Below are 60,948 nucleotides of genomic sequence, written 5' to 3' on the forward strand. Positions count from 1 at the left end.
ACCATTGCAGGTCGCGCGCATAGTCGAGCTTGGGTTGGACCGCGGGTCTGGAATTTTTTTATATTATGGATTTACGTGGAAACATGTATTTTTAATGAATGTTATAAAATTTTTTGTATTGATTACTTTATATAAAATATTGATGTGTGAAATCGTTAGTTAGAAATTTTATTTATATTTTTTTATAAATATTTATTTATGAAATTAATTTTTAATTAATTAAAATGATTTTTTAATTTATTTTATTTTTAGGTCACGAGGATTTCCAGGCCGCCACTCCTCACCCGGTCAAATGGCTAGTTTTTCTGTTTGACAGCTGTATTTATCTCAAGAAAATGTCCGGGTTGATGAAGTAAGTGAGTGTTAAATCAATTATTCCTACCAACACCTTCTATGGTGTAGTTTACTTGATTAACATGATTTACGAGTTATTACGTTAGCACGAGAGTTTATCCAGTGCAGATCATAGAGTAATGATAGCGTGTATCAATTCAATTTAAAAAAACACTTATTTGTGACCGTATTAGAGACCAAATCAAGGGACCACAAATAATTTTGGTCTCTAGTTTGCATGATCACTTGGATTCAACGTATGTGGCTAGAAAAAAATCAACTAAACAACAAAATACTCTTTTGATTTTTTGTATTTTCTCCTCACCCTACATGTGTTGTTGTGCTTGGAATTTTTATTAATGCCCGTGATTCATTTCAACATCAAAGAACGTTCACATACTCATCATTCTTGACACGAACATGGATGCTCTATCGAATTATATAATTATAGATAATTTATGCAGCCATAAAAATTCATCTGTATTTTTAAATAGGGGAAATTAAGATCATTGTTATATGTAAACCTCAAATTTTTTTTTTAAAATAATGTTGTAGAAATCGACAAAAATATTATATTCTTCAATTGTTTCAATTTATTGTTAATGCATTGTTACCTCAAACTTCATTACTCCTTTTTCACTTCCATTGGTATCTATATTTTGGCGATATTTACTTTTAACTTGTAACATATAAAATAACATTAAAATAATTAATACAGGTACTCAAAACGTTATCAATTTTTAAAATATATGTATTTCGATATTTCGTAAAATAATTTTTTTAAAAAGTGGAGTCTAATCAACAAATATATAAAAATAAAAGTCTCGTTAAAGTAAAATCTATTGTATTAAAGAAAGGGTATCATTGCCCTTTTTCTTTCAAAAAAAGAAAAAAAAAGAGCATAATTAATAGAACCACTAGCTGCCACGTCCTCCTGCTCGTCGTCGTATCCATGCACTGGGAAATGGAAATCCTTTTTTCAGACTTAAACGAGATGATAAAATATCAATAATTAAAAAATATTACTTTTTATTCTATAAAAAAATAAATATATTAATTACGTTTTAAAAAATTAAAGATGAATTGGTGGGGGGAAGTGATGGATGGGACCCACGTATATATAATAAAAAATTATATACGGTGTAAAATAAAAGAAAGAAAAAATATATATTTTATTACTTTTTTAAAAAGGAAGTAAATAAATGAAGAGCGGCTGCCGACTGGTTAAGCTGGCTTGGCCGATTTCAGTGGAGCCCCCCATTTTGGGTTTAAATCGTTCAGATACCGAATCCACTTTATAGATTGGACATTATACACTAGCATGTAAAAAATAAAAAATATATATATTTTATATATATATATTTTTAAAGTTATCATAAAAATTATGATGCTTATAAAAGATGATGTCATATAAATTTGGATAAAATATTTATTTCAAATGTTTTTCCATTATTTAGCGATTTTTATTTCATCGTCACGAGTTAGATTTTAAATTTTGAGTTGTTTATGTCTTGATTTCATGTATGTTTTTGTTTTATATTGACATAATTATCCATCATATTGACATACGATATTTGATATCGAAAAAAATCAAGATAAATCCACAAAGTTGACTTATTTTATTCAAATTTAAACATAAAAAAATTTGTTGATGGACCGAGGATATAAGAATTTATCTCAATCATCATTAAATTGGTATTTATTTTATTCAAAAAAAAAAAAAAAAACTATTGCGAGATCGTAATTCAAATTTGTGATACAGATTCTTGATCTGACCCAACTCATGAATTTTTTTATTGAACTTATTATTCTTCGTATCAAATATGCGTTGAATCGATAATATCAGATATCTACATAAATGCGTGAGACTATACCAAAAAAAATTTATTTTTATTTTATTTTAGAATATATGTAAATGGACAGCAAAGACGATATAAAGTTTTGAAACGAATCAAAACACAATCGTCAGTTCAAGATTTTGTAAGATCTTTGAAGACGTAAAACATACAGACCCCAAAATCCCTACGCTCCCAACATTTCTGAGACCGGATTTCAAATCCTTCAAGTTTCTCTATTTAGTTTTCCTCTCACGTCCGCCCAAATCCATCTCATTTCGAGTCACATCCTTGAACGATTCAATGAGAATCACCCGAGAAATATTTTACGAGAAAATGTAAGAGATATCGGATTTCGACATTATGAAGGAATCTCACGTACGAGTTCATCATGGAGCATGAGATAATGACATGATGTCATTTTCTTGACTAACATATGCTAATAAAATCAATGAGTTTAACACGCGTTAAGTTTTAATTATAAGTGCAATTTGATTTTTTTATTATGAAAGCAATAGCTTCGCCAACTTTTCCCGATAAATCAAGTGAATCCGATATGAAACACTGGAATTATTCGCGACTGATTAGTACCTGAAACCAATTAAAATACTTCTGATTGGTTATAATTTGAATCATTCGTTTATATCGTAACGAATATTATTGGTACGAATATATATATATATATATATATAATAAAAAAAACGCGTGAATTTTAATGTAGAATACTTATGGATCAATTTTTTTACCAGGATAATAAAAAATTATTAAGAAGAAAATAAATAACTATTTAACAATAAAGACCTCAATTTATTATATCTATATTTTTTAAAAAAATAGGATTCCATGTGTGCTACACATTTTCACCCGTTATCCTCTCTATTTACGAAAAAATGATCTTTTTTTTTAATCGCACACTCGTTGAGTGCATGTATAATATCGGATTTTTTGAAAGTTTATGTTACATTTTAATTATAAAAATTGTTTAGGAGTATTTTGTCATTTCGTCCGTCTAGCCCCCTCTCCCACTTTATATATAGTACAAATAACATCAACATCATATGAATGATATGCATATTCCAAATAATTACGTGTCTGATTTTATTTTATTTTTAAAAAATATTTGATAATTTTATCTTTTAATCCTCAAAGAATATGCATATTATATTTTATGGAAAGAAACTACAACTTAAAAATGTTTTCATATGCAATCTTTAAGCAATACAAACTTTAACATGTATGCTAAGTCACTGATTATTAAAAGTAGCTCAATACTTTTTCGGACGATCCTGTTTCATGAAACTTGTATAATGTAAATTACTTGATTAATATGATTCGCAAGTTTTTGCATTGAGCATAAAATTTACCCAATTCAGTAATTCATTTGAAGTTCAAAATTCAGGCCCGGCAAGGTTGTAGCCTGTAATTGGTACGGATGAAGCCCAGTTTCCATTCTATAACTAATTGGAAAGCCTAAGGAGAGTGACAAGAGTAGATACCCTATGACCCAAACAGTAGCCAATCAAAATTGTAACAAAAAAGAAATAATAAACAATGGTCCTATCTCACCATATATTGTTATGTTATTTATATGTAGAACCCTAAATTCGAATTTGGCCTATTGGGTCTACATGTCCTAAATCGGATTGACTTGTGATTTTGATTGCTCGTTTTGAGGCGACCGACACTAGTCAACGTGAGGTTTTGAATTTTAAGACTTCCTCTCAACTGAACGTTGATGTGGTATCGAAAAATATTGACGTAGAATCGAAAAATATTTTTCACATCAGCGTTTTCCGACTCTACAGTAACATTCCATGAAAAAAGGCTAAAAACCAAATCATAACTTATATTACTGAAACACGAAATTAAATACTTATAAGATCAAAATACAAAACAAGTTAACTTACCTAATATTTTGATTATTTTCTTATATTTATTGTTGATTTTGTTTACGGTAATAATTTTTTCAGTTTTAATTGATGTTTTTTTTTCATAATCAATCGTAGTCTATGACTTTCTTTCATACACTTATTATTGATAAAAATTTTTGTGAGACGGTCTCAAGAGTCGTATTTTGTGAGATATATATATCTCTTACTTGGGTTATCCATGAAAAAATATTACTTTTTATGCTAAGAGTATTACTTTTTATTATGAATATCAGTAGGGTTGACATGCCTCACAGATAAAGATTCGTGAGACCGTCCCACAAGAGACCTACTCCTTATTTATTTTATTACACAATATTGGATCTATGATCTTTTTATAATAATATTTATAAAAATGGCATGTTTTTATTATTTTGTTTAATTGAAACATCAGTAATTCTATTTAACAATGTTATACCATCGATAGAAAGGAACCGATTTTTAACTTTTATCTCATAGTATATCTTAATAGGATCTCATAATATCAAGCTCAATTATGATAAATTTTTATCTGAGAGCTGAAAGCAAGAATTTGCATTTTGAAAACTTCTCCGTTCAAAAAAATCATTACATAATTTTACAAATCTTTATTAAAATAATTTAACTCTTGATGTAATAATAATATAATATTTTAAATGTTTTTTTTTTCATTATCAAAAAACACCCTTTTATTATTTATCTGTTTGTTCAAAATCGATAAAATTATTTATCCAAAACACAATATATTTAAATAAAAGATGTGATTTTTCCCAACTATGAAGAAGTATAAACAAAAGTTCGCAAAACGCAAATTCATAGCTGAGACGTCATAAATTCATTCTCTCGTTGGTTAATATCCTCAAATGAGGAACCATAGAACCCAAGTTATATGGATTTCGTGTTTTATACGGATTCGGTCTACCATACAAAGGATGAAAGTCAACAATTAACCTGAGATCTAGAGCCCCTTTCAGAAAATGCAATAGATTACAGAAATCCCCATATCGAACTTGTCATCGATTCTTCCGTAAGTATCTCCTTGTCTCTATTGATTGGTGTGCATATAGTGGAAAACAATAGATGGATAGCAATTACGCGAGATTAGATGTGAAAGATGGAAACTTCGGATTCAAGAATCCATTGGGATTAGGTTCTTTAGATGAAGAAAAACATGGGTATTTACATCCCAATACAGGGGATGATTTAGATGTTGATGATGTGCTAGACTTTGATGATTTACCCCTTATATTTGGGGAAAGAAAATCTGGGTCGGATATTTATGGGGCTGTTTTTAATCTCACCACTTCTATTATTGGGGCTGGCATTATGGCTTTGCCTGCCACAATGAAAGTCTTGGGCTTGGTTTTGGGTGTGATCTTGATTGTCTTAATGGGCATTTTGTCGGAAATTAGTGTCGAAATGCTGGTACGTTTTTCAGTTCAGTGTAAGGCTTCGTCATATGGTGAAGTTGTTCAGGCTGCATTGGGTAGGACAGCTAGAATTTTATCTGAAATTTGCATTATTGTTAATAATGCTGGAGTTTTAGTCGTTTATTTGATAATAATTGGTGATGTTATGTCGGGTTCGATTCGGCACATCGGTGTTTTTGATCAATGGCTGGGACATGGTGTTTGGGATCACAGGAAGCTAGTTATTCTTATAGTGTTGGTGCTTTTTCTTGCTCCCCTTTGTACTTTAGACAAGATTGATTCATTGAGCATGACATCGGCTGCTTCTGTGGCACTCGCAGTGGTGTTTGTTATTGTCGCATTTGTAATTGCTTTCATTAAACTCGTACAAGGGAAAATCGAGCCTCCAAGGATGTCACCCGACTTTGGATCCAAGAAAGCTATTCTTGATTTACTCGTTGTGATTCCCATCATGTCAAATGCTTATGTATGTCACTTTAATGTGCAACCTATTTATAACGAACTTGAAGGGCGCACCCCTCACAAAATGTATCGCGTAGGAAGGATCACAATGGTTATTTGTGTTCTAGTTTATGTTTCAACTGCTATTGCTGGCTACTTACTTTTCGGAAAGGACACCGAATCTGATGTGCTCACCAACTTTGACAAGGATCTTGGAATTCGGTTTAGCACAGCTTTGAGTTACATTGTACGCATTGGGTATGTTTTTCATTTGATTTTGGTGTTCCCCGTAATTCATTTCTCGTTGAGACAAACGGTAGATACACTATTGTTTGAGGGACTAAATCCGCTTTCTGAGAGTAGGAAAAGGTGTTTGGTTCTTACTGTAGTTCTCTTGGCACTCGTGTATTTAGGTTCGACTATGATTCCAAATATTTGGACTGCTTTTAAGTTTACGGGAGCAACAACAGCAGTCTCTTTGGGTTTCACTTTCCCGGCTCTAATTGCGTTAAGGTTAAGCAGAGAAGGGAATGGGTTGAGCCGCAAGGAGGTGGTGCTATCTTGGTTTATGTTAACATTGGCAACCATAGTTAGCATTGCTGGAGTTATTGGCAATATGTATGGCCTTAAAAGCGAATCATAACGACCCTTTTTCTTTTTGGTTTCTGTTTGTTAAAGGGCCATCTTCTGTCGAAATACAATGATTATTTCCTGATTCATGCTCTACATTTTCGTTTCCGCCACAATGATATTTGGTCGGGTCAAGATATACAGCAATAGAGCTTTTTGTTGTAATTATTTAAAGCGAGGAACAAAGAATTTTTTTTTATTATTATTTTAAGATAATGTCGAGACACGAAAACCAAAGATTGTTTCTTGAAGTAACAGCTCTAATGGCAAGGTACGAGGATTGAGGAGCCAAGAAAGTCGAATTCTTGTTTCAGTGACGGGTATGCGACGAGAAACTCTTTCATTAACCCTTTATACTAGAGTAAATTGCAAAAAATTCACCCCTTTGTGAATTATATAAGTAAACTTATTAAATATGGGAGTTTCAGCTTCAAATTTTAAAATACAAACGAACATTTAACTTGTTTGTTGTAAATCTCAACATATTTAAAAAAGCACAGAGTTGATTTTTGCAATATACTCCCTTTTATCCCTTTCTACGTTCTACTATGCGTGTCGAGGTTTACTTTCAAGAAACTATTTTCCATGAAATTATAGTATGCTTTTGGACATTTTTGTGTTTTTTTGGAGTTGGTAGAGGAAATTTGTTACTTGAGTATCGAACCAGAGATTTCTTCTCGAATTTAGGATATTAGTGTCAAATTAACGAGCATTGATTTTGGACGATTTTCATGTGAAAAAGAGTTGTGCTTTGTTTTACCTCAATTCCTGGTATACTTTGGGGGGTTGAGCCTAAATCATGCGAGTTAATAGCGATTCAAAGCTGCTTAAAATTGGCAGGCACCAAATTTTTGTTTACTCGAAATAATCAATCAAAATAAATATATTCATAGCGTAGGCTTGTTTTATCGGTAAATTTTTAATATTTATTTGAATATCCGACGTCTTTGGTTAGTTTGATTTGATTCAATTTCAATAATTTTTCCTTTTTTTTAAAAAAAAAATCCAATAGATAAGTGGAATAGATCAATAAATTGAATTTAAAATTTCAATTTTATGGAAATTTGGCTTAACTAGTTTGGCTATTTTGAAAAATCGGTTTATATATTATTTAATATCACATCCCTTATCAAATTTTCACTTCACGATCATTTTTAATATCACAATTTGCAGTCTCGGATCTCCAAATAATTACGTCTCGACTTATATATTTACTGAAGAAGTGAAGAAAAACCATAAACGAGTAATGTTTGAAAACAAAAGTGAAAAACCATAAATGACGAGTGTTTGATAAATAAATGTTTCTAATATTAATTTTTTTACGGAACCACTTTTGCATGAGTAGAATAAATATCCTACAGTTTCCATATTTCAACTAAATTAAGCAGAAGTAATGCACAATATGAATTTAAAACACACAAGCTGATTTTTTAAGTGAAAAACAAATAATTAACTTGTTTTAATGGTGGCAAAACTCCAAAATTACATATTGTGATTAAAATAATATTAAAAGAGAGAAGGAAAGGCAAAAAAGATTGCTGGACGGCGTGCAGCGAATCTAGTTGGGTCCGCGCACTTTGTATCGTCCATAAATTTTCGGTCCAAGAACAAATGTCATATTCTATGTTTATTATTGTTTTCCCCTCCAAATGTTACCATGAAAATGGCCGAATCAATTGCTTTATTTGCCGTCTTTCGCCTTTCCCACGGAATGCGCTTCCCGAAAGCGTGATTGATGCTGATGAAATCCAATACTTGTTTGTGCTCGATCTCACTGTTATGATTGTAATCTATAAGCAAAGAAAATATATTGGTTGAGCACTAAAATACAAACTCCCACCCATTAAAGCAAAATCGCACTTTGAGAAAAAGAAAGTGAGTGGGTTTAGCTATCAAATCCGTCTTGTGCAGTTCTCTATATCCATATATGGTTCCACCCCATACTCTAAAGAATACCCTCAATATTACAAAGGCAAGCACAAACCCCATTAATTAGGCCATGGATTGGTTCTCTTGGCTGTCAAAGACAAGCTTAGACCCCTTTCTTGTCTACGAATATGCACTGGCTTTCGCACAAAATGAGCTTGAAAAAGATGACATTTTTTACTTCAACCACGACTTCCTCCAAAGCATGGGGATTTCCATAGCAAAACATAGGCTAGAAATCCTAAAACTTGCTACAAAAGAAAAAGAAAGCGCCCCACATCTCGTGTCGAGGTTACTCATCGCGATCAAGCAAAAGAAGTCCAAGTTTTCAGCAAATTTTCAATCTTGGGCATGTCGTGATGAGTCGGCACTAGCCATCATGCCTAGTTTAAGATACAAGAATGCTAAGGCAAAGAAAAGCAAGAGGCTGATTGCGCCTAATAAGATAAGCGAAGCTTCACTTTTGATCACGAATGGTAGATGCCCTACACTTTTGCCTAGTTCGATGATGGACAAGTCTCTGCACAATGCTTTGCAAGATATCGAAAGGGATGATGAGAAATTGAGTGAAGATTATGATGATTATTGGTCTTGTGTTGTTGAAGAGATCAAGTGGGATTCAATGTTTCAAAACTTGAAACCAACTTGAAATCAGCCTGAATTTTTTTCCTTTTTTTTTTCCCTCGTGGCCTGTCTTCTTGTGTGATGAAAGATTGCTCATTGGTTCTTATGCCGATGTTAAAATTAGATCGCGTATTTATTGAAGATCATGTTAAAACTTGTACATTTCTATATTGTTTTGGTGGTGGTGTTGGTAGGAATTAGCTTGCAACTAGTGTGCTAGTTTCCATTGATTTCATCCTTGGCCAGTTAGTCAGCAAGCCTCTGTGTGAAATAAAATAGGCCCCAACTATTCTTGAAATTTATTTCATTTACTGATTTACTCCATGGCTACCTAAATTACTCACGGATGTTCATTTTTCAAAGTTTGAGAATAAAATTTAAACGAATTTCCTCAGTTAGATTACTAGAATTTTAGATGAACATCGATAGATGTCGAAAATACATTGATTCTCAAAAAATATAAATAGTTGATTGACAACACTGGATGTGAAACCAAATGCATAGAGGTGCACCTTTTCGAAAAAATACACAAATAATTTTGATATGATAAATCAATTTCACGAGATATATTTCAAACACGACTCGATTCATAAAAAATAGTACTTTTGATGAGAAACATGGAGCGAGACAAACCATCGCTCTACATAGTAGATCTTCTTCCCTCAAAACCAAATTCTGGTCGAAAACTATTATACCAAACTTATAAGACATAAAATACTATGTTTGGATTTGTAAAAAGTAACATTTAAAACCACATCCGTTTTATTTTGGAAACAAATTGCCTTATAAACAACAATTTGAGACAATATTGTTTCTCTCTCTCTCTCTCTATAAAAAAATAACTCTTAGTGGACTAATTTTCCTAACTTGTGATATCTTGTCATATTCTACATTCAATCTTGTCATATTCTACAATGAATGATTCACATATTATTATTACATATATGCCAAGAATGTATATATTTTACCTTAACAGTTATGATTATGTTTTTATTAATTAAGCAATAAATGACTCCAATCTAAATAAAAGCAGTTGCGCACAAGTTGCCAATTTTCCATACGGGGACATTGCATTAATTAGGCCAAAGTATACGGTTTGATTTGTCACTCTCAATTCCAACAACCAACCAACTTTATTCGGGCCAATTAATTCTAAGTGATCTGATCTACTTCCCAAAACACATCAAATAGCGCTCAGTATGAGCAGTCCTCGACCCTTTTGGAAATGAATATTTTTTGTAATTTTTTGGTTCTGTGTACTCTCAGAATGCTCTAAATCACCCCTGCATTTGCAAAAATCAAACCAAGTCATGGATTGGTTCGATTGGCTATCGAAAACCAGCCTCGATCCATCTCATGTCTATGACTACGCTGTGATTTTCACTTACAACGAGCTTGAAGAAGACGACATGCTCTATTTCAACCATGAATTTCTTCAGAGCATGGGCATTGCCGTAGCCAAACATCGACTCGAGATTCTAAAGCTAGCGAGAAAAGAAAAGGGAGGAAAAATAATCCACCCAATGCTGTGGATCATTCTCGCGATCAAGAAAACCAAGAATTACGTATTCAAGAAAGTCGAAGCTCTAACTCATCGCAACGATTCGTCTCTTTCACTTGTTAAAGTCCGAAACAACAGTTTGAGGTGGAAGGTATCGATGTTACAAAGGAACAAAAGGTTCTTGAGGGCAGGTATGGAAGAAACCAGGCCAACTAGGGAAAGAAATGCAAGCCACAAAATTGGGTTTGGTCAAAAGATTTTGATGATTGGATACAAGGATATGCACGAGACAGATCATGAAAGCTCGAGCTCGATTCGAACTCTCAGCACTACCGCTGAAACTAAGGTGAACAGTAGCTTTTCAAGCACATTGGGTCAGTCAGTAGATGGTGAGTACTGGTCTAGTAGTATGGAAGAAAGCAAGTGGGATTCAATGTTTACAGACTTGAAACCTACATGATAAGGACCAAAAATGGTCACATTTTACCAATGTGGTCTTCAAGTTAGCCCAAGAACATCCAAGTACGTGTCGAAAGATAACGACAACAACATTTATCGATCGACATAAAAAAAGTGGTCACAGATTTCTTGGGTTCTTTATTTAATTTCATTTACATTGTTTTGTTATTTTCGTAATAATCTTGTGATGGCTCTTATACAAATAATTATATGAGTAGTAATAGGTGTCACATGTAAGTGTCAAATCATCGGTCTGGAGCATCATTTGGTGAGAGTGACCTTTTGAATATTTATCTTCATATATCTCGTGACTGGCTTGTGAGGACATATATAATGAATTATGTGTAGTAATTATGATAATTTTCTTGGTTTATGCGATATTCACAGACAAATATCTTCGTTCTATAGTTGGTCGAGAGCATTTATGAACAAGGATATAGCAAATTCAATCAGTCGATTTTTTATATTTTTTTTTATTATTATTGACAATTGATAATTGGCTAGATCTGATAATATTCAACAAATAATGAAAAAAAACAGTTGTTAAAACTTAATTTAATTGTTAAACATTTGAACAAATATTGGTTAGGGCCGTGGTGAATATTTAGGAATTTGGACTAGTGACCAACCAAAAGCTAGCATATAAAAATTTAATATGATAGACAAGGAAAAATAGTATTTCTAAGAGTAGGTCTCTTGTGAGACGGTCTCACGAATCTTTATTTGTGAGTGAGACGGTCTCACGAATCTTTATTTGTGAGACGGGTCAACCCTACCGATATTCACAATCAAAAGTAATACTCTTAGTATAAAACGTAATAGTTTTTCATTAACGACTATTTTAAAAATACAAAAGGTTTTACTTCACTTTTTATTTCATGCTCGTACCTAAAAAACAATCTCATAAAAAGATGAACTAACACCCAATATTTTCACAATCATCAAAATGTAGAAATTTAATCAAAAGTAAACAATATTAGTAAACAATATTATTGAGAATTATCAACCATAAAATCTGAACGAATTGAAAACCAAATAACTTACGAAAATAAAACAATTCACAATATTTCATATTTCTTGCGATCAATAATCACATACCATCGATAATAGCCTATCCGTAAATACCAATAAATCTGGATCAGATACATCATCCACTAATCATTACTGATCATATTAGGATAACTCATAATTCTAACCATTTCAACCTATATTATTCACCTTTTTCTTTTTTTCCATGGTAGTAGAATTCATACTTGTATAGAAGACCAATTTCAAACAAGAATAGAAATTTCCAGCAACTAATTCACACAAAAATCTAGAATTTTCAAACTTTCAATTTCTCTTAATCTCTGACTTCACAAAATTTCAATTAATATCACAATTCTAAATACACATAAATATAAAACACAAAATAGACTCTGAAACCAACTCACCTTAGACGGTTAAAGAGGAGACACAATGCATATCTTTATCACGACTAGTGACGGATACAGGGCTCGCTAGGATCCTCGTCCTCTTCCATATTAGTTATTTTCACGTGGTGACACTTTTTGCAATGAACACAAAAGACAACAATAAACATCAGAGAGAGCTAGTTCGTTTTAACAAATATGTATCAAATCTCCATGTAGTATATAAACAACTCTATATATACACAAATATGTATAAAATCTCCATGTAGTAGATACTCTATATATACGAAATGTAGTTTTATGTTGACGATGACTTGTAGCATATCTGACATAAATTTGTAGGGATTTCTTCTCCAACTCAAACCCTATTAAAAGGACACAAATTTACGGTGAAGAAGAAAATTGACACTATATGGAAATAAACCAATAACACAATATGATAAATCAACACCACCACTGTCTATTGAACCGGTTATATGACAAATAATATTTGTTATACATAAACAATATTTTATCACGAACCGAATGAGATATGAGATCGATCTTTTATGAGATAATCTCGTACGAACCTTTATTATATGTTTTTGCTCTCCAACTGAGCTGATATATCATTGTAACTTTTTTTTTTTGAGTTCTGTAATTGGTATTGATTTTTGAATTGAATGAAAAAATAACTAAAACAAAAACTTGTGTAAGACGATTTCACGGGTCATATTTTATGAGACAAATCTCTTATTTGGGTCATCAATGAAAAAGATTACTTTTTATTTTAAAAATATTTCTTTTTATTGTGAATATTGATAAAGTTGACCCGTCTCACAGATAAAGATTCGTGAGACCGTCTCACCAAAAACCTACTCAATAACCAAACCGTAATAGAAAAGATCAAATTAATATAAATAAAATCCCCTCTAGTTACCTAGGGGTGTCAATCGGGTGGGTTGGGTCGGGTTTCGAGTCAATCCGCGAAATTTTTTTATTTTTTTTTCAACCCGTACCCGGAATAACTTGAAAACCCCCAACTCGAACACTAACCCGTATAACCCGACTCAACCCGTCTAACCCGCCTAACCCGAATTTTATTTATTTTTAAAATTTTTTTTTAAAAAAATTCAAAAAAATAAAAATAATATTTTAATTTAAACCCATAATAACAAAATTTTCGATTTAAATTTGAAAATTTAATCGTAGAAAATTAAAAGTATATTTACTAAATCAAATAAAAAATTGTTAAAAAAATAAAAATATGTAAAATAAATATTAAATGATGAAATTTTGTCATATAAATATACAATAAATTTTGTTCAAGTATAAAATATATAAAAATATAGGTAATATTTTCAAAAAAAACTCTACCCAACCCGAAACCCACCTAACATGGCACTAACCCGAATCAACCCAACCCGAAACCAACCCGAACCTGATTTTTTTCGTGTTGACTCGTGTCGGGTTGACGGATCTGTCACATTTTGACACCCCTGTAGTTACCACACAGGGCATTCGTAATCGAGTTGGACTATAAAATCCAAACCACAAAAATCAAACCTTAAAAGAAAAAATCTGATTGAATCTAAATAAAACCCTTAATAGTTATTATTATAATGGTCATCTTTAAAACCCAAATTCCAAAAACTGAAGCATAATATAAAATTTCAAATACGATCTAAATAAGATCATTAAATATACTAACCATATTTCCGTAAAACTGAGTAAAAAATATCTTACAAGCAGAAGAATATACTAATACCCAGTCGTGCAATTTAAGGAGTCAAATTTTTTGTCAATCTAGAAAATCAAAATGACAATCAAAATTTACCATCTAAATAGAGATAAACACAATCAATCATAGACTGTCTCACACGGATTTTTACCCCACAAAAAAAGGAATTAAAACAAAAACTCCCAGAAATATTTATATTTACAATAAAAAAAATTAATTCCTCGTACCGTAAAAAGAAAATAATAATGCGAGCCCTTCACTAAAACGCAGAACTCTATATTCCACTCAGCGAGTCAACCCACTGAGTTCGTACTCACTCAGAACTGTACAGAACTCCGAAACCTTCACGCTTCAAGATTCTTCGTTCCTAGACAGTATGGATAACCGGCTCGGCCGCGGCTTGAAATTCTCTCGGCGGCGCTGACTATGCGAGGACGGACGAATCAAAGATGCCAGAGCTCTCTTTACCAAATCGCCTTCAACGGTTCCGATTCGAACCAAGGAATTCGTCATCGCAGATCTCCGCATATTCAATTGATGATTAGTGGACCGATACGAATGTGTCTGGTAATTGACATGCCCCGGGGAAAGGCTTTTCTTGTGTGAACTGCACCTGAAGGATCCAGGATGCGTCGTAGGAGAGCACGCACACGTCTTCCTCGGAGCTGAACCTAGCGGTCTGGGGTTCGACTTCTGGTTGTGCTGGCGGTGGTTGGAGGTGGGAAATCGAACAGTTGGGGAATCTGATCGGCCGAGACTGATCCGGGTGGGGCTGGTGGAGCGGGCGAGGACTGGAGAGGGTCGGGAAACGAAATTGTATCCGGAGATGGAGGAGGAGCAGAAGCGGTTGGGCGAAAGGGATCGGTGGAAGTGGCTGTGGAGTGTTGTACCGTGAGAGGTCCTTGATTTCGCAGACGATGCCATTGATTACGACTTTTCGATTGTAGAAACTAGAGAATGTTTGTATCAAGGGACACATTTATAGCAGGAGGAGGAGATGGCAGTTACGTAAATATTACGCGTTATAGGGAGATTCCTTTGCAGTTGGTTAAGGATTTGTAAGGGGTTTGGTTTCCTGTGGGCACCCACAACAAAAGTATGGTCTTGTGAAATAATCGGTTTAGGATTCTCACGTCTCCAACAGCGCGTTATTGCGACGTGTTCCGTGGAAAAAACTGGTGGGCTGCGCGTGTTCCTCACGGAATGATGGCTCTTTTTTTGGGGTGGGACATGTATATATAGCTTGACACGTGCGACGATAATGCTTGTGCTGGTGAAACTAGAGGCGGCGATTTGCTGGTTTCGATACATTGGCCAGCGTTCCACGACTCTGAATCTTAATACACCCGAGCAACTCTATCATCGATCGACAGACAATTGGATAGAGCTATGCCAAATTTCAAACAAATTTACAAATGACGTTAGGATAGGAAAACACGTTAAAATTTCGGGATATTCTTTAATTTAATATATATACTCGTACGAAATTAATTAGTTAATTCATAAGTATTTTTTTAATAAAATAAATTATTTTATTCATTCATTTTATTAAATAAATAAAAAATATATTTCATTGATTATGTAAATGGACCATTAATTTACAATTAAACAGGAGATATTGATTATTAATTAAATATTAATAACGAGGAAGAATAATTAGAAAATTTGGAATTTTCAAAATACTCGTGAGTTAGTTAACCAGACTTCGAACTCCTTTCCTACGGGATCGAAGCGACGGTGTAAAACCATATAAATACTTGCTCAGGTCTTTGCACAAGAGAAACTAGAGATTTGCGTAGCACTTCAACCACATTCAACAATGTTGGAAGAGACTTCAACTAGTGGGAGCGCCGCTGCCTCGGCGGAGGATTTGTTCTGGTCTAAAACCGCCGTAAGTCCTTCTGTAGACGTATCCTCGCCATCTCATGCGCCGTCGGAAATCCATTTTTCTTCTGGAAACCCTAGAATCGAAGAAACCAGAGGCCTCATGCATCTGTACCGCGACGCCGCCGCTCCATCCTCTTTCCGTCTTCCTGTAAAATAATTTGACTTGATCGTTATTTCATTGAATTACCGCTCTGTAATAGTAGTTAAGAAATCTGTAGATGATATATTCGAACCTGATTTTTTCTTCCTCTGTGCTGAGCGATTTAGTTTTTCTATCCATATAAATAAGCGATTCGGTTTCTTTTCTTGAATATTACGTGTATTCAAGAAGCCGAAGATACTTGCGTTAATATAACCGTTTTTATTGCTGCTGGTACCTTTACATGTGATCTGCATCTGCACGTTCTCGAAAAAAAGGTTTCAATTTTTTTATAAAAAAATTAAGATTATATATCATATGACCGAAAATGATCGGTAACTTGCATAACATACATTGGATACGTGTAAACACGACTAGAATATATATGTTTGTTTGATTGATTCTTTAATTTTGTTTAGACTGCTAAATACAATGACTCTCCCAAGCGTTCAGCTTTTCTTCTTGTTTTTTTTGTGTGTGTTTTAGGATGATCGGAAGCCGCTTATTTGCGTTCTAGGGGTGCCTAATCACATGACGTATTCAGACTTTTGTAAGTTCTGTGGTTCATTCATTCAGCACATGTTGGAAATGCGAATCGTCAGGTCGATATACAAGAACTTTGTAGCAGCTAGTTTAATATTCCACTGTGTAGAAATGATTTTTCTTACACATGAAAGTTTAGGACCGAGGGGTTGGAGGATCGCTACAGTATTTTAATCAGACTCGATTATCAGAATTCAGCCGATTCTTTTTACAAACATTTCAATGGCAAATGCTTTTCATCACTTGAGGTATTTTTTCCTTGTCTGGTTATTTTCTTTCTGAATTACTAAAACTTTTATGCAGGAATGCACTTCTTATTTATTACTCTATATATGCTTCATTCTGAACACAGGAGGAGACCTGCCGCGTGTTTTTTACCGCTGATATACAGTATACTGGATCTATTGAGCACTCACAGCCTTCCACCGGAAGCTCTGGAGAGCAGCCATCTTGTGCGGTTTGTCTTGGTACTGCATATTAGATGTCAGTTGTAATACGTTCTGTGCTTGACTAACTTTTGTAACGTAAGAAATATGCAGCTTATGTTATGCAGAGGTTATTGCTTTTTTGGCTTTTGCAATCACCAAAGCTTGTGGTAGTGTTATAATTGTTGCTGGAACTTTGGTCGTTATAGCTGAAACAAAATTGTTGCTACCATCAACTCAAGTATAATTTTGCACGATAACAACAAAAATATAGGTTACTCAAAAATGAGTTGATAAGCTGTTGATCTTTGTTACGAATCGGCTTACAATTACAAGTATTTGAGCTTTCTTAGTCTTCTGTTCTATATCTTTCACTGTGTAATACTGATAGTATTATTCTACAGTTCCAAGGAAAAAATTGAACTGCTGATATTTTCCAAATTAGTTGCCTATTGCAGAGAAATTAGACCAACATTCAGGTGGAATTCTTACTACTATCTGCAATCACTCCTTTCACTGCTCTTGTATTTCTAGATGGACCGATTCTTCCTGCCCGGTAGGTATTATTTCACCACTCTTGGAATTATTTCATGTATGATGAAGGCTACCCTAGGTACTTTACTAATGATGTTGATTACCTAGGTATGTCGTTACTGCCAGCAACAGCCTGAGAAATCAATTTGTTATGTTTGTCAAACTACAGACAACCTCTGGATGTGCGTCATTTGTGGTTTTGTAGGTTGTGGGAGGTAAAACATCTGGTCTGCCCAATCTGAGTTACATAATAATTTCTGATTCATCTGGAATTATTGTGGAGTGATGATTCCTAAAACAGAGGAATTTTTTATTGGTTTCTAATTATGTTATTTGGGGTATAGAAACAAGGATGGACATGCTGTTAACCATTGGAAAGAAACACAGCATTGCTATTCCCTTGAACTTGAAACTCAAAGGGTGTGGGACTATGTCGGAGACAACTATGTTCATCGTTTGATCCAATCTAAAACTGATGGAAAGTTGGTTGAGCTAAACAGCCATTGCACACATAAAGATGATGGATGTGGTGATTGTATTGGATATGGTGACACTGTTGCAGACAGCGAAGTTGAATCTGTACATTTTTAACTGACTATGTTTTTTTTCCTCTCACCAGCACATGTTTTTGATCCCTAATTAATCCTCATAGTTGTATTTTTTCTTCATTCATGATTTTGAAATTTCTTCCTTGCAGATAGTTAACGAGTACAACGAGCTTCTTACTTCTCAGCTTGAAAATCAGAAAAATGTTAGTTCCTCTGTCTATTATCATCATCTAATGTTGATGGTATCTTTGTTTATTATGTAAGTATTCTCTACTTTGGAATTTGGATACAGTATTTTGAGTCTTTACTACAAGAAGTTGAAGAAGACACCGAAAGAGAATCTTCTGCTGCTGTCGAGAAAGCTTTGAGTCAAAATCCAAAGTTGCTGAAACTACAGGCCAAGCTAGACAAATTCTCTGAAGAAAAGAAATTTCTCGAAGATGTGACTAACTTTTTGAATTTTCTCTAGATTTTCACATGTTAATTTAGTAGCATTGTCACATCGCTGTCCAAATTGGATTGAAAAGTGTAAAGAAGATATGGTCTAACATGAGTTATTTTACTATGTTTTGAAACTTCGTCATATTTACTTTTGTAGATCAATGACAATCTTTTGAGGAACCAGAGCATATGGGAATCAAAGAGAGATAATATCGAAGAAAGGTAATACTCTTCAGCGAGGGATATGGACAAACAAAATGTACCTATGTTGATATATTTATATTTTCACGTCCCAGCAATTCAGCTGGATTTGTAAGGTCCAGCATAATCCCTGTATGAAAATGTAGACTCCCTTTATCTTAAAAATTGCTAATTTTTACTTCTACGTCTGTGGTGCTTTAATTGTTTGCTCTGCTTTCCTTAGTAACATCTCTAAATTGAGCTACCAGCAAGAGATCTATTATTATTATACATAGTTACATGGCTGATCTAAAACCTCCTCTTTTAACTCTTTTTTTTTCTTCAATTCGAAGGGTTTGTGCCAGGTGTGTTTTGCGCTTGATGTTATATGTTCTCGTTCCATTAGTGTCGTGACAGTAATTTTTTTCCGTGGAACAAATTAATTTAATGCACGTATTTTGCAAAACTGACCTTTAACGAAGTGGTGCAGTGCAAACAGTTTAGTATTTACGACTTTACGTTTAAGGTGTTCGCACCATTTTGAGAATCCAACTACGTCAAAAGCTTCAATTGTTCTATTCCAAAATTTTGTAATATGCTCATTTCTTATCCGAATACATGATATATTTGTGTAGTCGAATCTTGGTTTAGGATTAAGTCCTGTTGTATGATGACTGGCGTAAATTTGTTTATTTTTAGCTTTTTCTGAGGTTTCGATCTTTTCTCTATGCTAGGGAGAAGAAACTTCTAAAACTCAAGGATAAAAAAATTGAGGAGTTGGAAGAACAGGTAATGCCAAATAGATTTTCTTACCCAACTGAGCTTTTCCCCCCCCTATGGCCTGCATTTAAATTTTTTTTGCTATATTTATTTTCCCAAAAAAAAAACAACTCTGCTATATTTTGTGGTAATGTTACATTGAAATGGGCTTTGGCCATGTGTTTCATGGTTTACAAGTTTTTGTCAGCGTAAAATTTTGTAAAGGATTATACCCAAGAAAATCTGCAAACTCTGCTGCTGTACTATGTATGGAGTAATCGATTCTTACAAGTATGTGCAGCTAAGAACTTTGATGGAATCCCTCGAGGCTGCGAACGTGAAAGAGCAAAAGAATACAGAACAAAATCCAACAACTTCAACTGTGCTCAAGGATGAAATTGTGCCCGGACCTATAGAGTCGTCCACCAAAGAAGCCACAAAAACGACTGCCCGGGGAAAAGCAAGGGATAAATAAACGGAGGCTGCTTATAGTTTTCGAACTTTCAGGGACCATGCAATTGTTGAATAATTGAAGTTTTTTGTTCACAACTGTGGGGGAGACATTGGTGATGCCCGAATAGACACACGCGTCCTTTTTGCCGAGTATATCAAATTTCTTTCTCAACCTAGCTCTCCACATAATATTTTTATTTAATAAAAAGTAAAGTATAACGAAATAAAGATTAAATTATTATTCTAAACATAATTAAATTTTATATAAAAATTCAGTATATTTAAAAATAATCACTATTAAATTTTAATGTATAGATATAGACACGTATCACATGCTAGAAAAACAACACATAAATTTATTAAAAAAATAAAATAAGATATAATATATATAAATTTAATTTAATAAACAAAAAAATTAAACACCGAAGCCACCGAAGCCACTTGACAACCGAAACCTCCATTCCACTACAAGCCCCCTTCGAAACTCCTCCTCACACGGCAGCGCCGCTCCTACCGAGCAAAAAATGAACTTCACGTCTTTGCTGTCCCCCAACTCTTCACGTTCGCTTTCCCTCCGCATTTCACTACCCCTTCGGCCCTCCAATTATCACTCGCCGCCATCAGCATGCCTTAACGTGGACTTGCGAACACCCGATTTCAATCCAAATCCATTGATCCAAGCGAACAAGAGTGCAGAAATAATTGCCGAAGATAAGAAATTTATCGTGGGGACATATGCTAGGGCGAAACTGGTGTTGTCAAGTGGTAAAGGGTGTAAACTGTACGATGTTGAGGGACGAGAGTATCTAGACTTAACTTCTGGGATTGCCGTGAATGCCCTCGGTCATGGGGACCCGGATTGGGTGGCTGTGGTCACGCGGCAAGCTTCTATTCTAACTCATGTCAGCAATAATTATTACTCTGAACCACAGGTAATGTTTTTTTCCCGGTGTTTTTTGTTTAGTGTTTCATTCTGAGATAACGGGCTGCTTTATTTCTTGGAAAAAATTGACTTTGTGCTGTAGAATTTACTTTCGATTGAAACTATCCAAATGTAAACATATCAAGTCTTATGCAGTTTGTATCCAAAATTTTCTGAAAGCAAAATGTCATTTTATACTCTTTCCCCTTTTGATTTATATAATATAATAAAGTTGGGAGGATAAAAGGATAAATGCATTTGAATACAAAGATTACCTTTTTTTAATGATGATGAACTTTTTACAACTATTACTTTGAGGAAGTGTTTGACCTAAAATTATGCAAGCCAAGTCCGAGAAGATGTATAAGCCGATATGATAGGAAAACCATTAATTATTCAAAATCATTTGAATGGGTCTGGTAGCGAGTAGTTCCGTGGAGAAGATCGTGAGAGGAGGTGTGGATAGTGACAGAAAGTGGAGAAACTCCCCGGAAGTTGAAACAAAAAAGAATTGACATACAGAGGATACACAACTCAACATCCAAACATTTGAAAAACTCTCCGCAAAATTTGAATTTTCATACTCATGTATTCAAGTCTTTTTATTAGATTTCTAAGTATTTTAGGGCATCTTCATTTCACATTTCAGCAAGTTTTATTATAATTTTTATGTCTTGTGAATTCTTACTGATTTGTACGTAATCATGTCAGGTATCTCTCAAAGTGTTATTTCCATTATTTCTCTTCGTTTTTGGGATATTATTTTCTTAGAATATTAGAACTTACAATCAAATTTGGTTCCTGCCATTTGTATTCTTAGAATTTAAATTTTCATTATTTTTCATTCAAATCTGTGCACTTATCCCTTGCACACCCGCATCTACAAATTTTGTGCAAATAGGAAGATGATTGGTTAATTGATGGCATAATGTATTTTGATATGTCGGAGTTATTAGTTTGTTTCTATTACTTTTTATTTGTTACAAAAATGTTAAACTGATGGCTTGTTACTTCAGATAGAACTTGCGAAACGTTTGGTTTCCGGCTCTTTTGCCGATCGAGTCTTCTTCTGCAATTCTGGAACTGAAGCTAATGAAGCTGCAGTTAAGTTTGCTAGAAAATTTCAAAAAGCTCCGCGTCATGATAAGGAACCACCGACAGGGTTTATTGCCTTCACAAATTGCTTCCATGGAAGAACAATGGGTGCTCTTGCATTGACAAGCAAAGAGCATTATCGAACTCCGTTTGAACCAGTTATGCCTGGAGTCACTTTCTTGGAATATGGTGATATTCAAGCAGCTACAGAAGCAATTCAAAGTGGAAAGATCGCTGCAGTGTTTGTGGAACCACTTCAAGGAGAAGGCGGTATACATAGCGCAACAAAGGAATTTATCTCGTCACTCCGTGTGGCTTGTGATAATGTTGGGTGCCTTCTTGTATTTGATGAGGTAAAAGATTAATTTTAAAGATTTATCATCACCCCTGCTTGATTAACCTCAATAATACATTCTTGTGACCATTTATTTGTTTGAATTAAGATGTAGTTGTGTTGTTGTCACCGTGTTTTTCAGTTGCCTGAATAGAACATGAGAGCAAAATACATATAGGGAGTAGAAAACAATTCATTTTTTAAAATTGTTTTTATATCAGCGTTTATTCGTGTGTCTCAGATACTCTATATGATATTGTCCGGCATTAAAGTAGGAAATATGGCGTGGGTCATGAAAAAAAGTGATCTTGAAGTATACTCACAATGAACGACCGTTAGTATGTCCTGGCTCATGTTGTGTTAATGCTTGCAGGTACAATGTGGCTTAGGCCGAACGGGGTATCTCTGGGCACACGAAACTTATGGCGTATACCCAGACATAATGACCCTTGCCAAGCCTCTTGCTGGAGGTCTTCCCATTGGCGCAGTTCTGATGACCGAAAAAGTTGCTGCAGCTATAAACCACGGTGACCATGGTAGCACATTTGCTGGTAGCCCGCTTGTTTGTACTGCTGCAATTACAGTGCTGGACAAAATATCAAATCCTAGCTTTTTATCTAGTGTCCGGGATAAAGGCAAGTATTTTAAAGATTCGTTAATCCAAAAGTTGGGAAAAAACTCACTCGTGAAAGAAATAAGAGGTTTAGGTCTCATCGTGGGTATGGAACTTGATGTATCTGCATCCCCTTTGGTCGATGCATGTCAACAATCGGGACTCCTTGTCCTGACTGCAGGGAAAGGAAATGTGGTTAGGATGGTCCCGCCATTAATTATCACGAAGCAGGAACTTGATCAAGCTATTGAGATCTTGGTCAGATGTATGCCTGTGCTCGATCAGCCTGTTAATCCTTAGTTTCTAACGTGTCTCACTGGAATTTGAGAGTTTACGTGGTATTTGGTATATCAAAGAATTGATGTAAAAGTGTTATTTGCGTTTCTTTCAGTTGTAAAAAGATGATGGTCAAATTTAATCTGTGTTTTTTTTAAAAAAAAATTATGTCCTAAAATGGCCATTAGGTACCTTACATTGGCCCCGTTTCTCGAATGTGTCAAATTTTTTTATTCAAAGTGTAGAGCGTGTACATATAACTTCTTGGAGCAAGTCCAGTTAGTTTACATGCTGACATCCCAATCATTTGGCAGTTTGTGTTCATCATTTCCGAAGTTAAAAATTTTGAAAATACCAAAAGCCTCTCTGCGATATTTTTTGCGTATACTTACTGATTGCCGCAGAGATTCCAATGCCTAATTACTCTTGTTCTAGTTGCCAAATAACACGCTTTGGATTAACAAATTTTAAATCTAGATACCATCAAGAAGATGCACAGGGCAACGCTCGGTTGATTCACAGATTGACGCATTCACGAAGCATTATCTAAAAAGGGAAACAATCTACATCTAGCCTAGAAACATTTCCAGAAAGGAAAGTAGACATTGAAGAAAATAATATGACGTCATTTGACAGTTGATTCATTTGATAATTCCCTGGAACTTTCCTTCGTAACTAAATAAAAAGAATATATCCTAACTACAGGCAGTACTTTCATGTTGTAACATGTAATGGACTCTTATCAGATAGTTAACAGCTTGTTTCGTTCTAAATCAAGGTTAGCCCTTGTTCCATATTGGGATTCTGTCGTTATATTTGTTATTTCGCTTATTTATTCTAGCTCACCTCACAAGCAACTTCTAGGTTGTGATCTTCCTCAAACGGCATGTTCAGGTCAGGAACCAGAAATTTAGGATTAAGTGCAGCAATTTCCTTCTGTTTTAGAGCGGTATGAAGAATAGCATCGCTGTTTAAGATTGGTGCTGCTACCATAGCAGGGATGGAATCGAAAGCTGTTTTCTTTTGCTGAAGTTGAACTGAAATCATTCCCTTGGTTACGGATGTCATTCCTCTATCATTACGGAGTTGCAGTTCAATCTGTGAAAAAGATTGTTCCAAGATGAGAAATGAGGGAAGGAAACAAAGGACCAAATTTTTTTATGTTTATGCTAAGCAGTCGTCATAGCTTTCCGGTGATAAAACCTTTTGCAAGACACCCTGATGATTACCTATAGCATAAGCTTTATGTACAACTAGAGATAGCAGAAAAGTATGGGAATGAATATAATCATTGAAATTGAGACAACCATACCAAAATTGGGAGTTCTAAAGTGATATTCAACAAGCATAATAATATTACAACACCAAGATATGGAAATGACAGAGAAGCACAAGAAATGAAGCATTCAGAGCTTAGCTATTTATGCAACTTACACTTCAAATCTTCCACACATCAGGAAAAAACAGTGTAAAGGCTATATATTGAACCAATTTGGAATTTTACATGATTTAGCAACTTTACAGGTAGATTTTAAAAAATGTCTCATATCAGATGTATATTTATGCAAATTGAAGTACTTTATCCAAGTATACTTCAGGAGAAGACCACTGCCAAAACCTAGGCATATTTCTAAAAAGTCGCTACTAAATTTCCAGTGCATATCCCGACCACCATGCATTATCTACTTAGATCACATCCACTGTCTGTACAATATAATACCATATAAATATCTATAAATATTCATGAAAAGAAAGTACATCACATCATTTACATGAAGTAGTTTTGACAAAAGTCTAGTTTCTGAACCAAATGGAGCATTGATAAGAAAAAAACCAAATGGAATAAACATAATAATTGGAAAAATGAGGGATTTCAGGCAATTGCACCTTCGTCCTCTTCAAGCTTTCATTTGTAGCCCATTGTTTTTCCAATCTTAGGCGCAAGGATGCTATATCCTGAATAGTAAGAGGGTTTGTGCTTCAATATTTTTAGTTTTGAATGCGCATAAAATTTATGTTGGGGCATAAAAGCGACAAAAATAGGTATTGTACTCTTTCCAACTCCCTCCTTTCTTTAACAAGTAAGTTTTCCTCTTCTTTGAGCTCAACCAATGTCTGCACATAAACACCATATACAGTAAAATTGTAAGTCAACTCCTGAAGGTTAATGCTGCTTCTTTTGTTATTCACCACTTTCTCAAATATTAAAGAGTACCACATTTTTTCTTTTTTTAAGAACTATTAAAGAATCACTTTTGCATGCATAAGCTATGTTCCAGCTTTCAGTCGACATGTAAACTTCACTTAGACAAAGAAATCCCGGTTCCTAAAAGCTGAATCAAGATCATGACTAATTACACAAGACAAGACGTTCTTTTCAGCTCCGGAACTGACATCACCAACTCAGTTATTTTTGTCAAAGATGGAATAATTCACCTTTGTAATCAGCATCATACAGGTATTACTAGAGTACATATACAGGTATTTCTAGAGTACATGACGTCCAAAAAAATCACGACGGTAGTCAATGATTAAAGAAACTCTAAAACAGCAACTATTGTTTCTTACGACTTAGTAACTGCATCGGTTATATTGAATGTTTGAGCTACCAAAGCATTTCTCGACATAAAATCTAAGCAAGCTTAATAACCAAATAGATTCACCTTCTTTTTTCGTGACCTCTTGAAGGAGGATTTCTCACCGTCACCATTAGCCTGTAAGATAAAACACAATCCGCGAGTGATTCAGTGTATGTCCAGTTTGTAGAGCTATTTTAACCATGGTGAAGTGTAATAGAAAGAGATGTTCCTGATATGTACCAAGAATATTTAGAAAAAGATGTCTTGAACAGATATAGATACGTTTTGAAAGATGAATTGCCCTCATTTCTTGAGACGAGGAAACTGATCTAGCCCCAAATAAAGTACAGGGATAAAACAAAGACGTGGAAATGCAAATTAATCTAGGAACTCAAAGTTAGTTGAACTGTTGAAGACGTTGATTTGGCAATCCATTAGCAGCTTACAACCCATAGTTTGGTGACAAAAAGTGGACCCCCCTCCGACTACAGAGCTAAACCCGCACCAAGCACTTTTTCACACGTTTTGCATCAAATCATCTTCAACTCATTCTATTATCCAAGAACATTCATATACAACTAACCTTTATTTGAAGAAATATCTAGTTTCCAGGAACTAAAAAAAAAGATACATATCAAACAGGCGAAAAGAGAAATAGCCCACCATAATCAACCCTTCTCAGATAATTTAAAAGTAATATCTTAATCTATGACTGCATCGGAAAATCCAAGAAAAACGACTCAACCCGTATTCCTTACTGGAAAATGTATGGTTGAGCAAAACCTGTCCAATTCTAACTTCCAAATCCTATTCGCTCCACTTTGTCCATACATATACCTAAAATCTACACTGCTAGGCCTAAGTATTTAGCTTGATGCGACTTAATACACAATCAAACGCATTTACAGTCAATCCATATCGGGAAGCCTTAAAAAGTAAAGACACTCGTTCGTATCTCCTAAAACGAAACAAAATTTTAAATCACATATATAATATAATATAATTATTGAAATTGAACCAGTAAAAAAAACGAATCATCCTCTAGATTAAATTCCCATGTTGACCAAATGCTTACAAGAAGTCTTTTTTTTCCTCTTTTCCAAGCCTGTTTAGAACAAGTATTTTTTCTTTCTTTTTGAAGCGACGAGTCCTTTTTTATTTCATTTACATTTGAGCGGTGCCTTGGATTTTTCGCTTCGAGTTGTGCACACGTGGCATATGATGGTTAGATGATAAAGACAAGCATAAACAGATAGATATATAGATACATAAATACATACATACATAATAACTAGACTGGATATATACCTTTGGATTTATCCCCTAATTTAATACGAACGAGACTTGAATTTCTTTATCTTTAAAAATAAAGAGTTCAACCACTCACAACACTCCACCAAACAAAACGCAGACCTATGTCCCCACCACCGCTTAAACAGGGCACCATACCCCCTCATCAATTGATCCCTATACTCAAAAAACCTTCCGAGTCAAATTATAATACTATTAAAATAATTAAATAAAAAACCCACCTTCCACATATTATTCTTTGTTCTGTTTTCTTGGGCAGTAAGCTCAGAAATTAGAAATTTATGGTCCAACAATTAGGGTTTATGAACAAAGTTTGACTTAAAGCCTAATCTATATATATATATATACTGAATCCACAAATTCTTAGATCCACTGTTTGGGTATCGGATCAGAGCGAGGCTAGAAACTTTCCAATATGAAAATGAAACGAAGCGAATGCCCTTCGGAGGAAGGGTGATTTCTGTCAACGGAAGATTAAATAAGGCGCATATTATTAATGGGAAGATGGGCTGCTGATTGCTCAGCTAAAAAATTAAAGTGAAACGATCAGACCATATATTTCGTCTTATATACCATAAATCGATAAATATATCATCATAAATAGCAAAATATTAGTAAATTATAGATTTGTTTACGTGCGTTAAATTCCAAAAATTACTGCATATAAATAATATTAATATTGATATTAACGTTATTAATAAAGGGAAGTGGTGGGATGGAAACGTGAAGGGGGCATTTCGGTCAATCGGTCCGGAGCAGATTCCGCGAGACTGAAACTGTCCCGGGAGCACGCCCGCTGCGGAGGAGGGTTTTATTGGAAAGTGACAAAAACGGGAAGCAGGTGGAGAACAGAAGACAAAAAGGAAGGTTTGGAATGGCTGAATATGGCTTCTGCCTGCGTCAGCGTGGCAGTAAATACGAACGATACGCAGGGGTATTTTCGTCAATTAATAGCAGATCATGGATTGACAACTGACACGAGGCTCTGTGAAAGACTTGGAGAAAAAGACAATCTCCTCCAACCATAACAGTTCCGCCGGCGGACGACGCCTGGAATCGACTTTTCACTCCGTAGAAGAACACGCGTACGTGAGTAAATACTTAAACACGAAACAGAGTACATGTATGCTGCATGTGTAAATTTTTTGTGTGTACAAACCTTAGATCTCGCGGAGGTAGAGGGTTTAGATGGTCGGCTGGACTCTTCCAGACATCCCTCGAGAGAGGTTGCGCCACCACATCCTCCGCTGTAGGATGTGGCACCACTCCATGACAACGGGGTGGTGGGGCTGGCCCTGGGAGCCTGTTTCTTCGAGGTACTGCTGACGGAAACAGGCTTTGACCTGCGTTGACGCACCGTCCACTCTAGCGGGAACTCCGCCGGCTTGAGATGACGTATCGACGTCGACGACGCGTGGTGTAGGCGCACCAGAAGCTCCACCACCATGGTGTCGTCGGTCATGGCGGCTTTTACCCAGTCATCATCACCGGGATTCATGACTGCTTAGAGAGAGAGAAAAGGGAGATGTGAAAATGGAATGTGGTGGCAAAGAAAATCTAAAGGAGAAGTTACACATAAATTTAATGTGTGTGTATGTGTGTGTGTGTATATATATTGAGAGAGAGGTGTGTTTTATATGTATGCGTGCGTGCGTGTGTGGTGAAGATGCTTGTTTGTTGACAACTCCTTGGTGGGTTGGGGCCGACGATTATCAGGTGGCCAAGACCAATCTTTTTTTTCCTTATGGATAAAGCGTTAATTTATTTCATAAATCGTATTTTTTACAAATGTGTTTGATTTTTTAAGAAATGAGAGATATATTAGTCTATTAATATTTTCATGAAGTTTTATGTCTTCTAGATTTTTCAAATGGAAGTTGATGTAGTTAATCTCTCGTTGTGACTTATGATACATGAAGCTTTATTATCTCTTGCTATTTTGTTGAAAATAGATTTTCTAAATGGAACAGATTTTCATTTGAAATTAAAAAAATCTGATGGAAAATATGAACACGCCTAGATTTTGACTTTGTACATTGACTAAAAGTCGGTCTCTTGTGAGACGGTCTCATGAATCGAATTTTTATCTATGAGACGGGTCAACCCTATCGATATTCACAATAAAAAATAATACTTTTAGCATAAAAAGTAATACTTTTTGATGGATAACCCAAATAAGATATATATCTCACAAAATACGATCGCGAGACCGTCTCGTACAAGTTTTTGTCTTGACTAAAAGAACAACACATACAGATGTAAAAAAATTTAAATGCGGGTGAAGAGAACACTTCATTTCTCTTTTTATATACCTCAAAAAATATTTTTCATTTCATAAGTGTAACCCTTGACTCTAAAAGTTCTACTAATAAAACAGGCAATAAAAATATAAAAAGTCCATGCTTTGATTATTATTATTAATGGAACTTTGTACTTTCATTTTTAATTTCTTCAATGTAATTTTGCTCCAAAGTGGGACAATCACATGAAAATTAATCTATGAAGGAGATGAATGTACTACAAATCCTGGATCAGACACTTGAAACTAATCCCAATAACAAAGAAAGAAAGAAACAAGGCTGAGATGTGCCCACAAAAAGACGCAGAAAAGAGAAATTAGAAGTTCAAGTGGATGAGGTTATGGGGTATGGAATCGGGGGACCCGTGAGCATTAATGATTCGGCATGTGATACTATTTGGAGTTCAAATTCGAGCGTCTTCACTCACACTGAATATCCACAATGGTATATATATATGTTGGCGCTCCATTTCTGAGATTTCGTTTATGATCTTGTCAAACTGAAATGACAATCTCGAAAAACCTTCCATAAAATTTGTATTAAGTCACGAAAGTTTTTATCTGATTGAATCTTTCTTGGGTCTTTTGCATGTTTATATGATGTATATTTGATTTGCGACTTACTGTATATATTTGATGTTTATCCAGTATGCATCCGAAAGACAATGGTCACAGGCTTATGTCTTCTTAGTTCTTTTCATTGAAAAAAAAAAATTTTATCCGAATAATAAAAAATAAAAAAATTCAACTTATAGTTAGAGATAAAGCACATATTTTCGACCACGCGCGTGTCTGAGCATACATGAATGAACGACTTCATCACCAACAAGCGTGTACCTTTGAGTCCTTATGGTAAGCAGCGTGAGTTGCATTGCATGCCACCCACCCCACACCCTCTTGCCCCTCTTGAATAATAATATTTTTATATAAATTACAATACACTATCTTCAGAATTATAAATTAAATACCAACTATTCGAAAATATATTTGAATAAATTTTTTTATATAGATTACAAAACTACTGAGTCGTAAATGAGTAAAGTCGGAAAAGATTAAATAAAAACCGATCGACCCCATGAATTTTTAGGTCACTAGAACAATTATTATTATTTTTAAATTTGCATTGAGAGAAGAATGTTAGAATTGAGTCTCCTACAGAAGAACTCGTTTCCAAATTGATACATTGTTGTCAGATAAGCCAGTTTTAAAAGACTAATTCGGTAAAAACTTATGTGAAACGGTATCACGAGTCATATTTTGTGACATGAATATCTTACTTGAGTCATCCATGAAAAAAGTATTACTTTTTATGCTAAAAGTATTAATTTTTATTGTGCATATCGGTAGGGTTGACCAGTCTCACAGATAAAGATTCGTGAAACCGTCTCATAAGAGATCTACTCTAATAATTCTGGGCTGTGGAAAATGTTTATTTTCTTTTAAATATTGCACAAACGAATACATATACTATAGTGTTTTGCTCTTCAGGAATTGCTCAAAAAAATTTGTTAACTGAAATAATTGAAAATATATCAATAATTAGTATTTTACTTTTTTGGACGGCAGTTTTAATTTAAATTATAAGAAAATTATTTTTTTGAGAAAGTAAGTTAATTTCTTTTAAATAAATTAAAAAACAGCCTTGTAAATAAGCTACGGCATACGAGGAATTAAAATGTTATTAGTATTTAATACAAAACTTTTGAGCCCATTTGGTTTTTGTTTATCATAAAAAATATGTTTTATCAGTATTTTGACTTTTTAATGGTACTGATTCAAAAGTGGGAAGTTATTTTAGGAAAAAAAAAAAATAAAAAGTAAAAGTCAATTTCCACCTTATTTCTTGTTCTCTAGTTTACAAACTCGTTGGAAGAGGAGTGGTTTGAACTGTTCCTACAATACAATTTGTTGGGCCATCCCATGATTTGGCTTTTTTTCCCTTGTTCTTGTCGAAAACTATCCAACATATTATCTTTTTAAACAAATTTTTTTATCACATAACTTGTAATATTATTGAGATTATGAAACATATTTGATTATAAGATTTACAAACTAATAAGGAAAATCATCGGACTTTCGAACAAAGAAAGTTGGGTGAGAAATAGCAAAAAACGTCACTGAATCTGCAACGACATTCGTTGTGTGCCGAATGTGTTTTAAAGTAGTTTTGCTGTGTTAACTCAAATATCGACCGATATATAAAGCATATATTCCAACATAGAGAGTTCTATGTAATTTGGTTGATAAAGAGGTTATGTTCCCGTGTGATCTTCATTCCCATATCAATGACCACCAATTTTCCACAGACGACCGAGGGAGGCTTCCGGATTTCCTTCCTGAAAGTTATTATTGGTTGGCCTTCATGGTTACATACCACTCATCCTACGAAAAAGTTGTTCAGGTTCTCTTTATAAGCCGCATCAACATCCAACCTTAACTTATTAACCAGTGATGTCGTCCATGTCTTCGGCGAGTTTCATGAATCATCATTTTTTCCATTCAACATGCTCTATCGTTGGGCCTCCTGGAAGTCACGCAGCAGTAAATAACTCCAATTCACATGCAAATCTTTTTCCGAGGCTTCCTTGGTTATGTAAGAGATTGAGTCATTGAAGAGGGAGGGTGAACAAAATCCCAGGTTACACGACTATTTTTCTTTTATTTATAGATTTATATTCCTCAAAGTTTATATTTTGAAATTCATTTCTATAACAAATGCTTAATTTACAACCAGAGTCGCATACAACTTAGAATACTATGAGGTTGAATTTGAACCACAAGTCTAAATTAGGAACTCAATTATACTGGACCATACAAGTCACGACCGAAACTCTGATGGGATTGAATTGGGACTTCCTTGTTCTCAAGTGCTGGAGACAATTTATCATGTATTGATGGTTAATTGAACAGCGTTTTTTGTTTGTTTGAATCGGTATTTTTTGGTCATTAAATTCATTGCAATCGTTTACTTGTATTGTGAAATCTCGAGTTATGCTTAAGCACTTGTTACATTATACACGTTTTATTTACAAGATTCAATACATATCATTATTATATAGAAAGTGAATGGTGAGGAAATTAATGGCGGGACTATACAATTTGACCAATCAGGCATGGTGATATATAGTCCAATGGTCAATTTAATAATGTGGTATAATGTCTGTGAATTTATTGACCTAATCCCGTGTATCTGCAGAAAATATAATGTCATCTTGACTAACATGATGTATCTTATTTAATTATCCTGACCAAATAAAAATTTTCCTACCCTTGACCCTATAATTCAAATCACCACCTAAACAAAATTCGTGAATTTGCCACCTTCGCTATTTTTAATAATTTATGCGAAGAATTAACATGCCAAATCTGGATCTTCATCCAAGGGACTGTGTTATTTGCGTTTTTTTTTAAAAAAAAAAAAAATTAGTGTTCTAAATATTTTTAAAAGACTATATTTACCTTGTATAAAATAAGGCGGATCAAAATCGGATGTGGGTATATACTAAAAAGAAATGCAGACGGTAACCAAAAAGAGAATCAATCAAATCTATCTCTAGTCTCAACGACGATATTCATCGACGCCTCCTACTCCAGTTCAAAATTAAAATCCCAAAACAGAAAAATGGCTAGGACCTCTCTTCTATTCCCCGCGGCTTTTGCCTCTCACACAGTGTAGTGTTGCTGAATCGTCTCAATGTCGAGGCCCTTCAGCTTGACAACCGACTCAACGTGCCCCTTGAGAGTATGAAGTTCTCTTAACCTGATCAAATTAGGATGTGAAAGGAATCAGATTAAGCAATATCATAACATTTTATCACGTTTAAAGATACGACAGGTAGGTAATCAAGTTTTCTCAAAAACAGTTACCTAGCAACTTCAGCGCGCTTCCTGGCCTGTTCAGCTATTTCAGATAATTCCCTGTAGTTGTTTTTGTCATTAAAGAGCTCTGAAGTATTGGGTTGCTGGAGGCCATGCAGCGTACGTTGTGCTGTAGCCCACTGTGCTTCCCTTTCTCCCCGGCCATAATCCTTCTTTGATGTGAACGCGGTCTGTGGAAATTTAAGGAAAGAATAACGTCCGATCCATTTTTCATTTTCGGTTAATTTATAGAAATGGGTTAGTCACACTAACCTTGTTCTCGATCATATTATTCCATGCTTTGCCGCTCAAGGCAAATCTGATAAAGAACTTGAATATGTCTAGTGGGATGTAGAAGATAATGCTGTAAAGCCATATAACACCAGCCCAGCCCCAACCAATGCCGTGGATCCTCGCAAATCCCCAGTTTGCATACACCGCAATTAAAGTTGCAATCTACGGATGAGACCATATCGATAGAATGTTTACATAACGTATATGTTCCTAGGGAGTGGACAGTGGATCTAATATTTAATACATTTAGGTGCCACTTACCAGCTGTGCTACAAAAAAGGCAGACAAAAGGAGGAGACCCGGCCGTTCAACATAAGACCAGCTCCTTGATCTGGTGACGAAGATGAGAGCCTGGCTAACGATACTGACTTGAAGATAAAGAGCTGAATTGAGCTCGTGGTAATTGTCCCTTATTGATCTTACGCTGAATTTATCCTGCAAATTAGTAGTGAAGGCAGAGAATTAAGGACATATACTATAACTTGATTTTCTGATGCTGGATTGTTATAAGTTAGGTACCCAACCCCATTTGCGTATCAAGAATAGTGTTTCCTACCGTGAAAAAGTCAGATTCTTGAGCAGCCCAAAAGAAAATAACGGTCATCACTGCAAGGTAAGTGCCAAGAACAATTCCAGTGAAAAAAATTTCTTTCAGCTTCCATGAGTCGGGCTTGGGTGATGGCTTAACTTTGTCTTTTGAAATGGTCATAATGGTTCCATCATTAAGGATCGCGATTATCAAAACCATGAAAGGTGAGAAATCAAACTTCCAGATGAGTGCGATGAGCATGAAACCAAGGACAATACGAATAGTTATGGAAACTGCATAGATTGTGTAGTTCTTCATCCTCTGGAATATGGCACGGCTGGTCAAAACAGCACTCACTATCACACTTAATCCTGGCTCTGTAAGTACTATATCTGATGCACTCTGGGCAGCGTCAGTAGCATCGGCCACTGCAATGCCAATATCTGCTCTCTTTAATGCTGGGGCGTCATTGACACCATCTCCCGTCATTCCACAGATATGGTTTCTTTCTTGCAGCTTCTTCACGATCTCATATTTGTGTTCTGTGTCGCTCTCCAAGTCAGTACACATGACCAATGTATAATATATGAACTTAGCTAATCAATAAGTTTCAAATTTCAATATACAGGTAGGGGGTTTTGCCTAACCCCCACCAATTATTTGGTAGTTAAAACAGTAGTTCTGAATTTTAAAATCTTCTCAAGCTCACCGGGAAAGACACCGGCAAAGCCATCAGCCTTCTCAATTAACTCTTCTACGGGGAGGTGTGCAATACTTTCATCTTTGTGCTGTCCAAGAAGTGAGGAAGAAGGATACATGTTCGTTCCCATTCCCAACCTTCTACCTGTCTCCTTAGCAATTGCTAGTTGATCACCAGTGATCATCTTAACATTAACACCAAGATTAAGGGCACGCTTAATTGTCTCTGCACTGTCGTGCCTTGGAGGGTCAAAAAGTGGCAGGAGTCCGACAAAGATCCAGGGTCCTCCAGCACTCTCCTTGGTTTTCTCTGGTACATTCTGTGAAGTTGAAAACAGTCATAGATATACATTAGGATATCTTGAGGAAGAATTATTATTATATATGAACCTGTTGACAAACAGCAAGTGAGCGAAGACCGCGTTCAGCAAACTTGTCGATGATGGAGTGAACATTCCTTTTTACATCATCCTTTACGCGGCAAAGCTCAACTATCTGATTGATCATTTAAAAATCCAGGATAATTAAGGATTAGACTATGCTCCAGTTACAAAACACACAATCTAAATCTGTAATGGACTTTCTAAAAGGATATAGTTTTACCTGTTCGGGTGCACCTTTGCTTACTCGGTGCCAATTGCCGTTGCCATCTATATATGTAATGGCTGTGCGTTTGTCCACGGGATTGAACGGAAGGAAATGCACCTCGGTAATTCCTGCTCTTGCCTAGATGAATAAGAATGGAATAAGACTCTTAATCCTTGGGTACTGTTGAATGATGAGTTCGTTAAGTCTTATCAAGAATTTTCCGTTTTATAGTTGTAGCATCATAGGATGTACTCAATAATAAATACCTCCTTGGGATCAGAAAGCATCCCAACAATACAAGCGTCAATTGCATCCTGATTCTCCACCCTTGACGCTCTTGCCCCTAACAGAACTACTGTGTCCTTGTCCATGTCCTTCACATATACCTACAGATTGCGAATCCATGATTAGCAAGTATTCCTCTGAAGTCAGAGTTAGTCACATTATACATTTATTGTAATGCTATACCCCCGAAAAGTTAATCAGATCCTCTTCTTTTTGATCTAATTCAGTTTTTCTTTATAAATCACCAACCTCAATTAAGCTTTTGTCCACTGTGAGCTTGTTTAGGGTGAGAGTTCCAGTTTTGTCACTACACAGAACATCCATACCGGCCATTTCTTCAATTGCAGTCATCCTCTTAGTGATTGCCCCCTGCTGTGACAACCTGTGAGATCCAATTGCCATTGTTACAGATAAAACCGTTGGCATGGCAATGGGAATGCCTCCAATGAGAAGAACAAGCAGATTGTCTATTCCATCCCTGTATTTTCTTCGCTGAATTGGGAACATAACTAATATCTCGATGATGATCCCCGCAGCAATAGAACATATGCAGAAGTTACCTATGGACGTTAACACCTAGCCAAATAGAAATGCAGATATGCAATTAAAATTATGAAGGAGAATAGGCAAAATTATGGCCAGGATGCGGTGCATAATACCCATGTACCGAAATTGTTGGTTAACAAAATAAATAAATAAATAAATAAAAGAAGAATAAAGGTCTACTAGTGAAGCAATTATATTTCCAGGATTATTGCTGTTGTGCATTATATTCCATGGTCATTGCTTCCTCTTCATTAATCACTTTCAATTCATGCAAAACAATTAATCAATCAAGGTGATAACTGTAAAAAAGTTTTACCTTTTGGAAGTGCCCAACTTGCAGGGTGCTGTCAACGAGATGTGCAGCTTTACCAAAAAAAGTGTTAATTCCAGTGGCAATGACGACAGCCTCGATCTCACCTTGTTTGCATGTGGAACCTGAAAATACTTCAGACCCTGGTTGCTTCGTCACAGGCAATGACTCTCCAGTGAGTGCAGATTGATCAATTTTAAGTGCATCCCCTTCAAGTAGTCGAGCATCTGCTGGGATGATATCTCCCAACTTAATGCTGACAATATCCCCAGGTACCAGGATGGCAGCTTCCTGCTCACTCCATCTGCCATCCCTCAGTACCTATGTGTAAACAAATGTATTATAATCAATTTAAGACCAAGAATAATAATGTACAATGCTTCTTACAGTAAGTGTAGAAAAGAGATAATTAACCTTAGTCTTAGGTGCAAGGCCTGCCATGAGAGCAGCTGCAGCATTGCCTGCATTATTCTCTTCAATGAAGCTAATGGTGGAGTTGATGATTAATAAAGCTAGTATGCCGACAAAATCCTGCCAATCTGGAGGTCTTCCCTGCGCAATTGTTGTTGTTTTTTCAACAGTTGAGAAGGAAGATGAATAGATGAAGAAATCATGGAGACCTGCTTCAATAAAATGCTTAATTTGGTTGTGCGAATGTGTATCATAATCACCTGTCCATTGGCCAACGCAATAGCAATAATGGCAGCAGATTCCATCACCCATGACAAAGGATTCCACATAAATCCCAAGAATTTGAGGAACTTGCTTTCCTGGTTCGTGATTAATATAAAAATGACTATTTTATTGTCAAAAATAAACAGAAGACATTGAAAACGGGAATAATAAAAGAAGAATGCCTCCTTCTCCTCTAGCTTATTGGGGCCAAACATTTGGAGCCTCTTCTCGGCTTCACTGGTTGTCAATCCCTCCTTTGTACACTGCAGTTGATTAAATACTTCGTCCACGGGTATGTGCTCCTGTACTCCAAGAAATATTAAATAAATTTTGAATAAACAAGCCAGCTATATTGTTTTATATAAAAGACAAGCACTAAAATATAAAAATCTTATTAAAACACTGAAAATATCAGTGGGCTGTATTTCCAATTATTGATCTAGAGCTTCTTTTACGCAGAGACAAATCACAGTCACATACATGTGATCATTGCATGTTGAATTTCAACGAAGATGATTTAATTTAATTTTAAGCTAATCATAAACAAAAAATGGCCTATTCCAACCGAAGAATACATTTTAACCAAGATGTCTTTTGTTTGATCCTTATTTGTATTACTTCCACCTTATGTTCGAGTAGATTTCTCGTAAACAAATTTCACTAAGCGACGCCTATCTCTTATAATTGCTGCCGCTTAAAAGATCACTGGAGTGGGGACCAAAGAAAATGCATATAACTCCAAGGTACATCACATTCCTGAGAATATAGATATCCGAGTGCCGAAAATAGTCATCTTTTGGGAAGTGATGATTCAAAAAACTGAAAACAATGCTAAAAAAGTAACCGATAAACAGTAAAGAATAATCCGAATCGGCATAATACGAGAATCAAAATGTATTACAATTCAAATCAGTCAGTCTTTTACGTAAATCAAGAACATGCACGTACAGCAGTACAAGTTTAATTACAAAAACAGGGAGAAAAAAAACTCGATAAACATGATATAAAATGAACTATCAGGATTAAATACATAAAAAATTTCATACCAGATCGACATTCTCCTTCTTTATCTCCTCCAAACTGATACCACTATTCGCCGCCATTGTCTTCTCTGTTTCACTCTACCGAGAAAAATCACGTAAAATCGACGGTGATTCTCTATATTAATCCGTCAAAATGCTTTGATATGGAAAATCTTCGTATCCGCTTCAAAAATCCAACGTTAGAACACGATCGAGAAAAGCATCGCTCCTCTAGCTAGGGCTCCACGTGAGTTCCAATATTGTTTAGAGAAGGTCGAGTCCTTTATATAAATACAGAGTCGTAGACTCGTAGTAGTATTTACTATTTATTTGAATTAAAAAAAAGAAATTAATTAAATTATATAACAGTGAGAGTGAGACGATGGTGGATTACCATTGCTTTATCAACTACCGCTCTAGTTTGTTGGTGGCGGACCCACTGTTTTAGTCGGTGTTAGAGGTTAATATGCTTTTAGATGGCATTTAATTAATTAAAACTCTATTTCTTGTATTTAAATATATTAATAAAGAGTATGTCTCTTGTGAGACGGTGTCACAAATCTTTATCTATGTGACGAATAAACCTTACCGATATTCACACAAAATCTTAATATATCTGTCTCACAAAATACGACCCGTGAGACCGTTTCAGACAAGTTTTTGTCATTAATAAATATATATAAATGTTATCTAATTTTTAATGAAAAGCCCACTAATAATAATCTTGGTCCAGTGAAATGTTTTTTTTTTTTTTGACGTATTTTGTCACATTGAGTATTTTACGATATATGTTAATTTTTTTCATATTATGTCATCATTCTCTGGTGACAAAACACGATATTATTTGACATCATTCAGTGCTCTAACAAAATAAGACTAAAAAGAAAAGAGAAAAACCCAAGTTCATGACCAATATTCAATTTTACTATTCAAAGAGTCAAAATCCAAGGAGCAACCAAACACACGAAATTTATTTTAAGAAATGGTTGTGTTTTGGTTATTATGATATTATTGCAGCTGTTACATTGTGAAATACGACATAATATTTAGAATGTATAAACTTATTTTGTTAATATTTTTTTTTTAAATTGAAAGTAAGTAGTATTCTATTTTTGTTAAATGAAAACAAATGTTAAGAAGTATAGGCATATAACATACTAAATGAGATTACATGATAATGACAGACATAAATTTTTGTCTAAAAATGGGCATGATGAGATTACATGATAATGACGACATAAATTTTTGTCTAAAAATGGGCATGGATTTATATTTTCCCTTTTTTAAAAATAAAATTAACTCGGTTTGTCAATTTTTACGGAAATTAGTTTGTTTGGAAGGAAAATGATTGCTTTTAGGAGAGCGTTACTATTAAATCAACGCTACGTGTTTTTTCATAGGGGTGTCAATCGGGTTTCGGATCAATCCGTGAAATTTTTTTTATTTTTTTTTCAACCCGAACTCGAAGCAACCCGAAAACTCCCAACCCGAACACGAACCCATATAACCCGACTCAACCCGTCTAACCCGCCTAACACGAATTTTATTTATTTTTTTTAAATTTTTTTTACAAAATTTATGAAAAAAATTCAAAAAATAAAAAAAAATTATTTTAATTTAAACACATAATAACAAAATTTCCGATTTAAATTTGAAAGTTTAATCGTAGAAAATTAAAAGTCTATTTACTAAATCAAATAAAAAATTATTAAAAAAATAAAAATACGTAAAATAAATATTAAATGATGAAAATTTATCATATAAATATATAATAAATTTTGTTTAAACATACAATATATAAAAATATAGGTAATATTTTCAAAAAAGAAAGTTCGCGGATCAACCCGCGACCCAACCCGAAACTCGCCTAACATGGCATTAACCCGAATCCATCCAACCCGAACCCGAACCCGAAAAACCCCAACCCGAACTTGATTTTTTCGTGTTAGGTCGTGTAGGGTTGACGGATCGTATCGCATTTTGACACCCCTAGTTTTTCATTCAAATAAAGCAATGATTGGATGGAGGCTAGGGATTCTTGTTGTAGATTATAGTAGGTTTTTTTTATACGGTTTCATGAATCTTTATCTGCGATACGGGTCAATCTTAACGATATTTACAATAAAAAGTAATACTCTTAGCATAAAAAGTAATACTTTTTCATAGATGACCCAAATAAGAGATATGTCTTACAAAATATGACTCATGAGGTCGTCTCACACAAGTTTTTACGACATGAAATCCAATAATTTTGGGATAATTTTATGAGTAGGTACACATGCATCGCAAAAAGAATTATTGAATTTCATATCACAATTCGAAGATATAAAATAAAATAATTAATTATGTTTGAATAAATGCACAACCTATTTACTTAATATATTGCCATCGGTATTTTTATACAGTAAATTAATTTATTATATCATTATATAATATGAGTTATATTTCAAATCTTAAATTGATTACACACACATATGTATGTACTCTCTACAACACTGTATTTTATTGAAAGTTATGACACTGTATGTTATGGAAATATAATAAACATTATAAAAATGATTTTATTTTAATGCCAAATTATCAAATTCAATAAAAAAAACTAAAACTTTAAAAAGTAGGTTTTTGATACAAATTATTTGGCTTAGAAAATGTTTACTGTATATAACTTTCTTAATTTATTAAAAAAATAACAATCTCAATTTCTTCATTTTGTGATTATTTTTTTAAAAAAACCACGAAAGTTGCCTCTTGCCTCTTAGCAATTGACAAATATCAAAACGGCCCCTCCTTAAATCTGACTTCGAATTAGCGCCCTAAAACCCCTTCTCTTCTCCCCCGCGCTGCTGGGTATGCATCTCACACTGGAGGCACGAGCGAGCCCGGGAAAGCTCAAAACACGTAAACTGGTCAGTATTTTCTTCGTGTCCGCTTTTGTGAATCAGTTCCTTCGATTTTTAGTGTCAGACTTGTTTGTGATTTTCAATTTAGCTCATAGTTTCTTGGTAGGCTGTTTATTGGATAATTGCTATGGTTGGTAACTCATTTTGGGCGATTCCAGGGTTCTTGTTAGGAGCATAGTACTTTAACTAAGTATAATATGTGCTACTTCTCTGTTGATTGTACTTCTTTCTTGGCTTGCTGGCTCGAACATATCCAATTGGGTTATGGTAAAGGGATGGGTTTTTGAGTTGTCATATCTTATAATAGTGGAACTGTTTTCAAGTGCATTAAAGCTGTTGTAGGTTTATCTTTTATAGTTGTAGATCATTCAAGAATTTTGTCTGAAACGCCAGTGTGCCAGCGAGAATTAACTTCCCCAAATCCCCATAAGCAGAAGTGGCAAATGTTCTTAAAAAACAGTGGCCGTTCACTTCATTTGTTTGCAAATGAACAAGTTGCCAGATTTTTCTACGTGAATCTTTTGGAATTTGACAGTAAAATTAGTTTTGAGAGAAGACATGTCATTTCGCAACTTTTCTTTTTTCTTCAGGACATGTTGGCAACTATCTTCAAAAACAGGGGTAGACCACTTTAATTTTCACACGTGGTATATGTGATTGAACATATCATGCAGGGTAAATGAAATTCACGTGTGTGTTGAATTCCTCGATTCTCTCTGAGAATTTTGATTTCATGCTTGTGTTCACATTTACATTACGTGTTGCTCATGCTAATTGAGCAGCCTGTGCTTTTATCAGGGTTACTCTACGTACTTTGCTTGATGCCTAGCTCCTGTATCACGAATCTTTTGAGATGAGCATGGAAGTTGATTTAATGCTTGAGTCAGTTAATGGTCCCCAGGCTTTGCACAAGAGAAGAAGAATTTCTGTTGACGGGGTGGATACTTTTCTCTCATGTCAGGTTTCTCGTCAAGTTGGAACTTCCTTACCAACGCTACGACACTCAGATTATTATACGAAACCTTGCTTAAGTGAGTTAGCTATTCAGGAGTTTATAAATCCAGGTTACTGTAGCAGAGTCCTAGATTTTACTGTTGGAAGGGTTGGTTATGGATGGGTTAAATTTTTTGGGGAGACTGATGTCAGATATTTGGATTTAGACAACATCATCAAATTCAATAGATGCGAAGTTATTGTCTATGAGGATGAAAGTTCCAAGCCCGTGGTTGGTCAGGGCCTCAACAAGAAAGCTGAAGTAACTTTAGCCCTGCGACTAAAACCTTTGGATTATTTTACTGAGGGCCGCATAAGAAAAATTGTGAGAACATTGAAACACAAGACGGGGAGTCAAGGGGCACAATTTCTCTCATTTGATCCACTTAATGGTGAATGGAAATTCTCGGTACATCATTTTAGCAGATTTGGTCTGAGTGAAGATGAAGAGGATAATGTAATGAATGATGTGTCTCCGGAAGCTGAAGTTCCAACTGAAATGAATGACAATGAGGATTCGGATGTTGATGAAGTGACTGCCTTGGAAGATCCAACTCTGCTGTCACATTCTCTTCCTGCTCATCTTGGGCTTGACCCGATTAGGATGAAAGAATTGAGAATGTTATTGTTTCCTGCTGAGGAAGTTGAGGCAGAGGGTTTTAGTGGCATGCATTCACGTGATAGTCCACCATTTGCTAAAGAACCATCACCGTCTCCATTACTCCATTCTTCTTCAAAGACAGAGCATAAGATGAGCCCCCATTTGGTTCGCAAGACACCATTAGCTCTAATAGAGTATAACCCTGGAAGTTTTAGTTCTAACTGCCAGGGGTCCATGTTGATGGCTCCACAGAATAAAGGTTTGCATCTAAAGGTGCCTACATCTGAAGGTTTTAAGCTGGATCTAAAACTTCACAAAACACCATTATCCGGAAGTCATTCACATATTGTAGTTGATGCAGCATTGTTTATGGGTAGGTCTTTTCGAGTAGGATGGGGACCCAATGGAGTCCTTGTTCATTCTGGTATGCCTGTTGGCAGTGCTAGTGCTCAATGTGTAATATCCTCTGTGATTAATCTTCAAAAGGTTGCAATTGACAACGTGATTAGAGATGAGAGCAATAAAGTGAATAAGGAACTCATCGACCTTTGCTTTGATTCCCCCCTCAATCTTCACAGGCAACTGAATCATGTTATAAAAAGAGTTGATCTGGGAACCTTTGATTTGAAGCTTCAAAAGCTTGTCTGTAACCAACTGACACTTCCAGAGGTTTGTCGAAGTTACATTGAGATAATTGAGAAGCAATTAGAGGTGTCAAGTTTACCACGGCTCCCTCGCGTTCTATTCATGCACCAAGTAATGGTTTGGGAATTAGTAAAAGTCCTCTTTTCATCGAGAAAAATGAGTGCAGAATTTAAGTCTCTTGAAGCCGATGACGAGGGAGATATGGTACCAGATGGGAGGCAAAATTATCCTGAAGTTGACCTGGAAGCACTGCCACTTTTGAGGCGGGCAGAGTTTAGTTATTGGCTTCAAGAAAGTGTTTACCACCGTGTACAAGAGGATATTAGTTCACTAGACGAGTCCAGTGATTTAGAGCACATATTCTTGCTTCTTACTGGTCGTCAGCTGGATGCTGCCGTGGAGCTTGCCGCTTCTAGAGGGGACGTAAGACTATCCTGTCTGTTGAGCCAGGCTGGTGGGTCCCCTGCAACTCGTTCAGATATTGCTCATCAACTTGATATTTGGAGAAAAAACGGAATGGATTTTAATTTTTTTGAAGAGAATAGGGTAAGGCTTCTTGAATTACTTGCTGGAAACATTAACGAAGCGCTGCACGATGTAAAAATTGACTGGAGAAGGTTCCTAGGACTGTTAATGTGGTATCAGTTTCCACCTGATATTTCATTGCCTGTTGTTTTTAATACTTACCAGAAGCTTCTTAATGATGGAAATGCTCCATATCCGGTTCCAGTTTATGTTGATGAAGGACCAATAGAAGAAGCTGGCAATTGGGAAATAGGTGAACATTTTGACCTTGCATATTATCTCATGCTTCTTCATGCTAGACAAGAAGATGATTTTGGTGCTCTAAAGACCATGTTCAGTGCTTTTGCCTCAACAAATGATCCACTTGATTATCACATGATTTGGCATCACCGTGCAGTTTTAGAAGCCATCGGAACTTTTAGTTCAAATGATCTCCATGTTCTTGACATGGGATTTGTTTCTCAGTTGCTCTGTGTAGGGCAATGCCACTGGGCCATATACGTGGTGCTTCATATGACACATCGTGAAGATTATCCTTATCTGCAAACTTCTGTCATAAGGGAAATTCTCCTCCAGTACTGTGAAGTTTGGAGTACACAGGACTCACAATGGAGGTTCATTGAAAGCCTAGGTGTTCCTTCTTCATGGTTGCATGAAGCTTTGGTGAGTTAGTGCTTCTTGGACCAGTTTGAATATTTTCGTGGATTAATGGTTTTGCTTTACCTTTCTTGAAGCTCGTTATGACCAATTTTACTAAAATCCGGTTCTTAATTGTTGCTGGTATTATTGAGATTGCATCACATGCTCATGTCATACTAGGAATATTGAATGAGTCAATTACATGGAGGCCTCAGTAAAATAACTTTTCCATAGAATACTTGCAATAGCTTAGGAATGCTTCTTATTCACTTTCACTGATGGTGGCAACTATGGAATTTTTTCTCATGCGTTACTCATCTTTTCTCTTGTTTCTTTTTTAAATGCAGGCCATATATTTTAGTTACAATGGTGACCTCACGAAGGCCATGCATCACTTTATTGAATCTTCACACTGGCAGAAAGCTCACTCAATTTTTTTTACTTCAGTCGCTTATTCTCTGTTCTTGTCAGGTAGAAAGTTTTCTGGTCTTCCTTTATGATATTCTCCACTGAGTCTAATTTGTTGTCCGTCATTGATCAGTTGGTTCTTTTGAATGTTTTATGCCATGTGAGGTACTTCACAGTTATATATTTAAAAGAGTGCCTAGATTCAGATAGCTTTCATTAACCTGAGCTGAATTTACAACTGTTTACTCTTTGTGTGTGGGAACTTTGATATGCTTGCTTAGCTACAGTGTTCTTTTCCATTTATCTGCATGACAATATTTTCCGGCTGATCTATGCAATTAGAAGAGGATATGGGATTGAATACTCCTGCAATCTAACTGCATTTTCTAGTGCGTCGTTAATTTGGTTAAATTGGAAGTGGTAGAAATATATTGCATTTCTTCAGAAACTAAATTTTTTTGGATGCATGTGCTTTTGGGTCTGGCGCTTAACTTCCACAAGATATGTCACTCAAATAGTTTGTTCCAGATGATGTATCCATGGCATATTAAATAAAGAGATTTTGTTAATGTCATTGTCATGCAGCAAAACATTCAGAGATATGGAGGCTTGCAACTACCTTGGAGGACCACAAGTCAGAAATTGAAGATTGGGACATTGGGGCCGGAATTTTTATTTCATTTTATGTCTTAAGAAGTTCATTGCAAGAAGACAGCAATACCATGACTGAACTGGTACAACCTGCTTTTCTTTTTGTAGTTACAGAATTAGTAATTCTCAGTATTGAGATCATGTTGGTTATGAGGCTGATATTATGTTTACTGGCACCCATAAAGCTTCCTGATATTCCTATGATAATTATTTGCCCATACTTGCATTCTTTTCCTGATTTTCCAGTCTTAATTTGGCAGCGCACTCTTGAGAACAAGAATGATGAATGCACGGATTTTATTGTCCGCCTGAACAAATGTTTGGCTGTTTCAGGCAGCAAATTATCACTTGATGCAAGGTATTGATGTTTGAACTCGTGGTTATTGATGCATTCGAAGCATGTCAATATGTCAGAATAGTTCTTTTCCTTGAATTCCATTGTTGATACCTTAATACACACCAGTTCATAAATTGTTTGGGGTTCCCAACAGAAATTTAGATGACTTGTGTGTGTGAATCTTCCAATCGTCCAGCTGTACTTAATGGTCTTTATATGTGTGTGTGTGTGTGTGTAGTAATAATTTCACAGAACAAAAAATAAATAAAAAGGTCGATATATAAAAGAGTAATACTATTCAATATGCCAAGACATCAAGCTCGACCTTGGCTGCTTTAGTTTCAGCTAAGTTCTTGTTTTCTTTCGCAAAATTTCCACTTTGAATGGCGACTCCTGCAGTTTACCTTTAGCATATTGCCAAATAGCTTTACTTCAGATCTCGTCGACGGGATCTTTTGCTTTATAACAAGTCATTTTTTCCGGGGATAAGAAACACAATTTTGTGCCATCTCCACTATATTCCAATGTTCTTGGATGAAGCTGCATTTTTTAAATATTTTTTTCCCTAAAGTACTAGTATTTATATTCTTTTGTTGCGAAAGCCATCTATTTGTGTTTTCTCTGTTTCAGCAGCATACAAACAGCTAATCTATTATCTTTAAACCTCAGAGTTGTGTGCTCGAAGATGGCAGAAGAAGTCTGCAGCCTTCTTCTTTCCGATAGTCCCGAAGGTTCATCGGGCGAGGTTCAGTTAAGCTGCTTCAACACGGTTTATACTGCACCCATACCTGAAAACTTACGGTCATACCATTTGCAAGACTCCGTTTCACTTTTCACATCATGTCTTTCAGAGATGGCACAGTAATCCTTTTCTTCCCCCCTTCACATTATATGAACAATACTTGTGAGTAGGGAATGCCGTTGATTGAAACTGTGGCATATGGTGTTGTAAGCAAGCATAACATGGTATGATCAGAGGTGTCAAATTAGCGGGCGGGAATTTCTTTTGGGGTGCGGTTTGTCTTCTTTATAAATATTATAATTACGTTCAGTTTTTACATAATATCTTCTGAATTGTATTTTTTCATCGGTAAATAAAAATTCACTAATAAAAAATATTTACAAGTATATTGTAATAACCGGACGATATTACAATTCCTGGAGTCTGAAGTGCAAAATCTTGAGCATACAAACGATATAAATTTTTATAGTAGGTATCTTGTGAGATGGTCTTGCGAATCTTTATCTATTCACAATAAAAAATAATACTTTTAGCATAAAAAATAATATTTTTCATGGATGATTCAAATAAGATATCCTGTCTCACAAAATACTATTCGTGAGATCGTCTCACAGAAGTTTTTGTCAAATTTATAAATACATACTTTTAATCAAAGATTAACATTTGGCACGTCATATTGTTTGTAATACATTATTGAAAATCATAAAAGAATAGTCTATCGACAAAAAAATTTTATAGCGTGAGTTATTCATTTATGAAGTCGACATGAGGCAAATTCTGATTTAAAAATTTATTCTGATAAAAAATTATATTCCTTCATTTTTTTAAAAGTATGTTCATTTTTTTCAAATTTGAACCTCCATCTGTTATTGTATTTTACTTACACATGTTGCATATATACATGTCAAGAGAATGAATTAAGTACAAAATTATGTGTATTGATTTTATTTTTTAATATTTGAAAGGAGAAATTGTTACTTGTAAAAGTGTAGAGATTAGAAGGAAATTAAAATAATTAAATTGATAACTAAAAACACAATATACTATTTTTGATAAATTACAAAGTTTTTATTAACCTGATTTGTTTAAAATGTTTTCATTTGAAAGATTAACGAGGGAGTAAGATTATTTTTAAAAAATCTTTTTTTTAAAGAATGATTATTCTAAGAATCTTGAAATTGTTTTTTGTGACACCGGTAAAATAAAAACGAAAAGGGCTAATAAAATATAAGAGATTAGTTTTGTGTGTAATTTGTTAAAGGAAGTGTCGTGTTTATTTTGGCGTGACTTAAAGCGTGATATAGTGTTTACACATGTTTTCAAAATAAAATAAAAAAATAGCATCATGTTTATAAAAGTATAAAATAATCTTCCAAACACCTTCTTAATTATTTTTAACTATAAAAACGTTTTTTTTAAATAAATGACCAAAACATTTTTATAAAATAAATGTCCCAACACATATTTAATCATAAAACAACTTTTAAAACATTTTATTAAACATTTGTAAAAAGTCAAAAATTTATATGAGACAGTCTCGTGGTCATATTTTGTGAGATATATCTCTTATGTGGGTCATCCATGAAAAAATATTACTTTTTATACTAAGAGTATTACTTTTTATTGTGAATATCGGTATGGTTAACCCATCTCATAGATAAATATATGTGAGACAGTCAAGAGACCTGCTCAAAAAAAATGTTATGAAATTTTTATCCAAACGGAATCCTGACTTTTTCAAGATTTTACACCAACAAATTAAGATTTTGCTACATCTGATGATTACTACAAATTTTGTTCACTGGGCTGGCCGCGGTATTCGATAATAGGAAACAAAGAACACTCAAGTTTGAAAATTCACGCTCTTCTGGAGATTAATTATCCTTCTTTATTTTTCTTAGAATTTTGCTACCAAATTCGAAATGTTTTGTAAATATAATTCCAAAAAAAACTTAAATATTTTTGCATTAAATTTTTTACTAGATTATTTATAATCAAATATTGCCCACTTTAAACCTATTAAGGGAAAGTATTAGATGTGTTGAAATTGTGATGAAGGACACTTTAAGTGTTTTTTTTATATATACAATTTTAAATATGGAAACAAAAAAATATGCAAAGAAAATTAAATTTCAAGTTACAATTTTCCAGTTTTATCATTCTTGAAAAATATTTTTATTATCACATAATGTAATCAAGCATACGTTATATTATTCAGTATATTTTTATCATTTTCTTGGATTTTGTTATCGAATTTGAAATATTATTTGAATTCAATTTGAGAGAATTCGTAACCATTATTTGATGTAACTTTTTGTTTCCACTTTTCAAGAAAATCTGTAATCTGGTTGCTTTTATAAATTTGTTCATTTTTCGTATAAGGTCAACCTTCCAGAATCAGATTTTAATAACTTTTGAAAAAGGGGAAGAAAAAAAAAAGAGAATCATATTTTAAATATGGAGGGAATATATAAAATTGTAAAAATTTAAGAATAAAAATTAAGTCGAATTTACGGTTATGATACATCTCTGGGGACAAGTTTTGCCAAACCCCAGGGGTAATTACGTCATTTCGAGGGAATCTTCTCAATAAAGATTTTGAGAGAAGTGGAGAGTAGATTACAGTGTGCTTGCTTTGTATCGTTAATCTCCATAAATTCATCCAAAAAGAGGAAAAAAATTGCGTCAACTACCCGGATTTCAAATCCTGAAATTTGTTGAAATTCATTAAATGGGGCAAAATCCAGGTAGATTCTTTGCATGCAAGAAAGTTGGCAAAGGATCCCTGTTTTACTCGACCCCTTTATACATCATCAGCATTTTGGCTGTGTCGAGTTTGCATTTTTCAAAATCAATTCATCTAAGGCTTGTTTTCACATTTCATTTAGTGTCTTTAAGGTGGGTTTTAGTGGGATGCTGCTGTTTGGTGCAATTCTTGAATTTTTCTTTGATTCTCAAGTTTCTTCCTTTTTTCCGATTATTGTTTATTATAATTTTTCTCGATTGAACAGGTAAACAGGCAAATGGCTTCTTCTCGTGTTTCGGCGAAAAAGCTTGCCAAGGAAATACTGGGTGTTGGGAAGAAGCTCCAAGCGTTACCATCCTCCATCGATGAGCTACTCACGCTCCTTGAGGTAAAGCGTTTCCAATTTGAAGATTTCTATGTTTCAGTGGGGTACCTTAGCTTGCACCGTCTAATCCACCACATTTCATGAGCCTTTTGCGTTGGTCATTTATGTGTTTCTTAGAGCGTTGATTTTGTGTAAGTGGGTCCAAAGATTACATTTTTGTTCACTTAACAGGGACCAACTGCATTGGATGCCTATTTCTTGAAGAGAGTTATAAAAATCTTATGAACTCCAACTGTCGATGTAAATGATTTCTACATTTTTGCAACATCTTTGTTGTTGGATGTCTATAAATTTTAGGGAAAAACACATCTGAAACCCGAAGGGTTTGAGTCAGTGGACAGCCTTGTACAAATCTATGCACGTTTGACAGGGTCAGCTATTTTATTTCACTCCGTCTTGATGTAAATAATTTTTGACGTGACTGAGTAAATTGCATGCGGAATCTGTAGATTTTTTCGTGAATGATTATTATTGGGCATTTCTGCGAAATTTAAACTTGGCTCTCTTGTTAGGTTGATAATGGTTATGGTACATTTTTTTTGTTTTGTTATTCTTTGTGGCAAAAAATTTAGTGTTTCTTGTTGGAAACTGGAATCTGGAAAGGGTAGAGTTTTTTACATATTGAGTTATGTTTCTCCCTTTGGTTACGATTTATTGAGTTGATAAATTAAGGGGTTATGCAAATATTTTGTAGAACAAGAAAATGGGTGAACCTAATTTGATCTTCTGAATTTAAAGTTGTGGAGCATCTCCTTCTCTGTTACAAATGGTGATCTGTTGAAGGCTCAATATTTTTCTTTTGTATGCTACAATTATGAATTCAATTCCACCAATCTGCACAATGTGCATGTGGAAACTGTAAACTTCCATGTAAATCCTTGCCTTGTTTGATGTTATTTTTTTCGTTTTCCTCTGATTTGCTGCTTTATATTTTGCAATGCTAAATCATTTTGATGGCAGCATGTGTGCTGCTCCCATTAAATTTGGACATTTTATGGTGGGCGAAAATGCTCTTCTTCATTAATATTTTCCTATAACAAATTTGATAAGTAACAAATGTTTTTTCTCCATTCCTATCCTATTCAATCACAGTCTTTTGCAACTGGTTGAATAAAGATGTTATTTAATTTATCTTTTAGAAAGCTGAGAGCATTTTGACCAAGGTGGATCAACGGCCGCCCGGGGCTATAGAGTTGGCACTTGTTCCATTGACTCAGATGTTGATCACTAATGAAATCATGCGTCACGCCGATGTTAATATCCAAATTGCTGTCGCATGTTGTTTCACGGAGCTAACAAGAATAAGCGCTCCTGATTTTACTTATAATGATTCTGACATGAAGGTATGTAAACACGACCACTTATTCTCTGTCATACACGTGTATCTCATTATTCCCTCCTCAGAAAAACATATTTTATGTATCCTTACCTAGTAGGTTCTGTTAATGGTGTCAGGAACTTTCTAAATTATGCGTCATCGTATTGAAACACTTGTCCTCGGAATCTGGTCGCAATTATTCTAGAGCTCTTCGCATGCTTGAAAATTTCGCGGGATTGAAATCATCTGCAATTCTTCTGGACGTAGATAGTGATGAACTGATTGTGGAAATTTTCCAACTTTTCTTCAGTGCCATCAGGTAAGTCTGCAGAAAGGTCCAGTTTATTGGAAAGATTTAATGAATTAACCTCCAATTGACTTTTCGAGGTAGTTAGCAAAATAACTCTAGAACATCTATTTAAAAAATAACCCTCCTATGTGTATTTGAATAGGCTCAAATACATTGGGGCAGAGATACTTTTCAACAATGAAGTTTCCCAACATCATTTCCCCAAATAATCATTACATAATCACTTATTTTTCTGTCCATTTTCTTCAAATAATTATGTTATATTCCCAATTTTTTCATTCAAAAATTACACATCGTCTCTATGTCCAACATTATGCCAGCTTTTCAAAATCTTAAACCAAACAAAATTCCAAACATGGTAAAATACTGCAAGTAAAATTTTCATAACTTATGAGTTGAAACTAGTTTAGGAGAAACAAAAACCCAACCAAATGGCACCATAAACTCTAGTATATTTGAGGATGCTTGAAGTTTACATATTTTAGTCAAATGAGTGGCTCACTTTCTTTAAATGCTCTGTAAAATTTATGTATGTTTAAAGATCAATTGACTTAGCTATGACATCAATTTTTACTTGGTATTTCTTATTGAACAAAACGATTATGAAGGCCCAACCAGCCTGCTGACACTTTTGGACATATGGAAACAATAATGTCTCATGTGATACAAGAGAGTCGCAAAATCTCATCTAAGCTTCTGATACCGCTTTTGGACAGTGTCAAAATGGATAATAAGGTAGTGACGCTCTCCCTGATTTTAATGCGATTACAATACCCAAAATTTATTTCATTCCTTTTCACCAATTGTAAAATTTACTGTTTCCTTGTTCAGAATATTTCACCTATATCCTGGGAGTTGGGGAATACTGTCTTCAAAAACTGCTCGGACAAACTCCAGCGTCCTCTCAAAAAAACAGTGAGGGCAAAGAACCTGGATGTTGCTGAATATGCTGACATAATTGCTTCTCTTTGCCAGGGAGAGCCTATTAAGGAAAACATGGTTTGTTCCTACAATAGCAATTCTGACTTCAATGGCGTGCTTTGTTCGTTTGCTTATGCTTTAATTGAGAATATATATTTGTTATTTCCGTCTGGTGGAGGACATATATTTGATTGACCTTATAGAATCTGAGGATCATTCAGCATGATATAGTAGCATGTGTTTGTGGACAATGAAATAGACCATAACTAGCCTCCGGCTCAGCTATTCTTTGAAAGCCTAATGTGCCGTTTGCTTATGAAATTAGAAGCTCTAATCAAGTCCTGAACAATATTTGGAACATCTTTTGATCATATATTTCATAAATAATTATTATCAGCCAAAGTACATCGACGGAGATTGAAAACATCTTCTTGGTCTTTGAGATTCTCAGAAGCCTCGAAAGATCTTAACCTTTTGAGATGCAATGGGCCTACTCCACTTGCAAATATGTGGCATCAGCTCAATCTCCCATGAGACATCCTTGTTGACCTATAACGACCAAGTGACGGAAATCCTACCAACCAAAGTGGTCGGCGATAGAGTCCGTTCATCGTATCAAATTGATAAGTATAGTTTCTAGTTGAGAAGACTGTACTCCCGAGAGGGAAATCAAGGCTTAATAAATTTTCCCATGTAAGGGGATATTAAGGCGACTTTGTTAAAAAGTAATCAACGTTTGCCACACAATAAAAAATGCCACTTTCCCAGTATGACCCAATACTATGATCACGGAGTCACCTTGCTTCCACAAAGCGGTGATATATGCTGATCGTACGTGTGGTAAGATGCAATACTAGTGCAAAATAAGAGTATTGAATATATACTACACAAATCAAAAAGTAGAAAATGAATGCTAGGAAATACAAATGGAAAATTGCATTTTGCCAAACTAATGTGATTTAAAAATTTTTTAAAGATAAAACGTCCTTGTACAAATCTTAATTTTGTCCCCTCCACGACAACTCCTAGTTGCTAGCATCTAGCAAACATTTTTCTTCTCTCTTTTCATAGCCTAAACACCATAACATTCCTAACAATAAAGGAAAACTAATTACCTTTTCTGCCACATGAGATCAAGGCTACAAATTCATCACCGCATTGGATGGTGCGGGTGTTGGCTCCCTCTATTTCCATTTTGCAAGTATCTGGACGTAGTTAAGTTCATAAAAGGGCTTTTGTCTGCAAAATCCAATCCCGAGAATACTATTAGGTCAATAATATGTTAAATCACTTGCATTTCCTTTTTATCATCTCTCTAACAATCTATAAACCATGAAGTAGATATGCATTATAATTCATGTTTATAACAATGGCATGTGCTCATAAATATCAGTTCCTGAACTTTGTATTAACATAACAATTGATTAATACGGTAAGAGATGAGTGGAAATATTTAAAAACAAAACTAAATGTTGTATGGAATGAAGAACACATGAATTTATGGTGCTCCATGAACAATCATTAGTGGCAAGTTTGACCTAGATCGCGTCATGAAAAGAAGGAAAGAAAAGAGAACATGACTAATGAAAGAAAGGTGTCGGACGTTGTGCTCATATGGAATGGTTCCAGAACTAAGCCAAGGATGAGATGGTCGCTTACCAATATTAGAAAAGTCTCCCACTTCTAGCTTGAATCAAATAATAAAATCACTTGCAGTTGACGGAACATGTTATAGACATTAAATTTTGAATGTTTTATGATTCAATGATCACAAAGTGGTGATGGCTTGGACAACGGGATAAATGATAATTATTAATCCCTTGTGTGTGTACTATCATGTGTGATTAGGTCATGTAAATTAATATGCCTTGTGTCTTCATTTTTTGACGAATGATTTGGCATTACCCTTGCTACAACATCAAAATCGGAAATGGTACGACAAAAGAATGGTTTACCTAACTTGTTGACTATGTAGCACGAACACTCCTAATTTTTTTTAAAGTATCGGACACGGACGACACACGGATACGCGTGTCGGATACGGCAAAATTGGTGTCGTTGACTTTTTCCATGTTTGACCAGTCGGATACGCCATGGACACGGCTAGGATACGGCGGGTACACGTTTTTGGTTACGTTTCGGAAAAAATGATTTTTTTTGGCCTTTCTTTTTAAATAATGCTCTGAAGTTGTACATTGTATATATTTACATAAATATGTATATATATTTCTACAATATATTAATATAAATTCGTATATCTCTACAATTTTTAATACTAAATTTATATATATATATAATATTTATATATATTTTGATAATTGTCGTATCCTAGTCGTATCGTGTCTTATATTTCAAAATTCTTCATATCGCTATATCTGTATCGTATTCGATACGATACCCGTATCCGTATCCATGCAACACAGCTCGTTGACCTTATTTATTTCCTCCATAACTAGTGAGACTTAATTTTTACTGATGAATGTTAAGCATTTGTATTAATCATAAATTCGAGATTTATTTCATTATCTTCGTAGATAGTAAGAAATAAAACCTATAATTTATAGATGGCCAGATAATGTTTATACGTGTTGTACCCTAACTCTTGGAGTATCATTGATTATGACCAGGGGTGTGAACAAACCAACTCGGTTCACGAGCTTTTCAAGCCGACTCAAAAATATTTGATTTGTATTCGAATTTATCAAATTCGAACCACACATGATCGAACCTTTTTCAAGCCGAACTCGAACCCAAATTATATTGCTTGATAGTTTGCGAGCCTTGATATTTTATTAGTATAACATAAATATATATTAAATAAATAGATTTCTAGTCTTTCTATTATTTATCTTCGAATAATAGTTTGAATAGCTCTCGAAGATGTTCGAATTTTTCGAGCCGAACGTGAACCCGAGCCTTGATTCAAACTGAACTTGAACCAAAAATTTAAATTTTTCGAGTTTCAATCGAACTCGAGCCTTAAAATCTTCATCATATTCTGCTCGATTTGGTTCGTTTATACCCTTAATTATGATGTACGCATGCACATAACAATTGCCCATGTCTACGGGGTAATTCAATGGCAGATACGACTGTAGGATACCACCAACTGCCTAAATATGTTAGTATCCAAAAATTAATCCAATGGAGAAGATGAGGATACCATATCTAGTGCAACACTATATGTATCAGATATGGTGGGACTATTTTAGAAGTTTTTATTTGTCGAAGGCTTTTTTTGAAAGAAAATGATTTTTTTTAAAGAACATTTATGTTTTTTTGTATTCATGTTTGTGCAATATAGATCAGTTTTTTCCGGAACAGGCTTGTAACTAAGATTTTTTTGGCTCGAATCAAAGGTCAAAAGTTAGGTATCTCGAACAATTGGATGCGTTCAAAATTTCTATGATTGTTAAAAAAATTTAGAACTAAATTTATGGAGTATAGACACAAACATGAAACACAATAATATATAATATCAAAATATTTATAATATAATGATATAAACAAATAGTAAAGCTAAACTATTCTAAATAGTCACTAAATAGTATTCATCTTGATGATTTCACATCAAAATATTACCTAAGTTTGTATAATTAAGATATTCTACTATTTGTTCTTAAGCGATGATATAGTCAATTCAATCAATACTTTTTGTGATATAGTTAATTGGATATAAGTATTCATTGACCTCGACTTATAGAAATTTATTTCCCCTCAAAATTGAGCCTAAGTCGAGCACCTCTTGGGCCTCGACTCAGGTCTGGTCCTAGTCCAAACATTGTAGATCAGCGGAGTCCTATAAAGTTTGGAACCTAGGGAAAAAGATTATGTAGGGTTCAAGGTTTTATCAAATACTTATTTAGCAACTTGCATGGATGAAAGAATTAGGTCCCTTAAATTGTGATTGTACATTGAGATCAACCAAGTCCCAAATAAAATTTAACCTTTTTTCATCTTACAGCATTGAATTAAATATCATAGATGTGCAAATTTAGTCCTATAAAATGAAGTACCATTGTCGGAACACTCAACACATCTCAAAATAAAGGCACGGCAATGGTATACGCTCTATGGCTCAATTTTAGATATGTGAAACCACTTAAAGAGACCGTTCATCCCACGTGAATAACAATTATTTTAAATCCTATTTATGGATAACATTAATAGGGGGTGAGAAGGAATTTCTTCTTGATAGATGCATTGATTAATGCTTTCGCAAAAATACTAGGATGATACATCCACTCATCGTCGAAGGTAACAAATAGAGCTACATCTTGTGGGGTCCTGCTGCCTCAAATACAATGGAATAGGAAAGACTTTATTGAAACAAAAGCCAAATTTGAAGTCTTGTATGTTGAAATGCTGAGCCCAAAATAAACATGCTTAGATTGAGATCTTGATGCATTGCCGCACCATATTCATAAATAGACCAGCTAATGAATTCACTGAAGTCGATCTATGCATCGAATTTGTATTTCATGTGCTTCGTCTTAGCTTTAGAAAATACTCAATTAGTTGCTTCCTAAGCAGAAAATCTCTTTCCATTGCTGTCGCAAAGTCCAAGAGTGCCTAGTGTCTGCTCATGTTTATCCTGGGCATTGATAATATTATTATTTAAATAATGAGATTACCGGATAAATGCTTCTTCTTGTAAACCTGGTGGTTTCATATTGCTCAATTTTTTTCTTCATTAAATTTTAATGCTTCACAATTCTCTGGTCAATTTTAGCAAAATCTTTTCATACCAGGCTTAATGCTTCAAATTTCATTCTTTCTGGTTCTTACCACTTCCAAAAATTCTGCTATTGTTTTTCCTGCTTTTATCATCTCAAATTAAGATTCATTTTTTATATTTTTCTTATGTGGGTAAGATGGCAAAAGAAGTTGGTTCAACTGACTTAACGTCCAAGTCAGGTGAACTTTCTATTTATGAACCGGAAGATTTCAATCCACATGCGATGAGTGCTGGTAGCGGGGTTGCGAAAAAGAAGAAAGAGGACATGATAAATCAGCGAACTGACCTTGAGTCTTCATCAAGACGGAAACTGCTGAAAATGGAGGGTATGAAAAAAGGTTCTAACATCCAAAAGAAGACTGGTAAGAGGGGTGCTGGATCTAGTACCATCACAAAGAAGATAGATGAACAAACCGATACTAAGATCAATTCAGAAGGAAAAGATGAATCGCCATTTCTTGATCAACATGGGAATGAACAAATTAAAAATGAGATTATTCTCGAGGAACATAAATCAAGTGATGCAAAAAAGGTAATTGAATTCTATCTGCTATTGATATTTGATGAATCCTGCACCTGTAAGTTCTTTAATTTTCATATGAGTAGCAGCTTCTCTTTCTCAAACTGCAAAAGCCGTTCAAAGGAGAAATAGCTCCAAAGAAGGAGAGCAAGAACAAAAAGAATTACCTTTAACATTTAATTTAATTTTAGAATGGTTCTTAATATCTTTACAGTAATATTGCTGTGGAATAGATTATGTATTTCTCAGCTGTGACTTTGTTTATATCTTATCTTGATTCCACACTTCTGGAAATTTGATTTAGAGATCAAGGTCGCATCTTGGTTCTGAGGAGGATTTGATTGATTTAAGGATAAAGGTTTGGTGGCCGGATGACAGCGAGTAAGCACTAAATATTAATGTATTTTTTTCTATAATTATTCTTGACAACATTTTCTTTGTGTGTGTTCAACAATTTTCTTGTGTACTTAACAACATATCTAATTGATTTGGATCAAAGAATGAAAGAACATGTTTATTGTGTTTTTCTCACTTCAAAAAGAGTTTGCTACTTTGGCCATTGTGTGATGGCAATAATGTTTTGAATTTGTCATTACTTACATTTATCTCTTAGCGACGCAATTCCATTGTATGCAGGGCTTCATGCATTTACAATGTCATAATAATGTATTAGGAAGTAGGAAGTTCTAGTTCTTAATCCTATAGATTTCATTAATGGTGTGGCCTATATACATAATCAAGATTCGATCAATCAATGCAATTGTGTGCAACTTCAATAGTTTCTTTGAGAAAAATTAAAGATGAGGATTGCTCTTACGAGTTTAAAACAAAATAATAGTTTCTTCTGCACTGGAACCGTCTGCTCTTTTTCTCTAACTATTTCAAGTTCATCTATCCTCTTATTATTTACAAAGGAAAAATGATGATGTTTTCCAACACCAATGATTGGTGTTTATTATGTTATTAATATATTGGGTTCATTTTCTGGGTTCCAATGTATTTTATTTCTGTACAATGCTTTCATTAGCTAAAAATGATATACTGCCATGAGTAATCAGCCTAATGTTATGGATGTTGGTAAAAACTCTTGAGTGTCATTTTAGTTTATGTTTTGTGATTAAAGTTCTGATGCATGTGGAAATGAACTTCAGTATAACTCTTAATGTATTACTTCTATCACTCCTTAAATAGAGTAGTGACGGATGCGAAAGGGGAACGTGTCTTGGTATGTGGAATGCATCTTCTCGTGAAAAGTATACAAATGAGGTGCAAGAAAAAATAGATCATAAACTGGTGGGGGCGGTTCTGCCTCGATAAAGTTTGAACATCCACTTTCTCGTTAACAACTTGATTTCTTCTAGTATTGTCTGTGTCTCCTTTTTCGAACTCAGAAAGTGTGTTAGGCAAGTGAGAGGTGGCCAAAATACACAACTAATTTTGAGTCTATATTACAAATTATGCAACTCTATGCTCATATTTAAGGATCTGTTTATACAGGTATTACCCAGGCACTATTGTATCTTTTGATCATGCAACAAAGAAGCACAAGGTGATTGGATGCTTCCGTTCTTCTAATTCTTTTAATTTTTTTTCCACAAGGGTGTTTTGCTTTTGAGTGGGAATTATAAGCGACAACCTTTTCCTGGGCCTATGAAGAAGTTAACTTTGTTTTAACGGACTTCTTCCTAATGTCCAGTAGTAATACTCACTATTGCACAGATGCCGGTAGCTTTCTTAGTTTCTGTAAGTTTATTGCTACATTTTCTCCTTCAGATTAGTCAGCTGTTTTCTTTCAGGTCATATATGATGATGGTGATGAGGAAATTTTGTTCATGGACGAAGAAACTTGGGAACCGTTAGAGGAGGACCACCAAATTCAAGTTAGACTCGCTGTTATTTATGGACCCATTATCATTCTTTTATTTTAATCGATTGTTATTGTACATGCCTGTTTGGCTTACCTTTCTCCGTGCATATGTAATATAAAACAGGACTCCATGAAACATGACACCAATCCTCCTGCTCCTGCTCCTGCTCCTGCTCCTGCTCCTGCCAAAAAACCTGTCGTGTAAGTTTATTTTTAAAATAGTGAGTAGAATTTTCATTCCTCCGTTGATTCTTTGAGGTTGCAGTTAAACTATGTTTAACATCTTTTATTGATGAGATTTATGATCATACAATTCTGCAGTCTTCAGATGTTTTAAAATTTTCTGAATTCTCGTGAAAGTCAACTGAAAAAAGGATGAATAAACTCGTCATATTCTTATTAATACATTTTATATTCTGATCTCTGTAATAAAGCTACAATCATGTCAATAAGTCGCGATGTTTGAAAGGAAATTTTTCATGAACTGGAACAGGTCCAAGAAAAAGAAAGGAAAATCTAAGTTAGGTCCATCCAAGAAAAAGAAAGCTTCCTCAGCATCTGGAAGGTTTGTCATCCTTTCTCATTTCAAGAAACCTCAATTTGTCGATTGAGTAATGAGTATGCACATTTGTAATTTTGTAAATGTTTTATAATGAAGTAATGCGCTGCATACCTTCCAATATGATGTTCACTAAGTTTTACGGTGAACTTTTTTATGGTTTCAGAGCAAAAGCTGAAAAGGGTTGCGGCATCAATTCTGGAGAGGTTTCAGTTCCTGTTGTTGGTGTTAAAGATGAACCAGATGCTGAAATGTCTGAGATGAACAGTGCTAAAAAGGATGACGAAAAAACAGAAACTCTTGTAACCGAAATGCGACCTAGTGATGGCACCACCTTGGATGTGGTGAAAGATTAAACCTCCGTTTTCGTTATTGGGATACAACTTATTTACATTCATTCACCGTTTGCTGTTTTATCTCGAGATACTATTGTGTGATGTTTTCGTGCTGCAGACTACATTACTTTGAAAAAACAACGTCGAGGATGTCTTTTGATGACTTAATTGCTTCCTTCGCATTTGGCTCTAAGATATTTATTTAGTTGGTTTTCTAAGAAAAAATCATGGTGTTTTATGAACCGTAGCTGGGCCATGAATTTATTTTTGGTAACCACTGAAAAATACAACTTGGCAGCATTAGTAGATGTTTCCCATCTCGAGAATTGAATAACTGGGTCGAATTTCGACGCCACTTTAATGGCAAGCACGTGCAAGTGTAGAAAAATGATTCAAGATGTTCAGCACCGACGTCGATGTGAACACGCTAATATTCATATGCGTGG

At 34.7% G+C, this 60,948-nt stretch overlaps 7 protein-coding genes across 11 annotated transcripts; 5 read left to right on the forward strand and 2 right to left on the reverse strand.

Annotated features, from left to right (window-relative positions):
• The first annotated feature begins 4,850 nt into the window (after positions 1-4,850).
• On the forward strand, positions 4,851-6,661 carry LOC142556085 (amino acid transporter AVT6E-like). The gene has a single exon (XM_075667329.1). The coding sequence runs from the start codon at positions 5,156-5,158 to the stop codon at positions 6,587-6,589; it is 1,434 nt and encodes a 477-aa protein (XP_075523444.1). The 5' UTR covers positions 4,851-5,155; the 3' UTR covers positions 6,590-6,661.
• A 9,246-nt stretch (positions 6,662-15,907) lies between these two features.
• LOC142556086 (BRAP2 RING ZnF UBP domain-containing protein 2-like) lies at positions 15,908-20,405 on the forward strand. The gene is made up of 12 exons (XM_075667331.1): positions 15,908-16,253; positions 16,731-16,846; positions 16,927-17,035; positions 17,140-17,254; positions 17,671-17,768; positions 17,855-17,961; positions 18,091-18,325; positions 18,444-18,497; positions 18,587-18,736; positions 18,893-18,957; positions 19,650-19,704; positions 19,976-20,405. The coding sequence occupies exons 1-12, from the start codon at positions 16,038-16,040 to the stop codon at positions 20,147-20,149; spliced, it is 1,494 nt and encodes a 497-aa protein (XP_075523446.1). The 5' UTR covers positions 15,908-16,037; the 3' UTR covers positions 20,150-20,405.
• Positions 20,406-20,540: 135 nt separating this feature from the next.
• LOC142556087 (acetylornithine aminotransferase, chloroplastic/mitochondrial) lies at positions 20,541-23,519 on the forward strand. Its single transcript, XM_075667332.1, has 3 exons — positions 20,541-21,059; positions 22,066-22,497; positions 22,852-23,519. Exons 1-3 carry the CDS (start codon positions 20,652-20,654, stop codon positions 23,389-23,391), a joined length of 1,380 nt encoding a protein of 459 aa, XP_075523447.1. The 5' UTR covers positions 20,541-20,651; the 3' UTR covers positions 23,392-23,519.
• Positions 23,520-23,977: 458 nt separating this feature from the next.
• LOC142556088 (uncharacterized) lies at positions 23,978-28,854 on the reverse strand. The gene is made up of 5 exons (XM_075667333.1): positions 28,417-28,854; positions 26,031-26,081; positions 25,420-25,482; positions 25,255-25,323; positions 23,978-24,465 (listed from the first exon to the last, which is right to left on the reverse strand). Exons 1-5 carry the CDS (start codon positions 28,753-28,755, stop codon positions 24,205-24,207), a joined length of 783 nt encoding a protein of 260 aa, XP_075523448.1. The 5' UTR covers positions 28,756-28,854; the 3' UTR covers positions 23,978-24,204.
• Positions 28,855-33,173: 4,319 nt separating this feature from the next.
• LOC142556089 (ATPase 9, plasma membrane-type-like) lies at positions 33,174-38,638 on the reverse strand. The gene is made up of 15 exons (XM_075667334.1): positions 38,387-38,638; positions 37,523-37,642; positions 37,337-37,435; positions 37,080-37,217; positions 36,672-36,986; positions 36,059-36,385; positions 35,791-35,910; positions 35,540-35,662; positions 35,327-35,431; positions 34,947-35,256; positions 34,265-34,779; positions 33,970-34,143; positions 33,688-33,870; positions 33,424-33,605; positions 33,174-33,316 (listed from the first exon to the last, which is right to left on the reverse strand). The coding sequence occupies exons 1-15, from the start codon at positions 38,441-38,443 to the stop codon at positions 33,220-33,222; spliced, it is 2,865 nt and encodes a 954-aa protein (XP_075523449.1). The 5' UTR covers positions 38,444-38,638; the 3' UTR covers positions 33,174-33,219.
• A 2,478-nt stretch (positions 38,639-41,116) lies between these two features.
• Positions 41,117-47,145, forward strand: LOC142556090 (nuclear pore complex protein NUP96-like). Of its 3 annotated transcripts, none has more exons than XM_075667337.1 (6): positions 41,117-41,260; positions 42,061-44,689; positions 45,013-45,136; positions 45,659-45,807; positions 45,985-46,082; positions 46,731-47,145. In XM_075667337.1, the coding sequence occupies exons 2-6, from the start codon at positions 42,116-42,118 to the stop codon at positions 46,924-46,926; spliced, it is 3,141 nt and encodes a 1,046-aa protein (XP_075523452.1). In that variant the 5' UTR covers positions 41,117-41,260; positions 42,061-42,115; the 3' UTR covers positions 46,927-47,145. The 3 variants fall into 3 exon arrangements, with proteins under 3 accessions (XP_075523452.1, XP_075523451.1, XP_075523450.1); XM_075667336.1 differs by having other exon boundaries at positions 41,130-41,268; positions 42,045-44,689; XM_075667335.1 differs by having other exon boundaries at positions 41,130-41,268.
• Positions 47,146-49,438: 2,293 nt separating this feature from the next.
• LOC142556091 (sister chromatid cohesion protein PDS5 homolog D-like) lies at positions 49,439-60,672 on the forward strand. Of its 3 annotated transcripts, none has more exons than XM_075667340.1 (13): positions 49,439-49,701; positions 49,815-49,937; positions 51,074-51,277; positions 51,390-51,571; positions 52,171-52,297; positions 52,394-52,561; positions 57,358-57,753; positions 58,046-58,122; positions 59,239-59,290; positions 59,538-59,621; positions 59,733-59,809; positions 60,102-60,173; positions 60,334-60,672. In XM_075667340.1, exons 1-13 carry the CDS (start codon positions 49,564-49,566, stop codon positions 60,521-60,523), a joined length of 1,890 nt encoding a protein of 629 aa, XP_075523455.1. In that variant the 5' UTR covers positions 49,439-49,563; the 3' UTR covers positions 60,524-60,672. The 3 variants fall into 3 exon arrangements, with proteins under 3 accessions (XP_075523455.1, XP_075523456.1, XP_075523457.1); XM_075667341.1 differs by having other exon boundaries at positions 49,439-49,550; XM_075667342.1 differs by lacking the exons at positions 49,439-49,701; positions 49,815-49,937 and adding an exon at positions 50,151-50,305.
• Positions 60,673-60,948: the final 276 nt, after the last annotated feature.

The sequence above is a fragment of the Primulina tabacum genome, chromosome 9, assembly GCF_025594145.1.
Source record: "Primulina tabacum isolate GXHZ01 chromosome 9, ASM2559414v2, whole genome shotgun sequence".
NCBI lineage: Eukaryota > Viridiplantae > Streptophyta > Magnoliopsida > Lamiales > Gesneriaceae > Primulina > Primulina tabacum.

Excerpts from the sequence above, each read along its gene's own strand:
- LOC142556085 (XM_075667329.1), top strand. The coding sequence starts at position 5,156 with ATGGATAGCAATTACGCGAGATTAGATGTGAAAGATGGAAACTTCGGA.
- LOC142556086 (XM_075667331.1), top strand. The coding sequence starts at position 16,038 with ATGTTGGAAGAGACTTCAACTAGTGGGAGCGCCGCTGCCTCGGCGGAG. Across the intron at positions 17,255-17,670 it reads ATCTTGTGCGGTTTGTCTTG|AGAAATTAGACCAACATTCA; the intron begins GTACTGCATATT and ends TGCCTATTGCAG. Across the intron at positions 17,962-18,090 it reads GGTTTTGTAGGTTGTGGGAG|AAACAAGGATGGACATGCTG; the intron begins GTAAAACATCTG and ends TTTGGGGTATAG.
- LOC142556087 (XM_075667332.1), top strand. The coding sequence starts at position 20,652 with ATGAACTTCACGTCTTTGCTGTCCCCCAACTCTTCACGTTCGCTTTCC. Across the intron at positions 21,060-22,065 it reads ATTATTACTCTGAACCACAG|ATAGAACTTGCGAAACGTTT; the intron begins GTAATGTTTTTT and ends TTGTTACTTCAG. Across the intron at positions 22,498-22,851 it reads GCCTTCTTGTATTTGATGAG|GTACAATGTGGCTTAGGCCG; the intron begins GTAAAAGATTAA and ends TAATGCTTGCAG.
- LOC142556088 (XM_075667333.1), bottom strand. The coding sequence starts at position 28,755 with ATGAATCCCGGTGATGATGACTGGGTAAAAGCCGCCATGACCGACGAC. Across the intron at positions 26,082-28,416 it reads CTACCTCCGCGAGATCTAAG|GCTAATGGTGACGGTGAGAA; the intron begins GTTTGTACACAC and ends TTTATCTTACAG. Across the intron at positions 25,324-25,419 it reads AAAGGAGGGAGTTGGAAAGA|GATATAGCATCCTTGCGCCT; the intron begins GTACAATACCTA and ends CTTACTATTCAG.
- LOC142556089 (XM_075667334.1), bottom strand. The coding sequence starts at position 38,443 with ATGGCGGCGAATAGTGGTATCAGTTTGGAGGAGATAAAGAAGGAGAAT. Across the intron at positions 35,911-36,058 it reads TGGACAAAAGCTTAATTGAG|GTATATGTGAAGGACATGGA; the intron begins GTTGGTGATTTA and ends CGCAATCTGTAG. Across the intron at positions 33,871-33,969 it reads CCTTTTTTGTAGCACAGCTG|ATTGCAACTTTAATTGCGGT; the intron begins GTAAGTGGCACC and ends TCTCATCCGTAG.
- LOC142556090 (XM_075667337.1), top strand. The coding sequence starts at position 42,116 with ATGAGCATGGAAGTTGATTTAATGCTTGAGTCAGTTAATGGTCCCCAG. Across the intron at positions 44,690-45,012 it reads CATGGTTGCATGAAGCTTTG|GCCATATATTTTAGTTACAA; the intron begins GTGAGTTAGTGC and ends TTTTAAATGCAG. Across the intron at positions 45,137-45,658 it reads TTATTCTCTGTTCTTGTCAG|CAAAACATTCAGAGATATGG; the intron begins GTAGAAAGTTTT and ends ATTGTCATGCAG.
- LOC142556091 (XM_075667340.1), top strand. The coding sequence starts at position 49,564 with ATGCAAGAAAGTTGGCAAAGGATCCCTGTTTTACTCGACCCCTTTATA. Across the intron at positions 52,298-52,393 it reads GTGTCAAAATGGATAATAAG|AATATTTCACCTATATCCTG; the intron begins GTAGTGACGCTC and ends TTCCTTGTTCAG. Across the intron at positions 59,622-59,732 it reads AGGAGGACCACCAAATTCAA|GACTCCATGAAACATGACAC; the intron begins GTTAGACTCGCT and ends AATATAAAACAG.